This window comes from Beta vulgaris, chromosome 7 (assembly GCF_026745355.1).
Source record: "Beta vulgaris subsp. vulgaris cultivar EL10 chromosome 7, EL10.2, whole genome shotgun sequence".
NCBI classification, from domain to species: Eukaryota; Viridiplantae; Streptophyta; class Magnoliopsida; order Caryophyllales; family Amaranthaceae; genus Beta; species Beta vulgaris.
This window is the reverse complement of record NC_079208.1, coordinates 44428169-44500257: the sequence shown is the minus strand read 5'-3', so window position 1 is coordinate 44500257 and position 72089 is coordinate 44428169. Positions and strand designations below refer to the sequence as shown.

Genomic DNA, 72089 nt, shown 5'->3' with positions numbered 1-72089 from the left:
CACTGGTCTTCATAGGATTCTGCATGCTATACAAGAGTCTTTGTCCCTTCTCCACACTAGGATCTAGGGTGTAGAAGCCAGGGTAGCTAGAGTTAACCTTCAGCAGGAGAAGATCCTAGCAGTTGTCAAGAGAGGACAAGTTGTTGTGAGAGAGAAGGTTGACACTATTGTCTCTTCTTTCTCTGTTCAACCCAAGCCCTAATCCCCTTTCCTTCTGTTTAATCTATTAAAGCAATATCACTTTGGTTTTTGGGTTGTACTTTAAACAATGGTGGTTTGTTGCTGCTAATTTTAATTTTCTTATTATTTGGATGTGTTTATCACATCATTTTCTGCTTATCTTTTATCACTTTCTTTCATTGCTTATCTTTTTGCCTTCTTTACTTCTTTCCTCATTTTCCTTTGAAGTCATCTTGTACATACCTCATTACTCGGTGCTTTATCCTGCTATTGCATGTTCATTATATATGTCTGGATGGATAGTATTATTAGATCACATGTTTGAGCAACTTTTCATTTGACATTGTTGTCCTTGATACATTAGAGTACTGCTAGTTGCTTAGATATTTTTGATGATGACAAAAGGGGGAAGTAAAGTGGCACATAAAAACATATTATAGTCTCCTTAGTTTATGTGGTGGTGGCTTTTAACTTTTCTTGCCTTGTTTAATTTTAAAACTGATTAGTCTTAGTAAGTTCTATCTAGATTTTTTTTATCGTAGAAGTCTTAGCTCTTGATTCTTTTACTTTCCTTTATTTCCTTTTGTTGATTTTTGTTGCTTTCATATTTTTATATGCCTTATATTTGCCATCATAAAAAAGGGGGAATATTGTTGTATTTCATGTTTTGATGATGCCAAATAATTAGCTCTTTTATCGTTTTTATTTTGAAAAATATAAAATTTCAAAAATATTGTCAAGTGAATTTTTATATATCTTGTGGAGAAAGATTAATTATTTAATCTAGTCAAGATATTTTATTTTCGCACTTTGATTTATATTATATGGTATGGTTGATCAATCTAGTAATTGAGAAACTGTTGCGAAATGTTTTTTTCGTTATTAGATGCAAAGTTGTTGCTTGTTGCGTGAAATAGGTGATAAAGCGTGGCTAGAAATGTGGAACAAACCGCTTGAAGATCTCTAACTACTAAAGTCCACATGTTGTATTTGTGTCCACTAACGGATAGTGGAATCCGTTTTCTACCGTTGCAAAGATCATGGACGACGTGCAACGAAAAATTAGCCATGATTCCCACAACTTAGCAAGTGTACAATATGGCCGGAGAACGTTGGATGAAGAGAAAAGGGTCCAGTAATAGGTTGTAAAGGGAGTCTTTTGGTCCATTACATTGAGAGAAGTATTGAGTTAAAATCCCTTAGGGTCAACTGGTCAAGGTTTTTCTTTCTATTGGACCTACGAAGTTTTCCTTGTAAAATCTTGTGTGCATTTTCTCTTTCATTCTAGGTAAATTATATTCCGCAATTTAAAGTAAAAAATTTAGCCTTAATTATAATTCCCCCCCCCCCCTCTTGTAGTTAGTCTAGTGTTCATAATAGAATAACAACCCTAATAACCCATCCACTACCTTACATTTTTCTCTTTCTCCCTCTAACGCTCCTCATTCTCTCTTTCACTTTTCTCTCTCCTGTTCTTCCTCAAATCCTCAGATCTAGGTTTTCTTACTATAAATCTCTCAAAAAACTTGAGATTAATAATGTTTGCGTTCTTGCGATTATTTAAAAAACTAAATTTGTGGTTTTTTTGAGTTTGTTTCATTTTTGAGTCCCCTATTTTTTTTGGGTGTTTTCGTAGATGGATTGACGCTAAACTCCAAAAAACATCTCTTTGAGATGCTTAACGAGTTTGATTCTGAAGCAAAAATGGTGAGGGTTGCAAAAAAGAAGCACGACGTTGAATTTCCATTGGTCTTGCGGTGCTCCATCAAAAAACCACGAGATTATTCTGAACATGACTTTGACTGTGAACCTCTTACTTTTGCACCTTTTATGTGGCTCTATTTCACATTGGACAAGGTAGTACTTTTGGCTGATTTTGCTCATAAAAATCATTTCTCATCAACATGCATTACATTGTACATATTGCTGAATTTTTGTATTGTTTGAACCGTGCTTGGTGTGATGGAATTCAAGTACCAAAAGACCCTAGCAACCTTGTGTGCTGGGATAAGGTGGGATTTTATGGTAGTTGTGTGTTCCCTTACTAAACCCCTTTTAACCAACCTATGCAAAGTTGATCTGTGCATGCGTGTTGTTGCTCTTACACTTGCCCTCTTTCTTAATGAAATTGATATTAATTGTGTTGGATCCAATTGAATAATTCTCTTTCTTCTAACTCTATTTGTTCTCTTGTTATTTCATATTAATGTTAGTGTTATTGTGGATTTGTTGTTCAACACTTTTCCATATCCTTGTAACTGTCCACCTTGAAGTGTTGAAATATGATGCAATCTTGTTGAGTGTTTCATGGGGTAATTTATACTTGACATATTCATTTTTTTGTGCAAGTTGTTGTAGCTTGTCTGCCACAACATATTACCACTGTTGGAATTATCCATGACATGGCTTTTCTGTTCTGTGCAACTTTTTGTGGTTGTTGTTGTTGTTGTTGTTCATCTTCTGAATTTGTCCATTCATACCCTATGATGCCCACATTTGAATCATCACTTAACCATTCACCAACTAATTCGTAATTTGCATTGAGTTGCATTTCACTGAATATGTCATTATTTTTAACATGTGGAGATTCATATGCTGCTAGGAAATTCATATCAAAGACTTATGTTATCTTTGGAATTGGATCATTAAGATCAAATGTGGGCTGAACAAGTAAGATTGGTTGAGCAGTTGATGTTGAAGGTGTGGAATTATTATTATTACAACTGTCTAGGGGAGCCTCAGAGTGATACTAACCCCCCCCCCCTCCCCATCCCCCCAGTGGCTGATTTTTATTTGTCTACCTACTGAAGTTGGCTGATGAGATCTTGAAGAAAGGTGAAATGAGACCTCTTGTGGATGTTGTTGTCCTTATATACACACTGTTATTTTGGGTGCTGTAAAATTTGGGGGAAAAGTTTAAATGCCCTATTTAAACGTGAAATTCAGTTCACTTAAACTTTTTGGAGGAAATTTTTAACCCCTGTTGTAATAATTTTGTTTATTTTATTTGGACGAAAATTTGTAATCCCTATTGTAACCAATGTACATTAGTTTACTGAATTTTTTGGAAGGAAAAGTGAAATTTCCTGTTCAATGGAAAGGCAACTGAATTTTAGTTTGGCTCTAAAGTTTTAATGTGGTCCCTACTCTTTTCACAAAAAAAGCGCCAGTTTTAAATATATGGGCCAAGTCCCCTTTAGGAATGCAAAATTACTCCATTAATTAACCTCATTCCCTTTCCCTTAATTCCCTCTCTGCATAGTGGTCCCTACACATTCTTTCGTCTGTGTTTTAAAGTAAATGTAGCAACAAAAAAAATAGAAGAAGTACTTTCTAAATACCTAACTGTAGGCGTGTTTTTATTTCGCCTACGTGATGTGAGCGCGTATTATATTTAACTACCCCACTGTAAAGGTTTTTGTATTGAAAACGTTTTGAAGTCGCAAACAATTCTTGAAAGGAAGAATCATAAACCTGATTGAGTATGAGAAAACCACAAGGACAAATTATCCAATGTAGATTTCCCCGTCCTAACTCCATATATAGATGGTCAAAATGAACTAACGATTGAGTTCTGGGGTGAGGGTACAATATAGTCAGGAACCATATTGCCCATTGATGGCCTCTATAAAAGATCGATTCATTACAGATTTTATGCCAAAGAATAATCAAATAACGTTTTAATACACCCTAAAAATATTTCGTCTAGATTGGTTGAGAAAACACATAAAAAAACTATTTTTTAGTGACATGTTATTATGCAATCAATATTACAAGGAACCTAGCAGATTGTTCAAATTAATCTGATTAATGTTAGAACTCTTTAGGTCATTGATTCGCAAAAATAACACGTGGGTGATAAAAGCAATAAAGCAGGATAATTATATAATATGCATATAATGATCAAGCAGGCATATAATATACAAAAATAAATAAAAAGAAAGAGAAAAGGTTTAGAATATACAGTAGAACGATTTTATATTAAAGATCTACATCATGAAAGAAAACAGCTAGTAACTTCAATATAAAAATGAAGAATTTATATAAGGACCCTCGGGTTTATACCGTGGCTTGGGTCGATGAGGTTGACAACCTTCAGGACGAGCAATCATGAAGCCTGGAAATTTGAATGTTTGAAAGTGTAGATTTGAATGTGTTTGAAAGTAAGAGTTTTTTGTAGGGAGATTGTATAATTCGTAGAAACATTCGTAATATGTTCGTCGAGTTCGAAGGGTGTTAGTATGAAAAAATTCGTCATTAATATGTATGGAAATCAGGCCTCTGTAAAGGAAAAACGACATTGCACCTCACGCGCCAGCTGTATCTGGCGCAAGATGACGTGTCAAGCGCATGAAGAGGCATGCCTAGCTAGTAGAAAGCGTACACATGTACGCGCTTTGAAAAAGATAAAAAAGAAACTTTGCGTCTCACGTAGAGACCTACGCTGAACGCATGACTCTGAATGAGTCAGAAATCCACTTGTCATGTGCAGATTAGTGCACCTGGCATAGGTGGACAGAGTTGCGCCTGGCGCACACTGTGCGCCTGGCGCAGGTTGGTGTGCTAGACGCACTAGCCTGGCTCCTGACGCGCCTTTGTCAGTTTTTTAGAAAACGTGTTGTAAAAGATTTCTTTTATCCTTTAATTCCTAAAATCTGAGTTTACGGTATAAAATCTGATTTTAACTATAGAAAGTATATTTTGTTTATATTTAGTTATTAACATAAATCAATTAATTATTGTTAAAGAATTAATTGGGCTTTTCAAAGAATTGGGCTCAAAATACAATTAATTATCATGAATAATGAATTGCGCTTTAAAATAGAGCTTTAACACTTTTCGAAATGGTTTTGAATGGCTTTTCAGATTGCTCTATCCTAGGGTAGGACCAATTAAGACCATGGTATGTTTCAATATCGGATCCTTAAATGGAGAGACACGATTATGTGTCTACACTAACACTATATAATACTTCCTACAACTAAGTCCTAGTACTCCAACCCATTCGCAACTAGGGGTGTGGAACGGACTAGGAAATGTGGGACCAGTAGTTCGGAGTCTGGAGATTCTGTGGACTAGAATATTGCGGTTATTCCAGTTCCGTCCAATTTTTTAAAAAAAAAAAACTTTTCTGTTTAGATTTAAACATGTTTATAAATTTGATAAACTAAACCTAATAATTCTAAATTCAATAGTGTTAAAGACAATAAAGATTAGATTTTTAGATTTATATCTTTCTGATTAACAAAAAAGTAAATAATTATAAAGCTAAAAGAAACGATGAGAGAGAAAGAGAAAAAAGATGAGAGAGAAGGCGAAAACCAACTTTCCCAAATTCTTCCCCCCAAATCAACAAACCCTAGATTTCCATCTCTGCAATTCATCCTAATTCACCTACTTCTTGTGGCAGGCATAGATATCATTATGCACAGATATTAATTATGATTCTCCTAAGTGTAATCTGCTCATTTAGTTACTTCTCTCACGAGTTTTCGGCTCGGGGTGTGCAGTTTGGGAGATGAAAGGTTTGGTAAGGAAATCGTCCTTTCCTCTTCCCCAAATCAATTAACTCAACTGCCTTTTGTTAAGTCTAATCATTTCTGGGTGAGCTGTTCCTCACTTCTCTTCCAAAGATCTGAGGGTCGAAAATTTTATGAGTTAGGTTTTCTCTCTTTCAAGTACAAAAGGAAATCTAAAATTAGGGATTTTGAGTTGGGAGCATTAAATGTTAGGTTTTTAATCGCCTTTGGAGTGGAGTGTATTGCTCTGTCGTCTGGTAATTCAATGCGTGTTCAGGTGAAGGAAGTGTTCATTAAGGGTATTGCATTTAATGCAATGGTGGGCTCGAGATTTTTTCTGCAGAACTCCTTTCCCTCTTTTAGAGGGGCTGGTAAGTATCAAACCTCCTATATAAATACGACTTGGTTCTATCAGTCTGGTATCCTTGAATTGTGTTTACACATTCTTTCGTATTCCTTTGATTATCAAAAGTGTTCTCTTTATTTTGTTGTTTACATTATGGAACCTCCCTCCTCTTTTAAAGATGTTCTTCTTTCATCTTGTAATGTTTCTAATAATGCAACTTTGGCTGAGAATGTCTTGAGTGTGGCTGGTGCCTCTGCCTCTCTTGCGGGGCCTGTTGTTGGAGATGCTTTGGTGGCGGACCCTGTTGTGCCTCAGTTTGCTTCGGCTTCTGTGGTGCTGGATGAGCTTCCTCAGGTAAAGCATGATATTGTGGAACTCACAAAATCTTGCTTGATAGGTAAAATGCTTAGTTCTTCTATTGATACACGTACCATTATTTCTCGTACTAAAGCTGACTGGAAATTTGTAAAAGGTGAGGTTGAGTATCTTGAAATGGGTAATGGGTGGCTCATGCTAAAGTTTTCTAATCCTGGTGACCTCTCACTGGTATGGAGTGAGAGGCCCTGGCATGTTCAGGGGGATATTTTTGTGATTTACCCTTGGCGTCCCTCTTTTGATCCTTATCTCGAGGAGATAAAGTGGGTAGACTTGTGGATTCGTATTCCTAGGCTTCCTGCTGAGCTGCTTAATTTTGATTCAGTTGCTAGTTTGTTATCTGCTAATGGTATAGGTTCTTTGATCAAACTTGATCCTAGGTCTTTGTTAAGGCATAAGATCAGGTTTGCTCGTGCTTGTGTGCGTGTGGACATAAAATCCCCTCTTTTAGAATTTGCTGAGGTATGTAGACATGGTGATCTGGTTCAAGGTTATGTCATTTGGTATGAAGATTTTTCTTCAGGATGTTCTTTTTGTGGGTCTGAAGATCATATTATTGACTGTTGTCCTTTGTTAGTCTCCCCTAAAAAGGAGATGAAAGTCCGGCTGATGAAAAATCCAAAGCAAAAGTGTCTGTTTGATAATCTAGCTAAAGCTGGCCAAGCTAACCTTGTTTCTACTGCTGAGCAAGCAAATGTAGTACAAGCACAGGCTAAGCATATAGCTAATCCTTCCCTGAGCAAAGCTGGTAAGAAATTTGTCCCTCCCAAAAAAACATTTAATCCTATCCGAGCTGGGTCCAAGAAAAATGTTGTTTTATCTGAAGGAGTTGATGATTCCCACCCTCTTGTGGGTATCCCTGAGTCTGGTCCTGTAAATGTAAGCAAAGGTGTTGTTATTAAGGAACCTGCTGAGGTTCCTAAGGCTGCTGGTAAGACTGCTGCTAGTTCTTTTCTTCCTGCTATTCCTGGTAAGACTTTACCTAGAACTGATACTGCTCTTGATAAAGGCAAAGGTAAGCTCTGTGTTGCTTCCCCCACTGTTGAGATTTCCTCTGATGATGAGGATTCTGAGAGGCTTTCCTCTGTGCTCCCTATCTCTATGGTGAGCCCCTCTATGATTGAGACTGGTGTTGGTGACTTAGGGGAGCTGGATTTACCCCTGGTCCTCGCTCTTCCTCCTATCAAAGTATTTCATACTTCTCATCTTTTCTCTAAGTCCTACTATGATGATATGTTATGTGAGGATGAGTTTGCTGCTGCTTTATCTCCTACTGGGAGCGCTGAAAAATCTGGAAGTGGGGCTTTCTTTCTGGATTTGCCTCACAATGATGATGATGAGGTGAGGACCATTACTGATAACTCTTTCCAGTCTCTGCATTCAGATAATTCAATTGTGCAGCAAATTGAGCAGCTGGGGGTTGAGCAAGTTTCCCCTATGGAGCACACCTCTCAATCTGAGTCTTCCAAGAGAAAGGTTGAGGAACCAGAGGAAGAGAGTGCCTCCTCTTCCCTGAAGAGGCCCAGAACTTAATCTCTCCAGTTAGTTTACTATCAAAATGGTTTTAGTGTTGGTTTTTTGTTAATATTAAATGAAGATTGCTAGTTGGAACATTCGTGGGTGCCGTAGAAAAAATGCTTTTGATGAGGTTAGGGATTTTTGTAAAGCTAACTCTATTAGTCTTTGTATGTTATGCGAGACAAAATGTAAGTCCCCTCCCTTGAATCTCTTTGCCCAAAAATGTGGGTTTAGTTTTTTGGACTATGTTCCCACCATTGGTATGGCGGGTGGTCTATGGATAATGTGGAAATCTTGCAATTTGGATCCTTTTGCATTGGATGTTATATATAAAAGTGATCGTTTTATTTCATGTCAAATATCTCTTTTAAAGTCTTCTCATAAATTTATGGTTATTTTTGTTTATGCTCCTGCCAATCCGCTCTTTAAAAACGAATTTTGGCAGGATTTAATCATGTATTGTAATTCGCTTGTGCTACCATTTGTTGTTGTGGGGGACTATAATGAAATTGGTAAGCCAAGTGATAAACAAGGAGGTACGATCCCTTCTCATAATCGATTTGAACGTCTTCTAAACTTCACCTCCTTAGTCCCTTGTAAGGAAATTCCCTCTTGTGGGTCTGTTTTTACATGGAGGAAGAAAATCCATGGTTTGGACAACATCTATGAAAAATTGGATCATGGTTATGCCAGTAGTGATTGGCTGTCATTATTCCCTAATGCACAGGTTACAAATCATATATTCTCATCCTCGGATCACTGTCCAATCTCTCTTTCTTTGGGATCATCTATTGTTTATAAAACGGCTCCATTCCGATTTGAAAAAATGTGGTGCCAAAGACAGGATTTTGACACTCTCATAAAGAAAACTTGGTGTTCTAGATTTCAAGGTTCATATATGTTTTGCTTAGTCCAAAAATGTAAACAGCTCAAAACTAACATTAAAATTTGGAATAAAACTCGATTTGGCAACATATTTACGCAACAAAGGAAAGTGGATAAAGAGTTAGGCCTACTGCAGGTACGATTATGTGCTGATGCGAGTAATGTTTCCCTTCAAAAAAAGCAGCAACGGTTATTAGATAAAAAACAAAGGTTATACTCTTACCAACATTCTTTCTGGAAGCAAAAGTATAGGGGGCAACATTTATCCTTAGGGGATCAAAATACTAAGTATTATCATGCTTTTGCGGCTATTAGACGAAATCGTAATCAAATAAAGTCTATTAGAGATGCTTCCGGCTTGTTGGTAACAAACCCTGATGCGATTTCTTGCCTTCTTACGCAAGCTTTTAAGGATAGATTTACTTCTAATACACAATGCCAGTTTGATAATCCCGCGGATTTTACTCTTATTACCCCCATAATTACAGAGGAAGATAATAATCTTCTTACAGGACTGGTATCAGATGAGGAAATTAAAAGTGCAATGTTTGACCTAGCCCCTGATAAAGCTCCGGGCCCTGATGGTTTCCCTCCTTTTTTCTTTCAAAAATATTGGACTCTTGTGGGTCCGTCTGTTATTAGGGCTATTAAAGCCTTTTTTCATTCTGGTCATTTGCTATCGGAGATTAACCATACATTTTTGGCCCTTATTCCTAAAGTTGAGAATCCGGAGGAAACTTCGCATTTCCGCCCTATAAGCTTATGTTCCACTCTTTATAAGGTAATAGCCAAAATCCTTGCTAATCGTTTAAAAGTTGTTCTTGGTAGGATAATCCACCCTCTCCAAGGAGCTTTTGTCCCCGAGCGGCTTATTCAGGATAATATATTAATAGCTCATGAAGTTTTTCATTCTTTTCGGAAAAAATCTGGTAAGGAAGGATGGATTGCAATCAAATTGGATATGGAGAAAGCGTATGATCGATTGGAGTGGGGGTTTATTTTTGCTATGTTAGAACATTTGGGATTTAGTCAACTCTGGATTAACTGGATCAGAGTTTGTCTGTCTTCTGTCTCTTTCTCGGTTTTAGCTAATGGTGTTCCTGGTGATAGATTCTTTCCCTCCCGTGGGATCCGTCAAGGCGATCCGCTGTCCCCTTATTTATTTATCTTAAGTGCAGAATTACTTGCTAGACAACTGCATTTTAATAGTGCTAATAATGGGAAACTGGTGGGTGTCTCTGTGGGTAAATCAGGGGTTAAAGTCCCTTTTTTAACCTTCGCTGATGACACAATGATTTTTGCTAAGGCCAATGTGGCCAGTTGCAGGGCTATTAGGGCCATCCTAGACAAGTATTGTGGTATGTCTGGCCAGCTGGTTAATTATAATAAATCGGCTTTTAAATGCACGAGCAATGTTTCTCTGGATGAGCGGGAGGAGTTCCAAGGGATCCTTGGAATGACCTACTCGCATTCCTTGGAGAACTATCTGGGCTGTCCTATTATTGACAGTCGTGTGACGAAGGAAACTTTTATGCCAATTGTCCATAAAGTTCAGGCTCAACTCCCGAAATGGAAAGCCAACTCTCTCTCCCAGGCAGGCCGTGCTGTTCTCCTCTAAGCAAACTTGGCCTCAAAAGCTAATTATCAAATGCAAAGCTTTCTACTCCCCCAGTCTATTCTATCTAAGTTAGATAGGAATTATCGTAATTTTTTTTGGAATAAAGATTCCACCTCCAAGGCCCCAAATTTGATCGGGTGGGATCGTATCTGTTTACCGAAAAAATTTGGCGGTTTGGGGTTTAGAAAAGCGGACGTTAACAACTTGGCTAATCAAATGAAACTTCTTTGGAAGCTTCTTAAAGATGATACTAATCTTTGGGTTGTGTTGGCTAAGAAAAAATATTGTAAGAATAAGAATTTTTTGTCTTGCAAAGTGTCTCCTATTGCTTCGTGGCAATGGAAAAGACTCATGTCCTTGCGCTCGGTTTTTAAATCGGGTCTCCGGTGGCAAGTGGGTAATGGGTATAAAATTAATTTTTGGCATGATAACTGGGTCTTCCCCCATCCCTTGAGTCATATTATTCAGCTCCCAAGCATGAACAATCTGGCGAGGGTAGTTGAGTTTATTACGGAGGATAAAGAGTGGAATATCCCACTGTGAAGCTCTTTTCTTCCTTGGGATATCTGTCTTAAAATTTCCAAGATTTTTCTTCCTAAAAATGATGTTGATGATGAGGTTTTCTGGGCTCTCTCCCCTGATGGGAATTATTCGGTTAAATCTGGGGCTCAGTTGCTTATTAATCAGAAAATTGGGTTGAATCCGTCAGTCGAGTACCTTTGGTTGTGGAAGGCTAATTTATCCCCCAAGATAAAAAAATTTTTGTGGAAGGCTTGCAATGATGGCCTTCGTACTAGGGCTAGACTAGAGCAAGTTCATGTCTTCACCCCTCAACAGTGTGAATTCTGTGGTTGTTCGCTGGAAACTGCTTCGCATCTCTTTTTCCAATGCCGGTTCACTATTGATATTCTGCACCAACTTGAGGCTGATTATGGTTGGCCTCAAATTCCGTCTTCTGCTATTTTAGGCTCTTTTAGAGCAAATTTGCAATGTTGTGTTGATGCGTTGGGAATTCCGAAAACTTGTCAATTAGCTGTTGTCTGGTGGTTTGTCTGGTTTACCCGGAATAAAGTCATTTTCTCTCAAGAAGCTTTTAACGTTCGTCAGATTTGTATTCTTATTCATAAGTTCCTGGCTGAGTGGCATGGTTGTGGTGACAATTCTGCTAGGATTCAGACTCGTTCTGATCCCAAACTCTTGGGGCTTAACTCTTTGTCCAGGAGGTGTGCGCCTTGGGTTCCCCCTCCTGAGGGTGTTTTTAAAGTTAATTTTGATGTTCCAAGTATAGTGATGGGAGAACCTCCTTTGGTTTTGTAATTCGGAATCATGCGGGGGAGGCTCTTCTTGCGGGGTGTAATTCCCTACCTTCTGATTGGTCTATTATTCAAGCAGAAGCTTTTGGGCTTTGGGAAGCTATCAAGGCTGCTTGTTTTTGTAACCTCCCGAGAATCATTATTGAAGGAGATAATCTCTCGGTCATCAAAGCGGCGCAGAAGATTTGGAAACCCCCCTGGTTTATTAATAATTTATTGCAGGATGTTTGGAAGGAGCTGAGTAAGTTTAATAGTGTTGCTTTTTGTCACTGTTTCAGGGAAGCTAATAGGGCTGCTGATTTCATGGCTCATCAAGGACAGGCGGCTCAGAATCTCAGATACAATTTTCCGCCTTTCTATTCTGATTTCTCTATTGTCATCCGTAAGGATGTTTTAGGCTGGCCTCCCGATTAGGGGCCTGTTCCTAGTTTTTCTTTCCGGTACCAAAAAAAAAAAAAATATCTTTCTGATTAACTTATAAACTTTTTTCTAAACCGTTTTTAAACTTTCTTTTACAAAAAAGGTAGAAATTTTGGCACATCCGATCGGAAAATTTCAGATATAAACCGAACCGAACCGAAAATTACAAACTTTTATAGATCGAAGACTAAATATAAATTTTCAGATCCGATTACATTCCAAGTTTCGATCCGGTCCAATTCTACCCACCCCTATTCACACCACCAACTCGCCACTTTCCATATCTCCTATGTCTACCACTTGATTCCACCGCCACATAATTCAACTCCTCATCTAAACTCTCACGCGTGACAATAATAAACCATAGGCTACAACCTGATTTCTTCATCATCTCATAAATTCCCCACTGCCTCACGTACAATACTCTAATACTCCCTATAATATAAGCTACGTCATCTCACAATTATCATTTATCATTTATCATCATCACGGATATCACCTTTATATTGATTAGCTACCGCCTATTACGAGACACATATATATTCTTGACACAATACTCAATTCCTCATCACATATACTTTACTAGCCTTACATGCACGCGATACGTGCGTCGATTATTATTTAAGTCTGTTCTTAATTAAATTTCATCTAAATATATTTTAGAAGTGTTATTTATAATTATTGTTGTACAAACTAATGTAAAGTGGTTAGAAATTATAATAAACATTTTTTATATAAGGTCTTATAGTCAATTAATGCTTATCTAGTTTAATTAATCATTAAAATTTCCACCCCATCTTTAAATTAGAGAAGGATATATTGTAGAAGATTTGAATATCAAATTATATATTTAGTTAAGGACAAAAAAAACTTTTTAAAGGGGACATCATAGCTCTCCCCTTGACTTATATAATAGAGATATTATTTTTCTAAGGCTCGTTCAAATTTGAGTAAGAGAACCCATCAAAAATAAATCAATACGAGATGCATACAAATAAATGACATAAATGAGGTATAATTTTTTAGCGCCCATTAATAAATATAATAATTATTTTTTGAAAAGTTATTAACTTTTTTTTCATAACGTAGATATTTAACGCATTCCTACAATTATAAATCAATATATATAAAAGGGAGGAACTTTTTGGGAGCATAGAGCACGCCACATAGAATTGTCATATCATCAATTTTATTTTTCTTTTTTTACAAAAATAGAGTTTCTCATATATTTAAATACATATAACGAGTTTTGGATAAGTGAAAGTTAGAGTTTCGTGTTGAATGAACAACTTAAATTATTATATTATGTAATTTGTGTATAAGTTTTGCTACGCAATTTGGAATATTATAATTTTTGTACCATTAGATAGTGCTCGAAATATGCTTCGAAATATGCTTCGAAATAAGATCCATATGCAATATAATTCTACAACTTAGGAATAGAGCGTGCCACGTAGGATTGCCATGTCATCAATTTTAATATTATTTTTTTATACAAAATAGAGTTCTAAGTAGATTTAAATACATATAAGGAGCTTTGGATAAGCGAAATAGAATTGCGTGTTGAATGAACAACTTAAATTATTATATTATATAATTTGTGTATAACTTTTGCTACGTAATTCGGAACATTATAATTTTTGTACCATTGAATAGTGCTCGAAAGATGCTTCGGAATAAGATCTATATAAAATATAGTTCTACAACTTATAAATGGAGAGTACCACGTACGATTGTCATTTCATTAATTTTAATTTTAAATATAATAAAAAAATATAGTTCTACACATATTTAAATATATAAAAGGAGTTTTGAATAGGGAGAAATTTACGTTTAGTTTTGAATGAACAACTTAAATTATTATATTATGTAAATTGAATATAACTTTTTCTACCTAATAAAAATATTATAATTTTTTACAATTGGAGAATGTTTGAAATATGCTTCAAAATGAGAACCATCTACAATATAGGTTTACAACTCGTGGAAATATATTTAATGAGATGAATGGTAAGACATTTTTAGTCTTTGTTTTTGATAAATATAATAATAATTAAGCTATAAGTATAGTGTACAACATGTGATTATAGCATTTTATAATAGGTCCCATTTATAAAACTAGACATATTATCTTTCGAAACCTCAACCTTAATTGCTCCACTGAACCTAAACAGTTTACTATTGCAAAAAAAATTATTCTTACAACAAAAACTAAAATCTATAGCAATAAAGTTACATATATATTAGAATTTTAGATGATAAAAAATTAGAGTTTGATTTTAAAAACAACAACCTTAGAATATTATATATAGAGCTCCATCTAAGCATGTCATGTTATTATTTTTAGTTATTAATTTTTTAAAATAAATAATAGTGTTCACTATAGATATAAATACATATAAGGTATTTTGGATAAGTAAACATTACATTCTGATTTTAGATAAAGAACCTAAATTGAATATAACTTTTTTTTTACAAATTCGCAATATTATAATTTTTTTTACCATTGGAGAGTGCTCGAAATAATAGTTTCGAAATAAGTTTCATATACAATATAGTTTTACAACTCATGAAAATTATTTATTTGGATGAAAAATAACATATTATTTATTCTTTATTTTAATTACATGTAAAAATAACTATAAAAATAGCGTATTATATGTGGATAATATCAATTATATCTTTGAAAATCATACTTTTAAAAATTGAGTTATATAAAGATAAAAAATACATATTTATAATTTTGAACCTATAGCATACAATGGTTGCATTACATGAATCAAATGAAATTTTGTCAACGACATTGCAAAGTATTATGAAATTCACTAATTATTTTATTCATAGAATATTTAATGTATAGATAATTATTCATGGGTTTTTCTTTTCACATATATCTATATGTCATATTTTATTCTTTTCTCCGTGAACTTGATTCTACTAAACTAATTAGAAAATCAAGGTTTGTGTTTCTAGACTATTTGAGGTCACGGATCATAAAAAAAGGAGAAAGTTTGATAAGACTTGACATGGTCATGATGGATGAAGAGGTATAATTTACTCTTAAACAATATTTTCGATTATTAGTAGAGGTTAGTTTTATATTTAATTAATTGTATTTATGATAACGACATTATCATCTTTTTTTTACTTTTCCATCTTCCATTCTATATGTGTTAGTCTTTATATGCCATTTAAAGTTGAAGTTGTGGCTGACATTCATTGGGTTAATATTCTATTTATCAATTATGTTAGTTACAATTATCAATTATGTTAGTTACACTCATTGGGGTAATATTCTTTTATACCTCCAGTCAGTTACAATTATCAATTATGTTAGTATTATTCACAAATTTCATAATTGATTTTATTAGTTTTTTTCGTAATATTCTATTAGTGTGAACTTGAAAAATAAACGTTATGGTACAATAAGTTGTTTTAAAAACATCCAACGAATTGAGGATAAAAGTAACAATTTCAATAAAATTTGGGTAAAAGAATATTATTAACTTAATAAAAGTGTTAGAGACCAAAAGACTTGTCTATGTTTTTCAGGCGCAAGGTGGTGGTGGAGCAGTGGTGGGCAGCAGTGGTGCGTAAACCCACTCGAATTAAGGTGGTGGGCAGCAGTGGTGGTGCAGCAGTGGTGGTAATGCAGCAGTGGTGGTTCAATGTGGTGCGCAAGGTGGTGGTGGTGCGTTAAATTAGGGCTTTTCTCGAGCTTTTTGGTGCGTTAAATTTTTCTAAGAGAGGGAAAGGAAGAATTGTGCGTACTACTGTGTATGTGCGCAATTTTAGAATAAAAAAAAATACCAGGAAGGGTTGTGCTTGTCTAAAAAATACAGCTCTTCTTACAGGGAGAAGGGCTGCGTTTTTTAGACAAGCGCAACCCTTCTCCCTGAAGGGCTGCGCTTTTCCAACAAACGCATCCCTTCTAACTGTAAGAAGGGATGCATTTTTTTGTCAAACGCATCCCTTCTCTCTGAAGGGTTGCGTTATGAAGAATACGCAACCCTTCCTTTTTTTTCCCCTAGTGATAAGATTTTATTATGTTTACTTTGGAACATTAAATATTGAAATTGTAGTGGATTGATTGTTAAACTCTCACATTTTATTTTAAAGGTCATGTTTTCAATTTCCAACAGTCACACATTGTTAGTATTTTTAAATGAGATTATAAACAGAGGAAGTATTACGGAACCGATATTGTTTTTAAGTTGGTAAGATGAAGAACACGATTAAACTGACACCTCGCACAAGTATAACCAGCCAGGTTTGCAGGTGAGACTCCTTGGAGGGAGAGGGTGGTAAGGGAAACCTCACCTCAAATAGCCCTTCTTAGAACATAATCCCATGACATTAAAGTCATAAGACCAAACATTTACTACTAGGCCAAGCCTTGCTTGATTACGGATGCAATATAGCAATTGGCAAGATAGAAGACACAAACCTAACCTACCAAGTACCAATACACTTCTAAGTTATACCTAACATTTCCACAATCTCAGCATCAACCATAACTCACGAGAAGACTATGAGATGTTAATCTTGATGGATTATAAAATTTTTCTTCCCCCCAATTACATGCAAATTATAGTAATCATCGGTGTTATTTTGGTACCTAACAATTCGGAACATAACATTGTTAAATATACATTGTAAAAAATAATTAAAGTTAGCATAATTAGTTGGAAGCCCTTTTTAAATCCTTGTGACCAATGTTATTAGGATCGGGATCCTACTTTGGATCGTAGGGGTTGGTAGAATCGAATCGGTGGGATCGAATCGTAGGATCGTAAGATCCTACGATTCGGTGAAGTAGAGATAATTACACTTAAATATGGTGAGAACATCATGTTAAAAATTTACACATATTAATAATGAACTTTTTAATTAGCAAATGATGATAGTTTTTCAATAGTATAAGATTGAAGTAACATGCGACTAAAATCTAATAGGAGAAATATAATATGTGAAATTACTTTATGATTTTTATACGGTAGGATCGGATCGTAGAGTCGTAGGATCGTAGAATCGTGTTAAGATCCTACCATGTGATTTTTTTTTTGTTGGGAAGGATCGAAAGATCCTACAAAATTAAGATTCTACGTAGGATCGGGATCGGTGAGGTCCTCCAGGATCGTAAAATCGTAGAATCGTAAGATCTGGATCGGGATTTTAACAACAATGCTTGTGACACAAGTTTGATTATTGCCTCTTATAAAATGGAATGAATGCCGAGTCTCCCACCCACTTACAAGAGATATTCATTGTATTTAAAAAAAAATAGACATGTAAAACTCTACTACCAAAATTGTTCCTAGCCATTAAAGAAAAATAGACATGTAAAACTCTACTACCAAAATTGTTCCTAGCCATTAGAAACTAGCAATTTCTCCTCATATATATATACGACGGTGATACAAAACATAAAACCATAACCACTCCCAATTCCCAAAACACAAAAAACACAAAGTTAAAGATATGGAAGAAGATTCAAGCAAAGAGTCAACCAAGCTTCATATTGCTATGTTTCCATGGTTTGCATATGGTCATATAAACCCATTTATCCAACTTTCTAATAAGCTCTCCTCCCATAACATCCAAATCTCTTTCTTCTCAATACCTGGAAACATCCGGCGAATCGAATCTTCCCTTAATCTATCTGCTTCCAATCAACTCATCTCCCTTACTATCCCTCCAATTGTAGGACTCTCCCCTAACTTTGACAGCAGCTCAGACTTAACATCTCAAACTGCTGAGCTCCTCAAAGTTGCACTTGATCAAATGCAACCTCAAGTTAAAACTCTGTTATCTCAACTCAAACCACATATCATTCTCTTTGATTTTGCACACTACTGGCTGCCTTCATTAGCTTCTGAACTCAGCGTAAAAGCAGTTAATTTCAGTGTATTTTCTGCTGTTGCTAATTCATATCTTACTATCCCTTCAAGAATGATCGATCCTAACATACCACCCGCGCTCGAGGATTTAATGAAGCCTCCTCAAGAGTACCCTGAAACCTCAATTACCGCCATGAAAACTTTCCAAGCTCGAGATTTCCTGTACCTTTACAAGAGTTTCAATGGAGGACCACCCGCTTTCGAAAGAATAATGGGTTTTATAAATACCTGTGATGCTACAATCTATAAGTCTTGCACTGAAGTAGAAGGTCCATACTTAAATTACTTAAAAACTCGGTTAGAAAAACCCCTGTTTTCAGCTGGCCCAGCTGTTCCTTTACCACCTACTGGTGCACTAGATAAAAAATGGGAAAGTTGGTTAGGTAAATTCCCTGAAAAATCAGTCATATTTTGCAATTTTGGAAGTGAAACATACTTGAATGATGATCAGATTAAGGAGCTTACACTTGGGTTAGAGCTCACTGGTTTGCCCTTTTTTTTGGTTTTGAATTTCGGAACACGGAGCATTGATGCAACAAATAAGTTAGAAGACTCATTGCCAGAAAATTTTAGGGAGAGAATCAAAGATAGAGGAGTTGTGCATACAGGATGGGTGCAACAACAGCACATTTTAGCACACAAAAGTGTAGGGTGCTATCTTAATCATTCAGGGTTTAGCTCTGTGATAGAGGGTATTGTGAACGATTGTCAATTAGCATTTGTGCCACAAAAGGGTGATCAGTTTCTGAATTCCAAGCTGTTTAGTGGAGATCTGAAGGTTGGGGTGGAGGTTAATAGAAGAGATGAAGATGGGTTTTTTGGGAAACAAGATATTTTGGAAGCAATAAAGATAGTTATGTTGGATACTGAAAATGAACTATGTAAATCTATTAGAGAGAATCATATCAAATGGAGAAATTTTTTCCTGAATGAAGAGATTGAATCTAGATATGTTGCAAATTTAGTTAAGGAACTCCAAGGTTTGGCTCAACAGGTTTAATAACTTCTTCTGAGTAATTTTTTTTTTTTTTTTGAAATTTAATAACTTCTTCTAGTATGATCTGGTCGGATCTGATCTAATCCAGTGTGAATGTGTGACTAGAGTAGAATAGGTGGAAAATCTGGGGATTTATTTTTCTATTTTTGTAGAATTCTGCATTTAGCATCTGTTTATTTTCACAATGATGAAATAGTCTTGGTCTTTTCTTCTTTTGTAATAATGTCAAATGTTTAATTAGGAGTGTTCGATTAAGCTTCTAGTGTTTCCAAGATTCCAACTCCTATATTATGCGGGAATAATTTCAAGATCTTCAAGCTCATGTCAGAACTTTCCATAATTCTTACATGCATTTAAGGGTACCTAGAAATAAGCATTTATTTGTTCTTTGAAATGAGCATAAATTCTGCAAGATGAGTAAACACGGAAAAAGTTTACCTTGAATTTGGATGTATAGTAGACAAGATATGCTGGGGCTCTGGTGTTCAATGTCCAGCAAACTTTCTCAAATACCTCAAACAAGCTTACCTAATTTCACACACTAAGGAAACTTCACACGTTTAATTAGCAGGTAATAGTTTAGTGGTAATATTGACATCACTTTTGATCTTATAGGTCCTTCAGTTTTTGCATCTAGCAAGAGGTATTCCCAATTTTTCCCATCCTTGCAAGTATTTCAACTTACGAATCTGAAAATAAAACTATGTATAAAAGTTTCAGAGTTCGTCATGATGACTAAAAAGGTTGAATTATAAAATTCGTCATGTGGAATACATAAAGATCATCTCAAATACTAATATTTTTTTTAGGTGAGATGAAGTCACCTTGCAAGTTGGCAGAGAGGGAAATTACATAGTGAGAACATTTTTAATAAGGTAAAATTAGTCTTAACACCATAAACAATGGCGCTGGTGCACCTAACGTTACCAACTTTGACTAGTAGCCAGAACACCACAAACTATTGACATGGGTGCAGCGAGTGTCATAAATGATGTCAAACCTAACTTTTTTCGATACATGTTCACGTGATTTAGACTTCTAATCAATGAAAAATAGCATAAATGAAAGAAAAGGGTAAAATGGGAAAAAATTAACATGGATACTTTGCCATCATTAAGAAAAAGTTAGCTGCGACTTCATTTATAACACTCGTTGCAACCATGCCAATAGTATGAGGTGTTTTGGCTACTAGTCAAAGTTGGTGGTATTGGATACACCCTCTCCATAATTGGTGGTATTAAGGCAAATTTTGTCTTTTAATAATGAACCAAACATTAACTTTATTTCATTTTGAATAATTATGGATAAATTACATGTTCATGGATGAACAAATTTATGAATGTTCGAGAAAACAAACGGTTCATCAAACTGAATCATCTGCTGGTGAAGAGAGATCTATATATATGTCTCAAACTTAAAGCAAACAAATGATATACTGCCACATATACCTCTCACTCTCAAGCAAATGATACAAAGTAATCAATAAAAAATATAGGTAAAACTAGTCTCAACACCCTTAACTATAGTGCGTGCGGGTGCACCAAACAACTCCAACTACGATTCATAGCCAGAGCACCCCAAAGTATGGACATGGGTGCAGTCCATACCATAAATGAGGTCGGTGATCGAAATTCTCACCCGCTATAAGTCGGGCGCTAGATATTGGGCAGTCATAAAAGCATTTTTCTTGATTGTGGTTGAACTTCCAATTAGTTTGGACTAATGCAGGCAATCGACGTCGACAATATACCGTACCATTACCTAAACTGGTATCTGAATTCTTCTTGAAATTTGATGATGAAGATGAGCTCATTATTGTTATGCGGATTTCACTCTTTAAGAATTTAGGATACATTTGGGAAGAAAGAGGAAATTTGGGAAGTAAGAGGGAATTTGGGAAGAAAGTCTTATTCATCAATTAAGGTAGGAGAAAATGAATGTCGGCATGCGTCTTTTTTATGTTTAAGTAAAAAAAAATAGTGTTAAAAAGAAGAAAATAAGAAAGGGGAGATGATGTGGTGAGCATTATGGGCATCGACCTCATTTATGGTACGAACTACACCTAGATCTGTACTTTGGGGTGTTTTGGCTGTTTGGAGCACCCGCCCTATAGTTCAGGGTGTTGAGCTCAATTTTTCCAAAAATATATGTGTGAAGACTGAACACGCAAACTCTTATTTCAAATACAAACATACTAACCACTGATTTACAATATTTTTTTAGTTTTTATGGGGAGAAAAAAAATTACGACATATATTTAAGAATTTCATCTAAAGATATGATAACTTACATCCCACAATATATCCCACGATTATTGAGGAGACCCAACATTACATTCAAATAGTCGTGTATGCACGCGATGCATGCGTCAACAACCTTGTGTACGAATGGACATATTTTTTTTAATCTAAATTTATTTTGGTAGTGATGTAAATTAAAGAGGTACTTTTGTAGATGTTATTATCTTTTAAAATTGAAGGTGACCGATTTTTATCTTTTCCATGCCGTCACCGAAAAATTTAGTCGACGATTTAATAATTCCTTGTCAATGGCTTTACTATAGTTCTTTAACGATTGTAAATGTTAATGAACCATAATGTTTGAATTTTGTAAATACGAAATATTATGTTTTCAGGATATATCGCTAACTTTTTTGATAAAAGTATCTAATTAATTTCGTAAATCGATTGCGTTATTCTATTTTGTCAAGTTATTAATATTAATTGCATATTCCATTTTTAACTTATTTCATATGGCAAGTTGCATTAATTCTCAATTTTTAAAATTTTTTTGAAAAAAAAGTTGCTTGAATTTATTAGAGGGTATTATAGTCAGGGGGACACCACACCTCATTTCTTGACTTATATAATAGAGATTATTTTAAAAGTTATGTCCCATAATACTCGATATGTTTGTCCCATCAATCTGAAAAAGGTATTAAATATGATATTTCATTCTATGGGTTGGGTATCTTAACTCGAAAAAAAGATGCAAGAATCAGACCGATTAATGTACTTGCTTTAAGGGATAGGGTTTTGTGGATGAGAAAGGGAAAGAATGATTAGGGTTTTGTGTGCTAAAAAAATCAATCAAGTGGATTGTGAGCATTACTTTCATTTGGGCCACGCTTATTTCGGCTATCAAAACTCGAACTAACTGATCCAATTTAGTAAAATACCGAATCAATTAATTTTAACTAATGTGGTAAGATAAATGATTGGGTCAGTTAACTTGTTTCATATATATCAGGTTTTTCCCACTAGTGTGAATAACATCACCTTCATGGATAACAAGGACATCTTATTTTACGTTATTTTTTTGCTCTTGAATTACCTATATATACAGCTAATTTTCGCTTATATGGACGGCCTAGTGAAGTGATTAAATTATTAGCTCTTATATGTAAAATGATGTTCTATGTATGCAGGAAACAAGCATTGAGAGCACCATTATATATTACTATCTCCTTTTTTTACCTCACTTGTAGTTACATATATTATATCATCATTTTACCAACATGCATAATAGTTGACCAACTTAGTACATATATATTGCTCTAATATATGTTTGCCAATATTGTATATTTTTTAACTATAGGCGAACTGCACAGTTAACCCTCTATAAAAGTGAATTACCCATATCCATTTTTACCATCCATTCCTTATCTTCTTCCAACTTCTATCTGAACTCGCAATTTTTTTTTCTTTCCCAATCTTTCGGCGATCATGTTCCACGTCGATGACAATCGTCCTCCACCCTCATCTTCTTCTTTTGAGGAGGATTTTGATAAAATAAGGCTCTACTTATTCCTTGTAGTCCATTTTTTTTCTTTATCATGGCATTAAAGATATATCTCCTAATACACAAGTAGGAGACAAAAAAAAATTTATCTCTTCCGAAAAATGCACATGAAAATCATTTTTTTATCTTTAAGTGCATTTAGTAATTTATTTATTTTTTCACTCATTTTTTTTGGCATTTTCTCATATTTATTTGGCTTCATAAATGTTGCACGCTATTTTCGTATTTTTTCTTTTTTTTATATATTATTATAATGATATAAATCAAGGGGAGATAATATGTATGATTTATTATCATTTACTAATTTCAAATATTTACATGTTTGTAGTAAAAAATGGGAGATTTGGTGAAAAGACAATTTAACATACTAGATTTATCTAGACACACTAGTGAAAAAACATCAAATGCTCCGGTTAAAAATCATACAAATGCTCCGTATTTGACCCGTAGACCGTAGCAGACGTCATACGAACATTTGAGCATATATCAAATGCTACGGTTGTGTCTAAAACCGGTGCATTTGAGCTTTTTAACTGGCAAAAGAAGGTCAAATGCTTCGGTTGAGAAAAACCTCAGCATTTGTGAGTACATATGCCTCGGTTTTTCTGAACAACCGCATCATTTGCAGCTTTGAAATAAGTAAAAAAAAAAACGCACCAGCTAGCTACAGCCAGCAAGCACGCATAGCTGGAAGCGCCACACGGTGAGTACCAAACATCAATAAATCAAAACATAAATAGGAGATTGATGAGTGAAAATAGTACTCTTAACTATCATATAATTTGACAAATTCAAATCTTTATTCACACAGGTTGACGCACACGTGAACTAGAGAATGGGATGAAATCATGAAATCAATAGATTTCAACAACTATCAAAAATCAGTATCTCTATTACATAAGGGAAGGGGGACCTATGGTATCCTTTTTTGAACTGACTATTTTGCCTCCCTTCCCCTTTCCAAATTACAAATCTCTATTACTTCAAACAAAGTCACGGAAATTAGACATTGAGAAAATCATTCAGTCACAAATATTATCAGGAAACTTTACAAATATTACGCAAATCACTTATATCACTCACAAGTCACTTATATCAGCAAACAAATTGAGAAAATCACGTTGAAGAAATCACACAAATCACTTAACTTTACAAAAAAAACTAAAAATTAACTTACAAACCATTGTTCTAAAAACTCACAAAATTAATTCACAAATCTCTATTATACTAGGTTTTGGACCCGTGCATAATGCACGGGAACTTTTTAGTATAATAAGAATGTTTATATATTACGTCTACTTGCTAAAAGAAACTTTGTGTTTAAGAGAAATACACCTTTATATACATTTTAAAGTTGTTTAGCAGATACATGATACTCATATATTTTGGAAGACTTTTTTTAGGGCAAAACAGATTTTATTAAGAAGCTACTTCCTCCTTTCTTTTTCTATTGCAACAATGAGATTTTTACACTATTCATTCACCACCCTTTTATTATTTATTGTGGTTTTTATGTAAGAAAAAAAATAGTCATGTGAGATCTTGTTAGATTCGTCTCGATATATATGCTTTCAAGTGTTTCAAAATTTGTGTAATTTTTACTAAAAAGTAATTAAAGACGTTAATAGTCAAAGTGTGCATTGGCAAGTGTGAAACTCAATTTTTACAGTAGAAAAACAACGGAGGAAGTATAACATAGTCAAAAGCAACTACATCATCATAAGCAAAAGCCAATAACACCTTTGGAGGAACATTGGAATTCCAAATTTTCTTCCACACTCCGGATAAATTAAAACCGCCAACAACATCTGCATGGGAATTCTTAAAATAAATTAATAGAGTGATGGTCTAATTTAATAAAATACTTACCAATTTTGGTGTAGCTCCACACAAAGCCATCATTTAAGGTTGAGATGGCATAGGTAAATTAAGGATCTCAACCGCCACAAAAGAAAGAGATTTACACGAACTTTGTCTTCATCCCAATTCTAGTGAGGAGGTCAATTGTCTCAGAAACCCTCTCCACATTACTGTCTTCATTTTTTTTCCTTGAAATGGCCTTAAAGTATTAGAATTCCCATGTTCTTTCTCATAAATTAGTAGTATTAAACAATTTTTACTCGTGACTGTGAAATGGCAACATTAAATTGGCCATGACTAATAATTGGTCTCGGGAGATACAAATCTATTATGCGATAAAGATTGTCCTTGAATTTTAACACACAGCCAACAAAAAAAAGCCTTTTTCAAAACCTCATATGAAATTTTATTCCATCTAACGGAATGAGTACCATACGGTGTATAAATACCTTATTCCCCATTGCTACCTGAAATGACCACAATTTCGATGATATATTATATCATACCTTATTCCCCATTCCATCTGACAGAATAAGTATCATACGATTACGGGGTTTCCCCGCTTTACTTTTCGCCTAAATACCTTCCCGTTGCTACCTGAATTACCACAATTTCGATAATGTATTATGTCATACCTTATTCCCCATTCCATCAGACGGATCGGAATGAGTATTATACAGGTTTCCCACTCTACTTTTCGCCTCCCAAAGACTACCCCAAGTGACTCCAATGGCCCATCATTAACCTTAATTCATTAATTTCTTCCTACAAACGATTTTAGAATACATTAAGCCAACAATAGTTTTTTAATTCTTATTTATCTCATTCTTATTTATCCTTTTAAAAATTATCATGGAGATTTCAAGAAATAAATCAAGATATTTATTGCAATAATGGTAAAAAAAATTAGAAGACATCAGGTACTGCAGACGTGATGCTTTTGGGTTGAAGATTATGATTGCAAATTCATCATTATAATGAAAGATCTTTTTTTTTAATTTCTCAATTATATACTCCAAGGATTGATTAAGGCTAATTTATTGTCAATTTTGCTCCTGATTTCAAAATATTGTTATACATTATTTATGAAAATATGATAAATATGTTAAAATAATTATAGAATGTACACATTTAATTACACTCGCTTGATTATACGTTATTCTATCATGACTTCAAAATTATTATTATGAGTTCACTCATGTTACCCAAATTATCTCCTTATTTCTCTCCTAATTTATCTACAATTTCTGCCAATCTCTATAATTATACGAAATATATAGAATATTGAAAAGTATTTATATTCTAAGGAACGTATTATAAAATTTTAAATTTATATGAAATGTATCAAAAAGTATTTAAATAAATATTTTATATTTTCAAATTTTAAATTTATCGAAAAGTATTTATATTAAATAATTATATAGTAGATAAAATGTTGTTGATATTAAGTCGTGGGGGTCAAATATTAAGTCGTAATTTAAAAAAAAAATGTTACAATAAGAAAATTATGACTTAATAGTATTAATCCATACGACATCTTCAACATCTTTTTATCTATAGAATAAGAAAACCTCCTCACTTTCCTCTTCAACATCTATAGAACTCTTTAACCTAACTAACCCAAACTCCCAATAATCCAAAATCTTTCTATCTCATTCTTATTTATCCTTTTAAAAAATATCATGGAGATTTCAAGAAATAAATCAAGATATTTTTTGCAATAATGGTGAAAAAATTTCGAAGACATCAACTACTACAAACGTGATGGTTTTGGGTTGAAGATGATGATTGCAAATTCATCATTATAATGAAAGATTTTTTTTTTTGATTTCTCAACTATATACTCCAAGGATTGATTGATCTGCTGATTACAACAAATAAAAAGAAGTTGTTGCTTCTGCCGGTGGCGTTTCTCGGCTCTCCGATTGTCGGACCACCATCATCTCACTGCACTGATGAATTGTCGTTGATGTTCTACTGCTTTGGTCTTTTTTATTTTTACTTTTTTGAAGAAAGGTGAAGAATTAATCTTTGATAGCCGAAAAGGGATAAATCTTCGAAGTTAGGGAAAGTTTTAAATGGATTTGATACAATTCCTCTAATTAAGGGATGGAAAAAGGAAGAATTTTATTACAGTATTTATGCATTAATTAATTAGCAAGGACGAATATACAGAATTTTTTTAGGCATCAATTAAGGCAATAAATCAAAGCAAAGAGGAGGCAGAAAATTTGGCCACATGGCGTATTGAAAGAGACATTGGGAAATTGAGGGTGAAGGAGAGTAGAGGAAGGGTAATAGCTTGCCACATAGGACAGAAGTTTTCTTGCTTTAATATTATAATATATGATGATAAGGGAAGGGGGAGCTATGGTGTCCTCTTTTGAAATGACTATTTTGCCCCCCTTCCCTTTCTAAATTACAAAAGGAATCTCAAAATTAAAATCGAGACTCAAAAAAAATACCGAAAATTAATTTACAACACTCACTCACAAATCACTCACAAATCACTTAAAAGAATAAACTTTACAAATCACTCATACAATTAAGAAAATCATGTTGCAAATCATTCAAATAATCAAAAAACTTTATTAAAGCTTAAAATTAACATACAAAGTAAAACTAATAATCTAGAACATCAATACATAAAAAAAACATTTACTACAAAAATTTACTTACAAATACTCACAAAAGTTACCTATAAACACAAGTTTGAGAAAAACATAAGATTTTGACGGTGATATCACACATTCATCCATCGGCATAATTTGTGAACTTCCAAATTATTTCACATTAGTTGAAATAAACAATAGGAAATTAGTTGACTGTTATGTAATTAAAAAAACGGAGATGACAACAATGAGTTCAAAAGGGCTTTTATACAATCAGACTTAAATTTAATTCATTTTCATATAAAACAAATTTACTTTTTTCTAGAAAAAAATGCCAATATTTAAATTTTGCCCAAAACTTTTGCAAAAAATCCATGTTCAGAAATAAATTTTGAAAAACAAAATATATCAAACTTTTTGCAAACAATTTCAAAAATCCATTTTCAGAAAAAAAAAAAAAACTAAATTAATTTGCAAAAGGTAACGATTTTTGTTTTTCTAAAAAAAAATTCCAATATCAAATTGTGTATGAAAAAATTAAAATTTTATTTCAAATATAATTGAAGCTAAAAGTGTTTAAATTTAGAAAAGGACCAAATTTGAAATGATGGAAATTTTTAAATATCAATGTGTGCAAACAAAATTTAGAAGTTAGACAAGGAAAAAAAACTGAGGTGTATTTGTAGTGAAATTATAATTTAGAAGTTAGACGAGGAAAAAAAATTATTTACTTTTTCACGTGTTTCCTATATATAATAAAACTCCTACATAAATTTGGACCTATGTCTTTCTATTATATTATAGTGATTAATTATCATGGTAAAAAGGTTTATGTAAAATATCATTCAAGAATTAAAGTACAACATATCTCTATTATATAAGGGAAAGGGGAGCTATGGTGTCCCCGAATGAAGAGACTATTTTATCCCTTTTCCTTTCTAAATTACAAATCCACTTACAAACCAAAGGGAGATTCAAATAAAAATACTGAAAATAAAATTATAACAATCACTCACAAGTCAACTAAAATCATAGAATTGTATAATTTACATTACACAAATCACTCAAATGATGAAACTTTACAAAAACCAAAAGGTTAACTTACAAACTACAACCAATACACTACAATGTCGATACATACTCACAAAAATTTGACTTGAAATCCAAGTGTCCACTTTCTTCACAATATATGAAGTAGTCTACTTAATTCAAAATCAACTAAAAAATTATAATATTAGACATCAGAGATAAATTCAATAAAATTTCTATTTTGTTCATAGAATTTTGACCTTGAAAAGTAAAAAAAAAAAAAGACTAGTGAGAGATTTAAGTGACAGAGACTAAACCAATTAAATTTTGTAAATAAAAACAATTATACTTTGTATGTCTAATGTTCAAATTTTGACTTTTACATATGTCGAAAAAAATTGAATTTTTGTTTTCAAAAAAAATCCAAGCACGCATCGCGTGCAAAAAATGCTAGTCACTTATAGTACGGTCTCAATAGATAAAAAACATTCACAAAATTTACTTACAATTGTTCACAAAAACTCCCAAAATTCTTTACTTATACACGATATGCATAACAATCTGTAAAAAAAAACATAAAATTACAACGGGGATATCACACATTTGTCCATCGACGATTTGCAAACTTCCAAAAAGGTACACAATTCTTTGAATCTTGCAATTTATTTTAAATTAGTTGAAAAAACAATAGCAATTGTTATGTAGTCGACTAACAGAAACAAGGGTGATAATAAAACTTTTCGCCAACGACTTTTGCAAAAATCAATTTTCGGATAAAAAATTACATTAATTTGCTAAAACCATTTTCAAAAAAAAAATAGATTATTTTGCGCAAAAAAAAAAAAAACAGTGAAATTAAGCACCAAGATAAAAGTAACGTTTGTTTGTTATTTCAAAAAAAATTCATGTTAAATCAATGAAATTAACGATTTTCGTTAATTAAAAAAAAAACAACGACTTTTGTTATTTCATGTTAAGATATAATTTTCATGATAAAAGTAACGATTTTTTTTATTTCAAAAAAAACAAACAGTGAAATTAAGCACCATTTTCAGAAAAAAAAAAAGGGCTTTTATACAATTTAACTTTAATTTATTTTCATGTTAAATCAGAAAACAAGATAAAAGTAACGATTTTTGTTATTTCAAAAAAAATCCAATATCAAACTCTGACAGAAAATTTCAAATTTAAGTTTGTGAAATCATAATTTAGATGTTAGGCAAGGGGAAAAAAATTGAAAAAGATTTATACTTTATTTCGTATTAAATTTTGGAAGGATTGATTTATACTTTTCGGATTAAAACAAAAATTAAATTAATTTGCGAATTACCTTTCTTTGAGATAAAATCGACCCAAGAAAAAACTGAAGTTGGTTTGCTTCCTTCAAAAGTGGGATCAAACGACTAATGGATTTCTCATGAATTGTGTTCCTTCAAAAGTTTCTTTTTGATGAATTAGATCTACTGCTGCGCATGCTTAATACTTGAAATGGTTGATTTTGTTATTGTATAATGCGTAGTTTGATGAACAGGATAGTGAGTTCCTTCAAAAGTAGTGAAATTACACAGTGAGAGGAGAGAAAGAATGAACTGGGTAGGGGGTTTCCTTCAAAAAAGATGAAATCAGATGATTAGATCTTGATGAAGATGATAACAAAGAAAGGTTGATGATGATGATTAGTTTTTTGAGGGGATTAAAAACCAAGCTTGATGATGATGATAACGATGCTTGGAGATGGTGAGCGAGAAGAAATTAAATAAGATGGAAGTGAGGGAGGAGGAGAGAGAAGGCCTGAAGGGTGTGTGGTTGGTTTAGAAACGTGGGGTTACAAAAAGGTAGTAGAAGACACTAGAATTTTATTTGTAGAAGTATAATAAATTGAAGAAGCTTTGTTTCTTAGTTAGTAGTACTTGGGCATGTTCTCCTCAGCTTATTTTCAGTTCAGTTCAATTCAGATCAGTTCAGTTCGAACCAGTTCAGTTCAGCTCTTGACAATACTTTTACTCTCACATATCACTATTCATTTCAGTTCAGTTCAGTTCAGATCAGTTCATTTCAGCTGTTTTATGCCGAAGAGAACAGGCCCTTAATATATGTTAGTTGTTTTGCACGTACAAGATAAAAATTAGTAATATATAATACTCCCTCCGTTTTTTTAGATGTAACATATTGACTTTGGGCACTATTCATCAAATACACTTTGATCACTAATTGTTATTTATACATAAGAAAAAATATAGTCATGTGGGATCTTGTTTGATTCGTCACGGTATACACTTTCCAAATATATATTTTATAATTTTTACTTTTATACAATTGGAGATATTATCGGTCAAAGTTGTGCCTCGGCAAATGTGAAAAGTTCAATGTTACATCTAAAAAAAACGGAGGGAGTAGTTAGTAGTACTTAATATATGTTTGTTGTTTTGCACGTACAAGATAAAATTAGTAGTATATAATAGTTAGTAGTACTTAATATATGTTAGTTGTTTTACACGTACTCCCTCCGTTTTCTAAAGATCTTCTCACTTACTGTTCCTACAGATACCAAGGAAAATCAAGTTATGTGGGGCATGGTGTGAGTAAAGTAGGAGAGAGAAAGGGGTTAAGATAAATAAACAAATAAAAAGGGGTTAAAGTAGGAGAGAGAAAGGGAGTAAAATTGAATTAATAATATAATGGTGGACCATATGATAGTGACATGAGAGGGTAAATAGGAAAATTTGTTTTGCCAAATAAGGAATAAAGCAAAAGAGGGTAGATCTTTTGGAAACACCCTTAAACGGAAAGAGGGAAGATCTTTAGGAAACGGAGGGAGTACAAGATAAAATTAGTAGTATATAATAGTTAGTAGTACTTAATTCAAAAATTCTACTGTACTTAATTCAATAATAATAATAATAATAATAATAATAATAGTTATGCCTAAAAATGAACTTAGATACAAACTTAATAATATTTAACAAAATGGTTATAAAAGAATGGAGCTGAACTGAACTGAACTTAACTTAACTGATTGGAGCTGAACTGAACTGAACTGAAAATAAGCTGGGGAGAATAAGCCCTAAAGATAACGTCGGTTATGGACTTTGTCAGTTAAGATTTAAAGCCTTGAATTTTATTGGAGGTTGATTATAAGTTAGGATTTAATTTTGGGTTGTCTCTTTATGGAGATTTTAAGTTAGGAGAAAGGACAAAGTGAAAGGAAAAGGACAATAGAGATATTTTAATTTTTTATATAGGGTGGTTTTTTTTATAATTTCTAATATGGATGATAAACTGATAATAGTTGAAGAGAATTCAAACTCGATTTATGGGTTAATGTATAATAATAGCTTACTTTTTGTTTGTTTCTAGGATGTGATCTTCTTCTAGCCATGAAAGATGGCTAATTAGTTCGAGTTAATCTCTTTTTTTAAAAGTAGTGCTTCATGTAGACTCTTATGTTTAGAATATACTAAAAATATTACATCTGATACGATATAGATTTTAGAATGGACGACTTCGAATTGCAAATTACTCAAGAACGTAGGATTAGATGGATGGAAAATAAAAGGATACGAAGAAATTTAATGACCCCTGAACAAAGAGATTCTGAAATTGCAAGAAGGCGAGCTAGACGAGAAGATGATAGTGTAACACCTTTGCACATTCAATTTGACTCGCCCACCACTGAAAGACAACGTCAGACTGTGAATCAACGTGATGTACCTACCTCTTCAAATATAAGGATGCCTATGGTAGACATCACTAATCACCAAAGTCATGTCACACATGATCATGGAAGACATAATCATATGTATCTAAACTAGACATAAACATTTGCCTAAAATTTCGTTACTCAATTAATTTATACGATCTCTTACGCAGTGCAACTATTGTTTGACATTAATGCCAACAATAATTATGGGATTGCAACTGAAAGTAACATGCCGACTCGACACTTCTATGTTGGTGAAAGTAGCACTTCCAATAGGAGCGGCAACTTCTGGAATAAGGATTTGGAAGGTCGGGCGACGTGGATATCACAATTGTGCAAGGGATTACCAAGAGAGTAATGGGGTTCACATATTCAGTCTACCTCCAGTGACAACATGTCCACACTGTCAAGCACAACTTTTTAGTTGTCAATCATCAGAATTATGTTGCTTGAGTGGGAAGGTCAGATTACCTGAATTCCCTTTGTCATCTGCTCTACTGGGCCTCTATTCTGATCAAGGAGAGGATGGAGAACATTTCAGACTGAACATTCGAAAGTATAATCATGTTTTCGCATTTACTTCAATGGGAGTCGTAATAGATGATGAATTAGCCGACGCAAGGTGTGTACACATATCGTGCTCACGGTTCAATTTATCATCGTATTGGTGGATTATTACCTTTGAACTCAAATGATCGTCCTCGATTCCTTCAAATGTACATATATGATACCGAGCATGAAAATGAGCATCGAATGCAGAAAATGCAACGTTAAGAGTGGAAATCATTGATAGGATAAAAAATATTTTGAACGAGCACAATCCTTTTGTCCATACTCTCCGACATCTTGCTCAACGAGATGACATACAAGAATGCAAGTTTGTCATAAAAGAGTAACCTCCTAACCAACATAATTATTCAATGCCTTCAGCCTCTCAAGTTGCAGCAGTTGTTGTCGGAGGTGATGATATTGCCAACCTGAAAGAAAGGGATGTCATGGTAGAGTCCGTCACTGGACGACTCATGTCTATCAAAGAGACTGCAAGCTATTACGATCCACTACAATATCCTCTATTATTTCCTTACGGCTCTTACAGTTGAGATTTAAACACCAGATTTTAACTGGCAAGAATAACATGCTGAGAATTTTATTCGTATATGTTTCAGGTACATACAATATCACAACCATTCTCCATCCTCAATGTTAATCATTATGATTATTCTAACTGCTTCACCAATTTATATTCAATAATGAGAATATTGATTCTATAGTCTTAAGAGTTGGCCGCTTAACTCAACAATTTGTTGTGGACAACTGTGTAAGATGCAAGCATCCAATTTGAGATGGGTTGCACTCAACCAAGACACAATTCGTGCAGATTTGTACAAGGGACTAGAGGATTCATACAATGCCGGAGAACACAATACACGTATGATTTCACATAATACCGGTAATTATTTACTTTAATATAGACACCTATATTATTTGAACCTTATTTTATGCACTTTCTTCCCTACATGTAGAAAATGTTGGACGAAGAACTATACTTCTATCATCATTTGTTGGGAGTCCGCGAGATATGCATCAACGATACCAAGATGCAATGGCTTTGGTGCACAAATTTGGCAAGCCAGACATATTCCTTACTATGACGTGCAATCCGTCGTGGTCAAAATAGTAGCAGAATTACTACCTGGCCAACAACCTCATGATCGTCCAGACTTGCTAACAAGGGTATTTCATGCCAGACTCAAGGAGTTAAAAAAGGATGTGTTAGAAAGGAATGTTCTCGGGAAGGTAGTTGCTTATGTATATGTGATTGAATTCCAAAAACGAGGGCTTCCACATGTTCATATGTTACTAATTCTTGTCCAAAGTGACAAGCTTGCCACTTCAAATGATTATGATAAAACAGTGAGAGCAGAAATTCCTGACCAACAACAAGAACCAAAGCTCCATAAAAGGATTCTTAAACACATGATTCACAACCCATGTGGTGTCCAGAATTTCCTAAGTCATTCTCTAATTGTACAAAGCAAGGAAATGACTCATATCCTAGCTACCGTCGACATCAAGATGCTCCACCTGTACCGTTACGTGAGAATTCACGAGTAACTGTAGATAATCGGTGGGTAGTTCCATATAACCCGTGGTTGTTGAATAAGTATGATTGTCACATTAATGTAGAGATATGCAGCAGCATTAAGTGTGTCAAATATTTATACAAATACATCCATAAGGGTTCTGATAGAGTTTCCATGGAAGTTCATAAAGGGGATGAGATTGCACAGTTCGTTGATGCAAGATGGATTTGTGCACCTGAAGCTATGTGGAAATTTTACAAATTTCCAATGACTCGGATGAACCCGTCGGTAGACCGTCTGCAAGTTCACTTGCCAAACATGCACCAAGTTAGATTCGAAGGAAACCAGCCTATCGAAAGCATTTTGGCTGACCCAAGGAACTCCAAAACAATGTTGACTGAGTTTTTCAAGATGAATTCAGTAGATCCTGAAGCCAGAAATTACTTATATAGAGAATTTCCAGAAAAATATAGATGGATTAATTCCACGCGAGAGTGGCGCCGAAGGAAAACCATGCAGAGAGTAATTGGTCGATTGTATGTAGCTTCGCCTCTGGATGTTGAAAGGTTTTACCTAAGAATGTTACTAAACCATGTCAAAGGGCCCCAATCATATGATCATTTAAGGACTGTCAATGGGATACCCCACCCTACCTTTAGAGCTGCAGCTGAGTCCTTAGGTCTTATTGAGAATGATGAAAGCATACGTCAATGTCTTAGAGAAGCATGTCAGGTAAGAATGCCATCGGCACTGAGACGATTATTTGCAACTATCTTAATATATTGTCAACCATCTGGGTTACGTGCACTGTGGGATGAGTTCTTCCCACACTTGGTTGAGGATTATCCGTCTTCGACAACGACAAACATAAATGAAATTCTAACTTATAAGCTTCTTAAAGACTTGGATCGCTTATCAGGAAAAAAATATCAGACTACAATGAATTGCCAAATTTACCAGAATCTGTTGAAAATATTGACGAGTTATCTGAAGTGATGGAGGAGTATTTCTCAGTGCCAGTTCCTACTGAGGATACCGAGTGCATAGGTAAGTTGAATGCTATCAACGACATGCATATGACACAGTGATGAATGCTATCACTTTAAAAAATGGTGGTGCTTTCTTTGTATGGTCCCGGTGGTACTGGAAAAACATATCTGTATCGAGCTATATTAGTACTATAAAAGGTAGAGGTGAGATAGCTATCCCAACAGCAATTCTGGAATTGCTGCCACATTGTTGCACCAAGGGAGAACTTCACACTCAACTTTTCAACTACCATTAAAACCAGATAGCTCATCGTCATGCACCTTTACAAAGGGTTCAAAAACCGGCATTCTTTTAAAACATTCTTCAGTTATTATATGGGATGAGGCACCAATGACACATAGGTATCAGTTTGAAGCAGTTGATCGTTCACTTAAGGATTTAATGGGAAATGACTTGCCATTTGGGGGAAATATAATTGTGTTTGGTGGGGATTTCAGCAAGTTCTACCTCTTGTGAGAAATGGAACAAGAGCTCAAATCATTGATGCATCCTTCATAAGGTCTCCACTATGGAACCAGGCCCGGCCCAATACCGGTACAACCGGTTCTGTGGAACAGGGCCTCACAAATTTTGGGGCCCAATTTCAGTTGACAGATGGAAGGGAAAAAAAAAAAAAAAAAAGTATAACTGCTGCATCACACTATTACCCGCAAGTTTCAAGAATCTCCCCATCTTCTCCACATTTCTCTCTCCTCTTCAATCTTCATAAATCAAAATCCCCAAAATCTCGTGAAATCATTCAACTTCCCTCAAAAAATTATCTCATTTCCATAATTTTAGCCAAAAAAATCTGAATTTCATTACTCTTTCCCTCAAGAACACCACCAAAAATGGAATTTTTAACGGGAAGAATTCTTTTGTCTATTTATTCGAATTGCGATTCATATTCAAATCCACTCAACTCATATCCAAGAATTCAATTTCTTTTATCCTCCAATTCTCCAAAAAAAAATAAAATCGAACTTTGATTTACAAAATTTGTGGGCTAATTTATTGTGGAAGTCGAAGAACAAAGTTGGGAACTTTGGGAACTTGATTGTGGGAGTCCGAAGGTGAAACATCAGGAATCTGTATCAAAGTCTTCGGTTTTAAGGTAAATTCACTTTTTTATGCCATTTTTTGATTTTTTTAGTAGAGATTTATAGCAATTCAGACACTTTATAATTTACTTCTTATAATTTTAATTTTTTGCAATTCTGCCTATTTGATGGAATGACAGTACCTATTTGCGATTTTCGATTTCATGTTTGCTTTGTTTGCAATTCTGGGTATTCGAGTTTTCTGTAATTTTTTTGTAATTTTTGCAACTGTTCTTATCTTTAATATCTTATATAGATTAGAGAATGAACAAAGGCAACTAATTGTGTAGACTAAATATCTAAGCATTTCGCCAATTATTCAATTAAAGCACCACATATATACGATATACGATCAAATTATAGAGGGAGAACTAATTTCAACCACAATAATTATATTTACTTAGTAATTAGTTTTATCAATTTGACAATTTACAGTAATGCTGTCACATTATACCACTGTCTCTACTAATTAATTGATTATTGTTGTTTTTATCATCAAAAGTAGAAGTTCTCAAGTTCATCATTGTTGTTTAAAGCAATATAATCACAAAAAAGATTAATGAACTAATAGAATGACCTTTAAAGTCAACGTAGACTAATCATATATAAAAAAAAGAAGAGCTTAGTTAGAGACTTAGAGTCAAAAGTGCTTAAAATATCTATTGAAACAGAGCCAACTATAACTTGCGATGTCATCCTCATATTGTGAGTTTGTGACTAATTGTTTATTGTATTGACTAACAGGTGGCCGAGAAACACAACAATGTTCAGTTACAAGAATTTGTGGAAAGCTAATTTTTGAATGAGCAGGTAAATTAGACTTCTATTAGATTTAAAGAGTGAGCAGATTTTATTTTATTCTCTAGAACAGAAGGCTATTTCATTTGTAAGACTTTAATAATTGCAATATAATCTGAAATTAGTTTGCTTGGTTTTTTCTTGCGAAGATGCAGTACAAGTGTACAACCTCCTACAAATGTTTTTCTTTTTCCAAAGAATGAGATTGCAAAAAAGAAATTGAAAAGATTGGAATACAGGTTGTTTCTGTCTTTCTTGTTGTTTTTATATCAGTATATTTTCGTTGCTTCTATTATACATTGCATATCTTTTTATTTAATTATTTCTATCATGCCTCCCAAAATTAGGAAGTATGATTGTGGCTATGAAAAACGTAAAAAGAAAAAGAGAATTGAAGAGCTCACTCAATCACAAAGAGGAGCTCTTGATAAGTTTGTTGTTAAAGAATCACATGTTGGTACTCAAAGTAATAAGAATGTGCTTGTGAATGATGAAGTAGCCTTGGATGATAATTGTGTTAATCCTAATGATAATGTGCCTTTAGATAGAGATAATATATCTTTTGATGCTAATGTGCCGAGTGAGAATGATATTGGTGGTAATGAAAATGATGTTCATGCTAAAAATGATAATGGTGTGAATGAAGATAATAATCCCGTTGAAAATAATAATGTTGCGAATGAAAATAATCATGGCTTGGATGAAAGTAATGACAATCAATTTGGCCTTGATATATTCGATCCACGAAATTGGGATACTCTTAATTCTAAAATGATTGAAATGTTAGTAGAAAAGGGACCAAAAGAGACTTGTCTATTATAAAAGGTCCTAAAGACAAGTTATCTAAACGATTTTCTATGACTTTATATACTAGAATCTTGTCAAATGGGGAAAGATGTGATAGAGAATGGCTTGTTTATTCAAAAGAGCTTGACAAAGTTTTTTGTTTTTGTTGTAAAATTTTTAAAAAAACCCATGGAAGAGGTCAATTAATTAATGAAGGTTTTGGTGATTGGTCTCATATTAGTACAAGACTTAAAGAGCATGAGACAAGTATGGAACATTTTAAGAATATGGCAACTTGGTATGATTTGCGTGTAAGGCTTCAAAAGAATGAGACTATTGACAAAATAACTCAAAAACAGATTAAAAAAGAGAAAGAACATTGGAAAAAGGTTTTAACAAGAATAATTTCGGTGGTAAAATTTCTTGCAAAACATAACTTAGCCTTTCGTGGTTCAAATGAGAAAATATACCAAAAGAGTAATGGTAATTTCTTGGGCTTAATTGAAATGTTGGCAGAGTTTGATCTAGTTGTTCATGAACATGTTAGGCGCATTAGCAATGATGAAATACATATTCATTATCTTGGTCATAACATTCAAAATGAGATTATACATTTGCTTGGTTCTGCCATTAAATCTGAAATCATTAAGAAAATAAAACAAGCAAAGTATTTCTCCGTAATCCTTGATTGCACTCCTGATGTTAGTCACCAAGAACAAATGTCCTTAATATTAAGATATGTTGATGTTGCTTCGAGTTCTATTATAATTGAGGAGTCTTTTTTAGGATTTTTGAATGTGAATGATACAACTGGTCAAGGACTTTTTGATGTTTTACGAAATGAGTTGAAAGATCTTAATCTTGATATAGATAATGTCCGAGGACAAGGCTATGACAATGGATCTAATATGAAAGGAAAACATCAAGGAGTTCAAAAAAAACTTTTAGATATAAATCCCCGAGCTCTTTATACTCCATGTGGTTGTCATAGTCTTAACTTAGCATTGTGTGATATGGCTAATACTTGTGTTAAAGCCAGAGATTTTTTTGGTACAATACAACGTATCTACACAATATTTGCATGCTCTACAAAAAGATGGCAAATTTTAAAAGATAATGTAAAAGGATTGACTCCTAAATCATTGTCATCCACTCGTTGGGAGAGTCGCATTGATAGTGTTAGAGCTATAAGGTTTCAAATGCCCGAAATAAGAGAAGCTTTAATTCAAGTAGGAGAAAATGATAATGATTCTAAAATAAGAAGTGAAGCTAAATCTCTAGCGACAAATGAGTTGAGTGATTTTGAATTTTTGATGGCAATTATTATCTGGTTTGACATATTATATGCTGTTAATTTGGTTAGTAAGAATTTACAATCAAAGGATGTTCTTATAGATGTTGCTATTGAAAAAACAAATGGGTTGGTTTCGTTTTTTGAGCGATATAGAGAAAGTGGTTTTCATGATGCCTTGGACATAGCAAAAAAGATTGCAATTGAAATGGACATTGATCCTATTTTTCGTGAAAAGCGTGTCATTAGAAGAAAATGTTTTTTTGATGGGAATTCAACTAATACTTCATCTGTTGCTTCCCAATCTCCAGAAGAATCATTCAGAGTTAATTATTTCTTATATATTGTTGATCAAGCTATTGTTTCTCTTAACAAGAGATTTGAACAATATCAAGAATATGAAAATATTTTTGGATTTTTGTTTAGTTCTAAAAAGCTATATTCTTTTGACGATGAGAGTTTAAGGTCTTATTGTAGAGGTTTGGAAAAGGCAATGGAAAAAGATGGACAATCTGATATTGATAGGCTCGAATTGTATTTCGAGTTGCAAATGATTAAAGAATGTTTGCCCAATGAAGATTTGGGCCCTTTAGATATGTTAAAGTTTGTAAAACATCTTGATTTTTTCCCTAATTTAGTTATTGCATATAGAATTATGTTGACTATTCCTGTTACCGTTGCATCTGCAGAAAGAAGTTTTTCAAAGTTGAAATTGTTGAAGTCCTATATGCGCTCTACAATGTCACAAGAAAGACTTAATGGACTAGCCTTGATAGCAATAGAGAACGATATTTTGGAAAAAGTTGATTATGAAGATTTGGTGGACGATTTCGCTTCAAAGAATGCTAGAAGGATGGCTTTGTTTAAATAAAAGATTCTAATATATTTTTTTTTAGTTTTGGTTTATTTATCAAACTGTAAGGAACGATTTATGATAAATAATAAAAAAAAAAAATTTATGATTTCTTCTTTATAATTTTTTTTGAAGGGCCCCATTTTAATGAATAACACAGGGCCTCCATATTCCATGAGACGGCCCTGTATGGAACCATATTTCGGTTCTGCAATTGAGAGAAAACATGAGATCTAGACATGACAATGGATTCGCTAATTTCTTACTCTCTATTGGAAATGGCGATGAACCTACCATTTCAGATGATATGATAAAATTGCCGAGTAACATGGTTATCCCTACTGTTGCTGATACCTCGATTGATGGGTTGATTGATCAAATTTTCTTAAATCTAAATGAACACATCGGTGATGGAAATTTTATGGTTGAAAGAGCAATCATCACTCCATTGAACGAAAATGCTGATAGAATCAATGACAGGGTTATCGAACGATTTCTCGGAGAAGGACGAACATACACTCATTTGATTCAGTGCCTGATGATACAAGAAACTGTATCAGCAAGAGTTCCTAAATTCATTGTCGCTCAGGACTGCCTCCACATGTGCTCAAACTGAAACCTGGCGTTCCTCTAATGCTTCTCAGGAATATCGATCCTAAAAATGGTCTTTGTAATGGAACACGACTACTTTGCCATTCGCTAAAGGATCATTTCATCGATGCTGAGATTTTAACTGGACATGCAAGGGGAAACAGGGTCTTTTTGCCAAGAATTCCGTTGAAAACTGCTGAAGATATTAGGTTACCTTTTAGATGGTTAGAAAGCAATCCCTATAAAGTTGAGTTTTGGTTTAACTATAAACAAGTCTCAAGGGCAAACCATCCCACATGTTGGGATATATCTTCCTGATCATGTATTTAGCCATGGGCAGTTGTATGTTGCACTTTTGCGTGGAATTTCCGAGAACATGACAAAGATTACTGTCGACAATGGAAAGATTAGAAGAAAGGAAGGAGTGTTCCCAAAAATATTGTGTACAAGGAAGTTTTGTTACTTTCTACATAGTGTATCTTACATTTAAATATTTCTTATTACCATATTCCTATGAAATTTAAAAAATGTTATGAATTATACTTTGTGATAGTATGTAGTTTACACATGCTTTTAATGCACGCGGTGTTTTATATTTAACAGTGACAAATTATTCGGTAAAGTCTATTTATTTCCAACCATATACATGTTTTCACTACGAAAACACATATTTAATGCATGGTGCACGTTTCTCAGATGTCATTGGAATACTCCTTGATGTATCACCGATTCAACCGGTTGGAAACAACTCTTTTAAAAGAGATGTTGCAATAATGGATAATACGTACGTACACATTCTTTATTTAATATCACAATTTATTATTATAGTGCATTGCATTTTTTAACTTTATTCTCTCCAGGTGGATCATTATCAAATTAACTGTTTGGAATGATTGTATTCATGTCTTCGGAGATGGACCATTTGATTATGGGAAACAACATTCAATTGTTGTCGCATGTGGGCTTCATCTGAAAAATTACCACGGTATGAATGACATCCCTTTTCATACAACAAAGATATTGCTTTTAATTTTGTATATGTATATGGCTGACCAAGATTAATTTTTGGAATCATTTATGTGAACAGGGGTATATCTTACGACCAGCTATTACAGCAGAATATACTTAAATACAGAGAACAAATTTACCAGTTTATTATGTGCATGGTATGCAACATTCAGTTTCACACCAATCAACTAATCAAAAAAATGTATACGCACGATTATTATGTATAGAAAATTGATTCTCACATACTGCCGATTCAGGTATGACACCGAGAAACTGGCACAGAAATGGGTTGCGGCTTTTCGCTCATGTCCATTTGCAATGCATTCATCAATTGCAGTTTATAATGCCATTCGTACTTGGATATCTAAATTACCTACTATAAAGAGTGTAAATAACTATAAACCTTTTCAATTTGTTTATTAGTGGAATTATCAATACAAAACAAAATAACGAATATTTGTTGTTTTCGAGGCGTATTGAGTCACAACCTGATGAGTTTATTTACGAAGCATGTAATCGTTGTCTAAGAAAAATTGTCATCACCCAAACGGACTATAAATGTGTACGGTGCAATCTAACAAATGCTGCAACTATTCCAAGGCATAAACTTTATAACATTAATCTACATATATTACAAATATTCACAAATCACTATTAATTGTGGTTTCCTGTTGACAGATTAATGTTTCGACTCATTATTTCTAACAAGAGTTTTAAAATGGGAGTCACATTGATGAATGACCTAACTCAACACATGTTGCGGTGTACTCCGACTGAAACCAAATCACTACTTCAACAGGTTTGTCAAGTATTCCAAACTTTTTTTTACGTATCGTTTACAACTAAAAACTAATATCTCTATTAATTGCAGCCTAATGGAAGAGCATCAGTTTTCAACAAAGTTATGAAAGTTTTCGGTTTCAAAGAATACTCATGGTTTTTACATCCACCAAGTAACACCATGGAGATTAATCAGTTCCACACCGTTGATTACATATTTGAAGTTGACTGGGCTGATGAGTGTGCGTGGATTTTAAAGAAAATTAGTTAATGTCAACAAAAAAAAGTAGTTACAAATGCAATTTCAATACTTATACTTATTTATTAAAGTGTTTTTAAATACTATTTGATTGTATTTCAAAGAATCTTATTCACAAAATGGAGGTGAACTTAAATACTAACTTGCATTTGCTTTTTGTTTACTACTTAGTAATAATTAGGCCTAAAAATGTCATCGCACGCATCGCGTGCATAAAAAGCTAGTAGTTCTAAGATAGAAGCATGATCTAGAACAAAATTATAAGCAATAGTGTCCTACACTTTGGCCATGTTTAACAAACCAAATATAAGAAAAGGATCGAAGAGATGCACGAGGAAAAGTGTAATAGCCCTGTTTTTAAGGTGTTTATTTAAAAGCTAATTATAATTAATAAGTTCATTATGTTCCGAAAATCTTATTTTATTTGAGTTTTAGAGTATGAATTTTAGTTGTCGTATTGTAAAATAATTATTTACTTAATTTTGTGAAATTATTATTAGTAATTCATATATTGAGTTCTATGTGAACTAATTGAGTTGTATTTTGCCCAAAATAGAAACCCGAAACCCCATTACTTTATATTACTCTCTCGAACCTTCTGACCCCAAATATCTCAAAACCCCATATCTTTCTCTCACCTTCCCCGTAAAATCTCAAACCCCAAAACCTATTCTTCCTCTCTAATCTCGTCGGATGCTATCGGAGCTCCACCCTTCTGCCTCGCCGACGTTTTTCGAGGCCGCCAGAGATACCACGCCATTCCATACTCTTACGTTGCTGCTATTGCCGTTCGTGCGTGTCGCCCTGCCTTGCTACTCTTTGTACGCTGCGTCGCACCACGACCCGCTGGCCTTGCCGGAGCCCGCTGGCCTTGCCGGAGCTTCCTCCTCGGCCAGCGTTGTTGTTGGCGTCGTCATTGTTGTTTGGTTGTTGTTGTTTTTCCCCGCTGCGTGTGCTGTTGTGGTTGTTCAGCTGTCGCGATCGGCGATCGCCTTGCCCTACCGTCTCGCTGTCGTCGAAGTCGACGTTGTGGCCACTCTCTCTCTCCTCACCGTACTTTTGCCATTTTTGGTGGTTGTTCAAGGTACTAACCATTCCAATTTTTCTTGTGAATTGAATTTATATTCCATTGAAGTTATAAAATTGGGATTTGATTATGAAAGTGTTCGATGGAATATGGGTAGATAATAAGCTTTTTATTGAATCATGATTTTTAGTATACAAAAATAAGCAATCATGTAATGTTAATAGGAATAGTTGGAAAGGTGATAATTTCTACTACGAAGTTTCGGATGAACCAAGAAGAGTGTGTGATGCTTGCAATTGTAATTGAGAACTTAGTTCTTCCTAAAAGTTATGTGTTAAGTTTACTTTGATGTTCATATTTTTATATAGTTCGTTAATAAAGGATTTATTCTCTGTCTTAGAATATTCTATTACTCGATTTTTTTTTTAAAAAGAGAGACGTTCTATTACTTATAAATTAACTATTTGTGTATATTACTACTATAATAAATCTCGATTTTTATGCTATTTGTAAGAGTAATCAAATTTTATATATGTAAAAAAACACACGACATGTCTATATTATAATTATTATATATATCGTTGATTTTAAACTGATGTTATTTCCATTTTACAATAACAACTGTAATAGGTAAGTTACACAAGGTATTATGGAATATATAATGTAATATATGTATTTCCATATTATGATTCAATTTATGATTTGATACACTTTTTTGAAAGAAGTTTTATAAAATCTATTTTGTAAAGACATAAATCACAATTTACCCTAATTGTTGCTATATAATATGTGACAACTTAAATTAAGCCTATAATCAGGTTGTCGATATTTTCTATTCAAAAATAGATATATTGTCGAATCACATAAATAATATCTATTGCTATCAACACCAAATGGTTGCTAATATTCTGTTAAAAACATATGAATATACTTAATATTATTTTTTTTGATTAAATTATTCGAATTACATGGATAAAGAGATGGCTAAGGAAAATGAGAATCCAAACATAGCAAAAATGAGATATATGAAAAAGGCAAGAGATTATTCAAATCAAAGCGGAGAGCATATAGGTATGTTGTCCTCAAATCGTTTTATAAACTTTCTACATATTCAAATTTCATATTCAACCTAATTTCGAATAAATACAATGAATAAAATTATTACATTCCAACTAATATAAAACAAATTACAATAACTACTTATTACAATAAAAATATAAGCTTTAGGTGGAATATCAAATTTGAACATTTAAGGTTTATTTCAAACGATTTAGATGGACATTTTCTAATCAATAAAGCATTCTAATAAATGAGTATAATATATAAGAATGTAGATGCTCACCTCAAATATCGGCAAAATATTTTAATGTCTGAATAACTTGAGAGTTTGTTGATTTGATATCCTTAGTGCAGTTTGACATGTAAAATGTATAATATATATGGAATTATATATATGCTAATATTAGTTTTAAAAATTCAATTTCTTAAGAGGTTCAAGTAAACCACAATGCACCACTTTGTTGACAAGGAGTCGAGATCAATTAAAAAGTCAAAGGCATCCTATGAGTGATATTTCAAATGGTAATATAATTTAATTACTTTTCTAATAATACTTTGACATTATATAACTAATTAATTTTACAGTTGTTTCAAGATTTGGAAAACAAGTGGAAGAAAATCAAAATGTAGATATATCAATCATAAAGAACGGAGGAACTACTGAAAAGGGCAATTACAAATTAGCTAGAGCAAACATGAAGTACATATTACATCAAAAGCGTACAAAAAATGAAAGAATTGTACATGGTAAGTCTATTTTGTTTTTTCTTATTATACTTCGGAGTTGCATATTTTAGGAATATGATTAGCCATTTACAGTTAATTTTAAATATAGATGAGTTTCAAGTTATCCTAAGCATCAGTTATATTGACAAAAAAAAAGAACACAACTTATCATGTTTTATTAGTTGCTTCATTTTACACACTACATATTATATATGTCTATTTAAATATCATTAACCAAAACATAAAGTTCATATCATTTACAACAATTCACATACATTCTATTAAGTTCATATCAGATGTCATATAAAGATCAACAAAGTAGAATAAATTTATCATAATTTTATGTAAGTTTTACAAATTCAATAGAAAATATTTAACAATAAAAAAAGAATAAACAACGTACCTTAACTCGAATGGCATTGAAGGAAGGAAAGGTTTTATTTGTTAGCTTAACTTTTTTTAACGCAATCGAAAATTGTGTAAATCTGTTCAATTATCAATATAATAACACAAACAAAACAAAAGAATTAGACATGTATTATAGTAGAATTTGATTGTTTTTTTGTTATAACAAGTGTAATACAATGAAAAACAGCTAATTATAAATCCTATGATACCGAAATCGATTATATTTTTTAACCACAAATTAAAATAGTTTGATTTTATAATTTATAAGGAAAAATATAGTTTGATTATTTATATATACATGATTTTATTTGTTATTTATTACATGCAATTGAAGAAATGGATATGTTTATTATATATATAAATTTCGAATATATTTTTTTATTGTAAATATAACATTTATATAAATTATTATAATTTAATAAATATGCAGGAATTTACGAAAGGGAATTATAAAATAAAAATTTGTACAGATTATTTATTTTTTATTTATTATATGCAAATGAAGAAATGGACATGTTTATTATATATATAAATTTCGAAAAAATTTATTTATTGTAAATATAACATTTATATAAATTATTATAATTTAATAAATATGCAGGAATTTACGAAAGGGAATTGTAAAAAAAATTGTACAGATTTTTATTTAATTTATTACATGTAAATGAAGAAATATACATGTTTATTACATATATAAATTTCGAACAAATTTATTTATTGTAAAACACTAAAAAAACTTACCTTACATAAGAAACAAAAGTAGATAAAACACTAAAAACTTACCTTATATCTATAAATATCAAACCAACTCATACATATTTATTACCAATTCCATGCAGCTGAAACAATGAAAATTTGTATTAGATATTAACATGCAAAGCAACTGTTATTCCTAAAATATAATATTTACTTCGGATAATAAAAAATATGATATTTTTCAAAAGAATATGCAAAAAAAAAACAGTCGTATAAATAATCTCTTTTTATTCTTTCATACATACTGTGCAATTTATAAATTTTATATATTATTATTATAGATTATTAATAAGAAACTTTTAAAAACAAAATAATGTATGAGAAATTACCTATTTTTTATAAATAGTGAAGCAAACCATCTCAAAATCTTGAATCTATGACATGCAAGCCATATTTGAGGTATTTCTTGGCGAAAATTTGCAATCTTTGACAAAAAATCAACATGCAAATTATAATCTTCACTCAAATCATGTCGAAAATAGAAATTGGAAGATTATCCATTCCAAAAAATCCAAAATTGTTGTATATTTTTGAGATATAGTTAAACTTTGTGAAATTTATAGTTGGAAGAATATATAGATGTAGAGAGTATATATTTCGAAAAATGAAAGAGGAGAAACGGTATATTAGGAGAAGTTTGAGAAATTTGAGAAGTGAAGTTGGAAATGAAGAAAGAAATCATGGAGAAATGAAGGAAGTTTGAGAGATTTGAGATAAATGAAAGAAGTTGGAAAATTCCAACATATTTATTTGTTGTTGGATTAAGAAAATGAAAGCCCAAAGTAAGTCAACTCAAATTAATATTTTATTGTACTTGATAATTTTGGGCCTTAATAAAAAAGTGGTAGGAAATAATTAGGCCACTTTTAATAAAATTATATATATTGGGCCATATATGTTTATCCATTGAGAAGTCATATTGGTCCTAACAAATTGGTTATTGTTATATGTGTATATTAAAATAATCCGACATAGATTTTGATATATATTATTAATTATTCGTGTATGTTATATTATACATATCTTTTACAAGAATAAATTCATTCCATATTTATTGTATTTCCACCCATGTATAGCTTGCATGTTTTACTACATAAATTGTGATATATTTTATTAGTTATTCGTGTACGTTATATTATACATAGATTTTATTTGTACGACATATATACAAAATTTATTGCATATTTAGTATATATTTGCATCCATGTTCGTCAAGAAAATAATATAAACAAAGGGAAAAAAGATTATAATGTAAATTATGAAATTTGTAATAAATAACCACTACCAATATAACACTGATATATATTTTTTATTTCATTTATCAAAGTTAATTTCAATTAGGTATATCATGGATTTATAATTGTTATTTATATGTTTTACTTTATTACAATGATATGTACATTTAATAACTCATGTTTATGTTCAATTTTGCAGAGTCTTTGCTATCTCCACATGACTGCGTGTCTAAAGGAATTGAACAACGCGTTGCAATGAACAAAAGGAAAATAATATTATCACAGAAACGTGAAACGTGGACTAGTAGAATAAATGCTATTTGCTGCGGTGGTATTGCTGCGGTTTTACCCATACGCAGCAATATATCACGTAAAAATAAACATAAAATATAAAATAAAGATATTGCTGCGGTTTCTTCAAAAACCGCAGCAATATGGTATCGACCGAAATTTTTTGAAAAAAATTTGACTATTTGACCAGATATATTGCTGCGGTTTTTTATCAAGAACCGCAGCAATATATTAAAATAATATTAAAAAATAATATTTTAATATATTGCTGCGGTTTTTGATAAAAAACCGCATCAATATTATAAAAAAAATATATAAAAACGCGTTTAGGGTTTTTTCCCTCTCATTCTATCAATGCTCACAACCAGCCGTTCCCTTCCATTCTCTCAACCTCCTCTCTCTCTCAACCTCTCTTTTTCTGTTCTCTCATCTCTCTCTCAACCTCTCTTTTCTCTCATTACCGGACTCCACTGCTCACAACCAGCGCCACGTTCTCCCTTAACCTTCGCCGGGACCGCTCCTGTCAGCCATCTCCGACTTCTCCATCCTCCTCTTCATCCGCCATTTCCGACCGTCGCTCGTGGTCTACAAATCTCGCCGTCGCTCGTGGTCTACAAATCTCACCGTCGCTCGTGGTTTTTAAATCTCGCCGTCGCTCGTGGTCTACAAATCTCGCCGTCGCTCGTGGTCTACAAATCTCGCCGTCGCTCCACCAGTAAACGCGAAGCCCACCAACACACACATGAAACTGTTATAATTTCGATTTAAGTTTTTTTTAGATTTGATTTTCTTATTTTCTTCATGTATTGTTATAATTTTTTAGATTTAGTTTTTCCATTTTAGATACTGTTATAATTTTCATCATCTTTGTTTTCTTTGTAAATGAGATACAGTTTCAATTTTTTTTGATTTATTGTTAGTTTCATTTGTTGTGAATGAATGTGGTGTTATCTTTCTCTTAAAAGATTTGATGTTCATTTGTTATGTGAATTTGGTGGAGAGTGCAGGGGTAGCTCTAATTTTTCAAATTTAATTAAAAAAAAAAAATTTACCTGTACCCTGATATATTGCTGCGGTTTTGCTAAGGAACCGCAGCAATATACTTAAGTAAATAATTAAAAAAAGGAATATTGCTGCGTTTTTGGGCCAAAACCGCAGCAATATTGTCTTATAAATTGATAACGCATAATAATATTGCTGCGGTTTGGCCTTGAAACCGCAGCAATATTTCTCTATATTGCTGCGGTTTAAAACCGCAGCAATATTATTGCTGCGCCCTTAATTGCTGCGCGCTCTAATCCGCAGCAATAGGGCACTTTTTAACCGCAGCAAGTAGCCTTTATTCTACTAGTGGTGTCGGCGTAATATAGGAATTAAACAACCTATATTTAGCCAAATCATTATTTGTCACTCAAATGGTATATGGTTTTGTTTTTTACTTATATTACCTCTAATATTATTGTTAACCTCATATAGACTTTGTTTTAATTATTTATACTATCTTCAGGCAATCTATTTTTAATTCACCTTCAATAAGCACTATAAGTAATGATTCAAGTACTGTGTGTACTACTCCAATGATGAATAGAGGTAAAGAAATAAATAATACATATATTTGGTAAAATGAATAATCTTTTCACACTAACATTAAGTACTTTCTAAATTGTTTTTATAGCTTTACATTCACCACCGTCTTCATCGTCTGTTGAAGCACCACGCAATACAAATAGCTCAAATGATACACCTACAAGTTTTGTCATTAACGGTATAAATTTTCAATATATATTTTACCTTCGATTGTGCTTTGTTTCAAATAATGTTTAGAATTGAATATTATAAGCTACGTTATTTTATCTTTTTTGTCATATAAAGCTGTATTATTTGATGCTGACATTTTGTACAAAATTTGCCTTAGAAAAACAAAAGGCATCACAAATTGCTAGAAATAAAAGAAAGCTCATATTGCTTGACAAAAGAACTCGAGGTATATATATTAATGTAATTAAAATATAGGTCTCTATGTTATATTAAAGTTGAAGATTATGGCTAAAAAAAAACTCAATTATTGGTAGTGATATGTCTTCAGGAGATATTTTGGATTTGGCGCAATCACAAAGCCAAGTTAGATCTAAGAGACATGTGGTTAGAAGTTCAACAATTCTCAGATCATTACACGGAGAATTATAAATGGTATTATGTTAATATAAAGTATTCTATTTTGATGTAAGGATTTTTATATTCATTTTCTATTATATCTAACACGTATTATTGAATACAACGTTCATAAAGATGAAAATATTGCTTCATTTAATTGTGCTCAATCAGATGCTACTATTCAAGATGAGTGTGTTACACATGACAATAATGACAACATCATAGCTGCTATGGAGATCGTTACAGGTGCATATATGCACGTGTTATCAAATTTGAGATTAAAATGTGCAGCTTGAAGCTATATCATGTGATGAAAATTTACTAATTCAATTTGTTTTTTGTTAAATAGATAGCTATTTGGATATAGGAGACCCTACATATGTATGTGAGTTTTGTGGGGCTGAAATGTGGTTTGATGAGAGGGTAAATAAAAAACAAGACAAAGAAGCTAACCTTCTCATTATGTTGCATGCAAGGGAAGGTTCAACTACCTCTACTAAAAGATCCACCAAAACTTATTGACGACCTATTAAAGAAGAAACATATCAGAAGCAATCACTTTCTTGAAAACATACGAGGATATAATATGATATATTCATTTACATCCATGGGTGGAAAAAATTTTGCCCCTACAACTCGAGGACAAGGTCCGTTAATTACAAAATTGGAGGACAAAATCATTAATTGATAGGTAGTTTGTTGCCTCCTAATGGTGCACGTCCTAAGCTTTCTCAACTTTACATATACGATACGGAGGATGAAATTAGGAATAGAAAAACTGTTGCAAGGTACAACTATTTGTTGGTTTTACATAGCAAATTGTGCTTATTTGTTATAGTTGAATATTTTTGTTTTTCATATTACAAATTTCGCTTATAAATGTCTTCACAGTACCAATAAATCTGACAAGTTCGAGGATCGCTTAGTCGCACAATTACAAGATATGATAGATCAAAATAACCCTTTAGCTAAAACTTTCAGAATGGCTAGGGATAGGTTTGCATCGGACACATGTAATACTTTGAAATTAAGGCTTATTGGAAAACGAGAGACCGATGGAAGAACTTACAATTTGCCAACGGCATCAGAAGTTGTTGCGCTTATTGTTGGAGATATTGACAGTGCTGATAAAAGAGATATAATTATAGAAACAAAGAGTGGAAAGTTACAACAAATTTCTGAGCTTCATCCTTCTTATCTGGCAATGCAAATCCACTGTTATTTCCATATGGAGAAGATGGATTTAGAACAGATATTATGCATAGAGAAACACTCCAACCGACGGTTCGACGAGAAAAAGATTTAAACTCCTATGCGTGAGTTCTTTGCATATAGGATACAGATCGAGCTTTAGAAGCGGCCACCATACTCTTATCTCGCAGGTTGTTACAACAATTTTTAGTAGATGCCTACACAATGATTGAAGTGAAAGGTTGTCTTTTCTTATAACAACCAACAGAGCCTTAGAGCCGCGAATGTGAAGAATTTAAGAGGGGTGTGAAAGAGGAGAAAGGAAGGAGCTTCAACTGGAAGTCGTATAGTATTGCTGGCTTCATTCACCGGAGGCATAGCATATAGAGAAAACTATCAGGATGCGATGGCTATTTGTAGATGGTACGGTTATCCGGATTTATTCATAACATTTACGTGTAATCCTAAGTGGCCAGAGATCACTAGATTTGTAAAGAAAAGGGGACTCAGGCCAGAAGATAGGCCGGACATCGTATGCCGAGTTTTTAAGATGAAACTAGACCAACTGGTAAGAGATTTGAAAGATCGCAAAATATTTGGCAGTGTTAGGGCTGGTATGTAACACATATTTCTTACTAATATTATTATTATTATTATAGATTCCGAACTACTTATGTGTTGGTATAGTTATGTTTTGTCTGTAATATGACTATTAAACCCTACTTTGTTGTATTTCCAATTTTCAGTGGTATATATAGTAGAATTCCAAAAGCGTGGTTTGCCGCATGCCATATTTTGTTGTTCATGCATCAACAAGACAAGTACGCCGTAGCTTCAGATATTGATAAGATTATTTCTGCCGAGTTGCCCGATGAAGGTGAAGATCCAAAACTATATCAAGCTGTCACCGAGTTCATGATGCACGGTCCATGTGCGCAGCAAACACAAATCACCGTGTATGGTTGACAAGCAATGCAGTAAGCATTTTCCAAAGAGGTTTATTGATTCGACTAAAGTGGATGATGAAGGATATCCGTTTACAGGCGAAGAGATAAGATCTACAGTTGATAAGGGTGGAGTTCATCTTGACAATAGTATGTTCCATATAATGCTGAATTGCTACGTAAATATCGAGCACATATTAATGTTGAGTGGTGTAACCAGTCAAGATCAATTAAGTACCTGTTCAAATATATAAACAAGGGGTATGATAGGGTTACTGCTACGGCATACCAAGATAAACAGAAAGAAGGTGAAGGGAAAGAAATCGACGAGATAAAGATGTACATGATTGTCGATACATTTCGGCTTGCGAGGCAATTTGGAGGATTTTTAGACTTAACATCCATTATCGAACTCCTGCTGTGGAGAGGCTAAGTTTCCATCTACCAAGAGCAAACTGTTTTGTTTAATGACCATGCTGATGTAGAATCCGTACTAGACATGCCCCATATCGACAATACGAAATTCCTATCTTGGATGAAATGTAATGAGAAATATGAAGAAGCCAGGGCGATTAGTTATGTGGAGTTTCCTACAAGATTTGTTTGGAAGCAGGCGTTGAGGGAGTGGACACCAAGAAATAAAGGCTTTGCAATAGGTCGAATCTACCACGTATCGCCGGGATCTGGTGAGAAATTCTATCTTAGGACGTTGCTAAACTTTGTTAAAGGAGCGACGTGCAATGAAGACATTAGAACAGTTGATGGTGTAGTGTATCCTACCTTCAAGGAAGCTTGCTATGCAAGGGGATTACTTGATGATGATAAGGAATATGTTGACGCAATCACGGAAGCGAGTTTTAGAGAATCAGGGCACTACGTAAGACATTTGTTCTCCATGTTACTGTTATCTAGGAGTATGTCGAAGCCGGAGGATGTTTGGCATAAGACTTGGAGGTTACTATCTGATGATATTTTGTACAAGCAGCGCGGTATTCAGAAAAATAAAGGTACACAACTACCAACATATCCTGATAATAGTTACTATATATATTCTTAAGAAATGTGCATATTTAGTATACGTTACTGCGGTTTAATTTTAATTTATGTTTTCGCAGAACTACAGTTAACAGACGATCAAATTGAAGTGTTTGCGTCGGCGGAGATTGAAACCATGCTCCAAAGTAATGGCAACAGCTTGCGTAGATTTAGTGAGAAGCCATTTCCGGATGAACTAATCATGTTTGAAGGACAAAACAAGCTTATTGCAGATGAGCTTTCTTATGACATAGAGGAAATGACGTTGGAACACGATAAATTGTTTAAGGGTCTAACTGATGAGCAATCCATCATTTATCACAGAGTAATGGATGCTGTGTCAAGTCAAGAAGGAGGTGTGTTTTTCGTCTACGGCTACGGAGGTACCGGAAAAACATATGTCTGGAAGACATTATGTGCTGCCGCAAGGAAGATGGGCGAAATTGTATTGCCTGTAGCTTCGAGTGGAATTGTTTCTCTCCTCCTTCCACGGGAAGAACGGCGCATTCGAGATTTGGTATCCCTTTGAATGTAACTGAGAATTCTACATGTGCCGGGATTCGTTCTGGGTCGGATTTAGCTGGTCTTCTCATCAAGACAAAACTTATTATATGGGATGAAGCGCCCATGATGCATAAGTACTGCTTTGAAGCACTTGATAGAAGTTTGAGGGACATAATGAGGTTAGTTGATAGGAGAAACATGCATTGACCGTTTGGGGGTAAAGTTATGGTGTTTGGTGGTGATCTACGTCAGATGTTACCAGTTGTATGGTACCAAAGGGAACGAGGCAAGATATCGTGTTTTCTACCGTTAATTCGTCTTACTTGTGGGATTTGTGTAAGGTCCTAACACTTACTCGCAATATGAGACTTCAATCAGGTTCTTCTAAATCTTCTGCTGATGAACTGCGAGAATTTTCGGAGTGGATACGAAACATAGGAGACGGTAAGGCCGGAGGTCCTAATGATGGAGAAGCCGTAATTGAGGTTGCAAAAGATATTCTTATAGATCTAGGCCTCGATCCAATTTCAGCAATTGTTGATAGCACTTATCCAAACCTACATGAGCATATTTGGGAAGCTAAATATTTCCAAGAAAGAGCAATTTTGGCGCCTACGAATGAGATAGTGGAGATAGTCAATGATCATGTTCTATCTACCATTCACGGAGAAGAGAAAGTGTATTTGAGTTTGGACGCATAAGCAAAGAAGAGACTGAATTCCTTAATACGATAAGATGCTCCGGTCTCCCGAATCATAGCAGACGATTAAAGGTTGGTGCGCCAGTTATGATGCTAAGGAATATTGATCAAACATCTGGGTTATGTAATGGCACGAGGTTAGTCGTTAAATATTTAGGCAATCGTGTTATTGAAGCAACTATTATTTCTGGAAGTAATGTCGGAGAAAAGGTTTTTATCCCAAGAATGACACTCACCCCGTTTGACTCGACTAAATTTCCTATCAGATTTCAGAGACGTTAGTTTCCTTTAATGGTTTGTTTTGCTATGACTATAAATAAAAGTCAAGGACAATCATTGTCCCATGTAGGTCTGTATCTCCCGAGACCTGTTTTCATCCATGTTCAATTTTATGTTGTCGTGCCCAGAGTTACGAGCAAAAAAGGTCTCAAGATCCTCCCCTTTGATAAAGAACACGGTGTGCGTACAACTACAACAAATGTAGTTTACAAGGAAGTGTTTGCAAACATATAGTTTGAGTTAAACGTTTTTTTTATTTGTACTTTCTGCTTATTACCACAATTACATGTAGAATTCGTGAAATTTTATAATTCGTTTCGTCTTTATTATGTGACTTAATTTGATTATGTTATAAAGCGATAAATACACCCGTGCATTATGCATGGGTCCTAAAACTAGTTTTATATACTAAAATTTAACCACTAAACCAAGTTGTATTTAATGTTATCATATTAAAGTGCGATGCTAATAAATGAATTTTTTTATTAGTAACTAAGTACTCCCTCCGTCCCAATTTATTTGCTACATTTGCTTTATCACAAAGACCAAGGAGGGAGTGAGGACCATTGCCATAACAAGGATTAACAAAAAAACAAATAGGTAAATTGTGGGACCTATGAACTATATATGGAAATATTTACAAAAACAAGGAGGGAGTGATGACAAATTTGTAAATAAAGTGTGGGACCTATGTACTATATATGAAAATATTTGCAAATGTAGCAAATAAATTGGGACACACCTAAATGGCAAAATGTAGCAAATAAATTGGGACGGAGGGAGTATTTATTAGTAAGTTGAACGGAACAAATCCGTAGCCCAGTCATGCGAATATCGATAAATGACTTGCTTTGGACTTAACTCTTGAGCGAGGGATTCCTCTTCTTCTTTCATTAACGGTTGCATACTTGCATATATTATAGTGAGAGAGCCAGTAGTTTCCTTTGGCTTCTCGACGGCAAAAACAACAGTAGCACAACTTCATAGTCCCGAAGTTTCTCATTTTTCTGGGTTGTTTCTTGACACAACAATCCCAACAATTAGCAAACAAGTTAAATTTGGTTGCTGAAAATTCCAATTTTCATGGAGATAGGAGCAGTCTCTTCTTCTACTTGTAGGGTTTCAACCCACCAATACCGTAATCAATTTTCTCTCACCTCCAACGACAAAACTCCATTGAAAACCAATAACCTTGTTGTTGCAAAGGGTTTTCCATTTTCTTCTCGTTGTGCAACGTTTTCTATGAGAAAACCCTCTTTCTGCCCAGCTGCTATTGCTACCAACAACACCACCCTTTCCACCTCCAAGGTATAATATTTTTCTGATATAATTAATCATTTCATCTCTATTGCTAAGTTTTCTCAAATGGGTAATTTTTGTTTTTGGGTTTTATGCAAGTTTTCTGGAATTCAATTTTTAATTTATTGAAGTGTTTCTCTTTGTTGTTTTAATGTTAAGAATGCTTTGTGTTTGGATGGTAGGTGAAGGGGTCTCATGAGGGAGATTCTAGTGTGTTTGAACTTTCGAGTTTAACAGCTTTATCTCCCTTGGATGGACGATATTGGAATAAGGTCAAGGAGTTGGCTCCTTTTATGAGTGAATATGGTTTAATTCGATACCGAGTTCTCGTTGAGGTTCGTTTGCTTAACTTGTTATTGTTCCTATTAGGAGTTTGCAATGCATTTAGGCTATTTGGTTTATCGGCAGTGTAATTGTGACCTTTTGTTGTGCCCTGAGATGAGGATTTGTTTTCCTGTTAATTCGATATCGTGTTCTTGTTGAGGTTCGTTTGTGAACCTGTTATGGTTCCTTTTAGTATTTTTGCAATGCATTTTGGCAACTTGGTTTTATCGGCAGTGTAATTGTGAGTTTCAATTGTACCCTGAAATGAGGATTTGTTTTATACTAATCGATACTGTGTTCTTGTTGAGATTCATTTGTGAACCTGTTATTGTTCTTATTATTTTGTAACGCCTTGCTATTTGGTTTATTGGCATTGTAATTGTGACTTTTTATTGTACCCTGAAATTAGAAGTTTCTTCTTCTAAGAAGGTAATGGACATTATAAATTGTGAATGTATTGCCAATGTAATTACTTGTTTATTTAAAGCAAGTCATGTTATGGGATTGCCTGTCTCTAATCTTGTTGTGGTTTTTTCCTTGTGATACTGTTGATTTTTATGTTCATGAGCATATTGCAGATTCAATGGTTATTGAAGCTGTCAGAAATTCCGGGACTGACCGAAGTCCCGAGTTTTAGTGATGAAGCGCAACACTATATGCAAGGTCTGATTGATGAGTTTGGTATGGCTGATGCTTTGAAAGTGAAAAACATTGAGAAGGTGACCAACCATGATGTGAAAGCAGTTGAGTACTTCCTGAAAGATAAATGCCAGTCCCATCCAGAGATTAATAAGGTTTTGTCTTCAATATCCCTTGGTACTTTGTAATATTAAAACTCTAATTTTTATTATTATAATGCCTACACAACAGATATGTGTGCCTTTTTTTCTTTAATTACTTATTTTGCCCTTCTGTTATCCTTGGTTTTGCTCTGCAGGTTTTGGAGTTTTTTCATTTTTCTTGCACATCCGAGGATATCAACAATCTTGCTCACGGATTGATGCTCAAAGAAGCATTAAATAATGTTTTATTTCCTGTCATGGATGAAGTTATAGGAGCATTATGTGACATGGCTAAGGAATACGCACATATTCCCATGCTTTCCCGCACTCATGGACAGGTAACTTTGAGATGATATACCTTAGAATTATGTTCAGTCACCTCTTTTTCTTTCAGAGCAAGTGACAACCATGCTCAATGATATTTGCCAAAGGTGATGGAAACTGGAAAACAGTTGCCAAGCGTCCTCTAAGCTCAGGTCCTATTGATCTTCTTAGTTTTGGTTTTTCTTACCTCGTGACTCAAAAATAGATTGAATAGCAGAACTTAAGACAAAAAGTGAATCAACATTATATATGCGCACCAAAAAGGAGTAGTAATTGGTGAGAATGGAAACTAAATACAAAGTCATTAAGGTTTGTATTCTGAACCAACGCAACAACGAAGAAAATGAATAATCTAATAGCCTAGAAAAGAGTATTTCACACACAAACACACACACACACACACACACACACACACACATCTATATATATATATATATATATATATATATATATATATATATATATATATATATATATATATATATATATATTATTATATATATATTATATATTAAAAGAGCTACTAATGCACTGAGGAGGAGTAATAATTGGAAAGAATGGAAATTATGTACAAAATTATTAAGGTTTGCATAACTTGGATGTGCTATTCCAAGACCAACACAATAAAAAGAGATTAAAAAAACAACTCACCAATCACAGAAATTATCAGTAAGATGCAACTTGATAATGGTGAAGCAAAGGAACTATAGAAGAAGAAGAGCTGGAGGCTTGTATCTTTAATCATAATTCTGGATGATGGGACCTACCAATAGTCTCTACCTAGAGTCTAGACAGCCTCAATTTGCACCAGCTAATACACGTTTTAGAGAGCAGTCATTAATCTCTTTCTAATTGGCCTCTGTTTTGCTAACTAAAATATCTCTTGCCTCTGGCTATTGACTTCATATTCAACTTGTATAATTGCTTGAGCCACTGTTCTCCTTGGTCATATAACAAAAGTATTTTATAACATTTCACTCTATGGTTACTGTGGAGTCACTCTTTTTACTTTACGTGTTTATATCTTGTAGCCAGCTTCACCCACTACCTTGGGAAAGGAAATGGCAATATTTGCAGTCCGACTAAGCAGGGAAAGGCAGAGACTTTCTCAAATAGAGTTGTTGGGGAAATTTGGTGGTGCTGTTGGAAACTACAATGCTCACTTTGTTGCATATCCTGAGATAAACTGGCCGAAGATTGCTGAAGAATTTGTGCAATCTTTAGGATTAACTTTCAATCCTTATGTGACTCAAGTATGTTGGTAATATTTTAGTTTGATTTTATAATTGACAACTTTGCCATCTTCTTGCTTCATGTTTTCGTACTGTGGGTTAAACATTTAGTCTTTGCCATTTTGCTGCGGTTTGTTATCTTCATTTTCACATTATTAGTTGCTCTTCCATGATTGTAAAGCTATTTTTGATTGGTAATAAAGGAAGATGTTCTATTCGCATTAATATTAGGTAGGTAAGCAGGGGATCATATATCTTTCAGGTTTTGACATAAATCAAATGATTCCCCCTCTCCCTGAAGAAAAGATAAAAAGGAAGAAAGCCAATATGTGAGACCTGACTGGTTACTACCTACTGTATCAAGGAGAATTAAGACTGATTGTGTATTCTCTATTGTTATGTAAAAATTCAATGTTAATTTGTGTCATTAATAAGCTAGGATTTAAACGTAGATGATCTTCAAAATGTTTCCCCCCATTTTCCTTAATAGTAGTATTATTATTTCGGATAAGAGGTCCTTATGGAGAAATGCAGGTGAAATTTGTCAAATAAGTTTCTAATAATCTGCAACTCCTTTTGAAACATAAACATAGTTATTGTTGGAATATCTATTGATTCACATTGCTGTCCCTAGAAACACATTGTGGGAGAGGTCAGGAAGAGTTGAAAAGAGGGGACATCATCAGTCCAAATTGTATGGGCCTTGATGGAAGGGATGTGGACGTAAAGTATTCGTTTTTACTTTTTTGTTCTTTCCCTTCCTACACATAACTCAATATTGAGCTGAAAAACAAAGGATTTTTTTTTCCTGTTATAATCTTGTTTGGTAAGGACTAAGGAAGGGGGATGGAGGGAGGACTAGTGAGTTCTGGATCCCCTCCCTGTTTCAGATAATTCTCCATGATAGGGGGGAGGAGTTACACGAGCTCCAAGTCCTCCTATCAGGGATGCAAAGATTTTAAATGTACATTGCTGTTTTGATATTTTTGTCATATTCATATCAGTTTCATCATTGCAGTGTATCCTCTGTGTTGCATATCACCTGCAATTCTTCTTGCTATATCTTTCATGGTCTCATGGTCCTCATGGAATGCTAATATGTTTATCCTTCTTTGACATGATGCCTTTGGGGATTGGATTTTTATCAGTTGGATGGAGGATGCTTTTGGTGGTTTGCTGTTTGACGGGTATATTGATTGGAATAAGTTGTGTCCAGTTGTCCACCTGTAATTGATAAAAAATATTTGTGCATTGTATTTGCAGATTGAACCGCATGACTATATGGCTAGCCTGTTTCATGCAGTTATCCAGTTCAACAATATCTTAACTGATTTTGATAGGGACATATGGGGCTATATCTCTTTGGGTTATTTTAAGCAGGTATATATTTTTGTACAAGTTTCAGTGAAGGACCTTGTATTAGCTCCTTTGTACAACAGACCTGAATATCTGCCATTTGCAGACGACTAAGGCTGGTGAAATTGGATCATCTACAATGCCTCACAAAGTCAACCCTATTGATTTTGAAAATAGTGAAGGGAACCTTGGCAAGGCTAATGCAGGTCTATCATATCTAAGCATGAAGTTGCCTATCTCTCGCTGGCAGGTAATGCGTACTAATTTCTTGATTAAGATTTGATTGTCCATCTGCTTTTGTTCATTATTGCAGACTAGATTTGTTGATGTTCTGCTGAATTTTCTGTTACTCAAAATAATCATTTGCAGCGCGACTTGACTGATTCAACAGTTTTGCGGAATATGGGCGAAGGATTAGGGCATTCTTTACTAGCCTACAGAAGTACCCTGCAGGGTATCAGAAAGCTTCAGGTCAGTAAAACCTGCACTTTTCCCTACAAGTAATCAGAGAAAGAGGGTATATCTCTAGATTGCACCTCTTTGTTTCTCTATGCACCTTACAGCATCACAGTCTTGGCTAATTATATCTTGTTGTGATAGTGTCTTTTACTATGTACAGTTTGATTAAGTTGTCTCCTTCACATAGTGACTACCCTTTTGTTGTAATTCTTTGCTTACTCTTATATATAAATGATTTTTTTTTTGGTTTTAGAGTAGAATTTGCTTTCCAGGAGAAGGAAAAATATATTTATTTTCTTTAATCAGTTTTTGGATCTGAGATTGATTTGTGTGAACAGGTCAACCAGACTAGGTTGGATGAAGACTTGAACAATTCGTGGGAAGTACTTGCGGAACCTATACAAACAGTATGTATCTGTATTCTGTATGTGTTCACTGCAAATTTTGAAATTTCCATTGGAGACTGAACATGAGATCAACAGATTCATTTGTTTTTACATGTTTTAAAAATGTCAAGGTCCTCCATTGATTTCCTTACCTTTTGAAGAAATGAGTTGCTAACTGGTAAATTATTCTAATTTGGCTGACTTTTCCAACATACCAGAACTAAAAATATGGTGAAACTGTACGCTGTTGAAGTAGAGTATATTGGTTGGTTGAGCATTTGAATTTGTTTGCTTTTCCTGAAATGATATTGAGAATGTTTTCATCTCAAGATTCTCTCCTCTTTCTTTCCGCCTAGCTCCCTTGGGGAGATTCCATTAAATTCTTTTTTCATATATGAACTTCTTTTGTTAGCAGGGAATCATATCTACTCCAAAGTTTGTACTTTGTAGGGTACAACTTACATGTACATAATGTTATGACTGTATGACTGTGATATTCTCAGATGGTAAAGTGGTTGGAATATCAATCTTTGCTAGATTAGTTACTTAGTTGCCTTTTTTTTAAAGAAGAAAATATCTTATGAATTTCAGCCTAGTTTCTCTTTTTACTAGTCCATTTAAGTTTCTTATTTTATCAGGAACTTTTTTGCACAAACACTACGTTCTGATTTTCGAATTAGCAATCTTCAAATTAGGTTGAGATTTTAGCACAAGGGATGGGTAAGTTGTGAATATTCAGTAAATTTCCACCTTATTGGTAAAATCTGCTTGTCTTTTTAACTTTGCTATGTTTTCCTTTAGGCTTGTTACACCATATCCCCTTTTTATATTTATTTTTATCCCAAGTAAAATGTCTTCCTATCAGGAATTGGTCTTATGCTTTTAAATATCTTGTGTATATAGCCTTCCTCACTGTCTAAACCATTGTTGTATGCCTAAATTGGCCTTTGATGGTTTCATTATACATAGGTCATGCGAAGATATGGTGTCCCAGAGCCTTATGAAAAACTAAAGGAGTTTACAAGAGGAAAGGCAGTCACTCAAGAAAGCATGCGAGAATTTGTTCAAGGATTGGATTTGCCTCAGGCAGCAAAGGCTAATCTCTTGAAGGTGACCCCACATACTTACATCGGAGCAGCGACTGAACTGGCAAAGTCTGTTGATGCTGCTGTTAATGGATTCAGGGATTTTTAGAATTTCTTCCAACCAAAATACATTCACGGTGTTGTTGTTCCCATGACGAGTTATCAGGTAAATTCAACTAACTACATCAAGTCCTGTTATCAGGACTAATTTTGCTTGTTTGACATGAATAATTGCTCTCATTCAAGAAGTTGACTTCCTATACAGCAGGAGCATTGTGGTTTGTCCATGCTGTAAAATTTTGTATTAACTTTTTATCCCACAACATTTACTCCCAATTAAAGTATTTTTCTAAAAAGGTTCTGCAGTTGTTTATTTTTTAATATATTTTTCAATTTACTTTTATTTTTTTTATAATGGGAGTGACTGTCAGATTAGTGAATGAAGGATGCCAGTGGAAAGCTTTCATTGTGCAAATGAGGAAAATCTAAACCATAGAGTTATAACTTACAAGCTATGCGTACAACTTTTATTTACTACTTATCTTACAAAGAATGTCATTTCACACAGTCAGGAAAAAGGCCTCCATAATTCCAAATGCACAAATACTTTCTTTTTTTGTCCATAGAGAAGAGGGTTGTGAATTATGATCCTCCCCTCCCCTCCCTTGCCTGCGAAGCTCAGTTGCTATCGGGCACATCGAACAACATGGAGGAAGACGTTTTCGTCACAAGGGATCCAAAGCCTTGGCGGTGTGGTGGAGTCATCATGTTGGTCCCTAGCCTGGTCTAACAGAGCTCTGAAAAGTGGGTGTTTAAGCAATGTGATTTTGATGACATACCTCTTTTGATGTTCACCAATGTACACGACCATATGACCCTTTGGGACATCTTTGGGTATGAAGATTTCGGTTTCTTGCTGTAAACTCATGGATGGCCAAAAGCACCATTGGCAGCAAGACTCACATTCTGATGAATGTATCACCCTGCTTCCCATTTTCATGCACTTGTTTAAGGATGCTTGAAAGAACTTACCCTTCATTATAAGCTTTTAGATAATAGAAGAATTTTTTTTTTCTTTCTTTTTGGCTGATTTGTTTTTCCTTTCTCACTTTCTTTTGGTATGTGGGTTGATATTGTGAGGAGTGTGCAAAAGAGGGGATATATATAATGTGTACCTTCAAAGATGCCAGCTTCAAGGCATTTAATGTCTCCCAAAGAGGACCCAAATAATGCTGTCCACTGTAGTAAGGAGAGAGAAAGAGATCCCTTTTGGACCAATAATAAGGTTGAAGGTCAGGAAAATAGATTTTCCTACTAATTAGTAATAACTATAAAATCTAATACAGTATTGTTTAGAATAGACTTCTTGTAAGATTGGCCATTTTGTGATGTGTGGCTTTTGGAAAAAAAAAAAAAGAACGAAATACCAAACCCTTAACATCCGAAACAAAACCAATGATTCCTCTTTTATTCATGTAATACCTACGGTTTGGTTAAGATGTTATGATTGAACTACCTATATCATTAAGGTACAACTTTCTTTTGAAGAGCTCATATGCTAAATCATTTTACAGATTAACTAAGTGGGCTTGGTTCAAAGTAGTTTTGGCATGAGTGATCTTAAGGGCAATAGTCTCATAGTTAGAGGTGGTTATTGGAGAGTGTAGTCCAATGGTTAAAGGGTTAGGGTCAATTTTACAGGGCTTTTATTGGACAGGGTTTTATTGGACAGGATCATTATTGGATAGAGTCCTTATAGGGTCAACAAAGAAACCCAATAATTTTAAAAAATAAAATAAGTTTTGTAAAAACAATTACATATTCGGATTCACATTTATTTATACTTACTTTTGGCTCTTTTTGTTCCTTGTTTTTCTTGCTCGTTTACCAACCCGCCCATTATCGGCCCGCTATAAGCCCTCTACCCATTTGGCCCGACCCGCTACCAACCCTTTATGAGGCGACCCTCTTATGATCCGACCCGCTTCCGACCCGCACTGACCCTGACCCGACCCGTCCAATAACCAGGTCTACTCATAGTACACGTGAATGTGAACAAAATTGTGTTATAACGACATTTGCTAGTCTTTCTATAAAGTGAGTTGCCGGTTTTTTATAAGGGCATTTGGTAGCAAGTTGCATGTAATGGGGTGATATAAATTAGAAAAAATTGACTAAATAATCCTAATTATTGGCGTTTTGTTAAAAATAATTTTAACTATTTATTTTAGAATATTCCCAAAGATGTGCGTCGTAATCGATTTAACAAATCAAAAATGTCATGTGTCCTACTCTTATTTGCCATCTATTAGAACTTTTTTATTTTGAATTTGTTTTATCTTCATCCAATCTTGCTCCCTTGACCGCCCCCACTGTCCCACCCCCACAACCATCGTGATATCATTCAGAACAATTGCTATCGCCACCGCTACCTCTACATCCTTAGCAACAATCCTCCCTTACGGTCCACTACAATCACATTCCTCAAATCAATCCCTAATTCCTTCGCCAATTTTTTCGCATACAACGATGCTACCACCCTCGTCCCTCACCATCATCATAGGAGTAGCAACACCCTCCATCGAAGCTACAACCGAGGCGACAGACTCGAAAGCTGAAGATGAAGGAAGAGGACCAATGATGCAGAGCCACTGTTTTCAAACCAACGATGCGCTACCTTTCGAAGGTCTTGTTTTCGGTCCCCAAACCAAATAAATGACCTTCAATTAATTTTGTGGCGCACATGAGGGTTATGATCGGTCCGACCATCTTAACCCAAAGAATGAGCGGAAGCTTTGAATTAGTTTGATCCTAAGTATTTCGGGGTCGATTGGAGGTAAAATTTGGAGACTCAAAGACGAAGGGAGAAGAAGCTTGATTTCGGGGTTGGGGGAAGAAGAAGAAGAGGAAGGAGAAAGAGGCTAGTCGGTAAAGAGGAGGCTTGGTGGTTTGTGGCGTAGGGGAGGAAGAGGAATGGAGGGGGGCAGGGGCTAGTGGCTGGGGCGGGGGATGGTGGTGGGTTGGGTGGTGGAAGGAGTGAGGGTGAAGGAGAGAGAAATAAGATAAAAATTTAAAAAAGTTACATGTTTTACGAGTTTCAAGTCACCTAGGTGCATTTTTTGAAAGATTTATCGTATAGTTGGGATTATTATGAAATAACTCATTGTTAGGATTATTTTTAGCGAAACGCTAATAGTTAGGATTTTTCTAGTCAAAATTTTCCTATATTTTAAGGGTTAAAAGGTGATGAATGGTTAAGATTATAAAATATGGCGTGCATATACACTTACGAGGTGAATTGAGAAAGGAAAAGAATGGGGATGAGGATATGAAAGATACCATAATAAAGAAAAGAAGGGGAAAAGTGAGGAAGGAGATAGGTAGATGGTAAGGGTAAGGGTAGGGGTAGAGGCAGGGGTAGGGAAGGGGAAGGAGAAGGTTGATAAAGAAGAATAAATAATATAGAACAATGAAAAATGAGAGTTTGCACGACAATATGTCATGTGTTACTTGTTAAATTTTCAATGAGCCTGTATATGCATGCATATATTGGAGGAGTTATTAACAACATATAAGCCTATTCTTGAAACCAATTAGTAATAGGTGGAATAGCTTATCAATGTATATGATAGTCATTATCTTCTATTTTAATGTAAATCAATTCATATGTAGGTTTCTTTTTAAGACATTGCTTGGATCCTTCAAAAGTTACGAATTCTGGTCACTTCTTGACTTAGTAAGATTTGAAATTTCAACACATTGGTATCTAGATCTTATAATACTCCTTTGGCACCCTACTGGTGTAGGAGGAATGCATCAAAATTTGCCTACTCTCGATACATAGACTATGTGTTGAACACGATACTAAGGGCTGACTTGCTTTTAATGGTATAACATATTAACATATGTACAACTATGACAACTAATATCTTTAAGTACATACTATTAGTAGACAAGCTAATAACTATGTAACTCTAACGACCCGTTTGGTTAGTGGTTATAAATAGTGGTAATGGTAATGAAATTTTTAGTGTAAATTTGTAAAGATTTTCACATGTCATAACCATGGGAATGAAACTTTATCACAAAATATGGGTTTTCCTTTATAAATTTTCATTACCACCTAATACCACCTTCCCAAGTGGTAATGGATAGTAATGAGATTTTAGGAAGAAAATGGATATCTTATGATTAAGTAGCATTACCATTGGTAATGACATTGGATTTCTAGTACAAATTTACACTATAATGCATTACCATTCCCACCATTTATAACCTCTTACCAAACAGGTCGTAAGGGTTACATATATGAAGCTAATATAAAAGTATCAAGCAATAATTAAATATTAATAGTATCAATCAATGCGTGAATTTGTCACTAATAGCATTTTAAAAAATGTATTTAATTTTATCTCATGAAGAGATGAAACTAAAATTCACTCAATTTTTTTTATAAGTTTAGTCACATGAAGACTAAATATATAGGAAGAAAAGAAGAAGGGGAGTATCTTCTGTTTTGATGTGATACAAGATAATGCCTATTATCATTTTGAACTGATAAAAATATGTGAATAATCCTGATAATCATGGTCATGAGAATATAGAGAGTTCGACCATAATAGAGCTTGCGCCTCCCAAGTCCCATCTAAAAAGTCAAAGTTTTGATTCTCAGCATCACCTAGGAGATTTAATTATAACCTTAAATACAAAAGAAGTAACAACATAAGCAAGTGATTTATGCATGGGCTAGAATTAGACAGGAACTATGCAAGGTACGAGATTTCTTAGTTTTAGCACTTTTGCTGCACTTGGGAAATATTTCAATACACTACAGTATTATAAATTTCATTCATCCATGCACAAAATTCAAGAGTACGCAATTTGATATGAACTGCGTACGAAACTGAACATGCATGGGTGTGATATTTTTGGGGGATCTCACAAATCATACCCCACTTAAACTCTTAAAGGCAAGATAGAGAAGGAAAAAAAAAAGATAAGATAGTGTGAATTATGAAGATAGGGGTGTAAGTTGATTTTTTTTTTTAATCTTCTAGGGGCAAGCGCAATGCCCATGTTGATTGTAAGTTGCAACATTCCATATTTATTGTACTCCATGCATTTCGTTATAGCTCCTTCAGCGAGTGTAATATGAGAATTATTAAGTACCCTTATACTCCATCCGTCTCATAATATAGTGCCTACTTCATTTTTGGTGGGTCAAACTTTAAAATTTTTGACCGAATATTCTCATTTATATGTATAAAAAAACGTATTCATGTAGGATCTTGTTAGATTCGTCTCAACGTGTAGTTTCATAATATCAACTTTTTACATTTTTTATTAATACAGAATTGAAATATTAAAGGTCAAAGTTACATTTTGGAGACCGTCTAAAAAAGAAACAAGCACTATATTATGGGACGGAGGGAGTATTATTTATCATTTGTTTAATTTATGAGAAAAATTATATTATTTATATATGTATAGTTTATGTAAAAGTTGTTACCTTTAAGAAATTGCATCATGCAAACCTCTAACCTTAACAATGAGATGATATTGCATCATACTTAGGGCTTGTTCTCCCCAGCTTATTTTCAGTTCAGTTCAGTTCAACTCCAATAAGTATAGTTCAGTTCAGTTTAGCTCAGCTCCATTCTTTTATAATCATTTTGTTAAATATTATTATTATGTTGGTATAATTTATTTTACTAATTACTCTTATTATTATTATTATTATTATTATTATTATTATTATTATTATTATTATCATCATTAGTATTATTATTATTATCATTATTATTATTATTATCATTATTATTATTATTATCATTACTATTAAGTACTATTATTATTATTATTGTTGTTTCTATTTATTATACCTTTACTCATTATTATTACTATTATTATTAGGAGGAACATGGTTTAAGTCAAAGCACAAATAAACCCACTTTTTTTATAATGTAATTTTCGCGTTTCAACCCAATCATTATTTTTATTACTAAATATTTTTATATTATTAAATCTAATTATTAAAATAGTAATATTAATTTACTTCTTAGATATTATTGTTATTATATATCATCATCAAGTATTAATATATTAATACAAATAATATAAAATAATTATTATAATTGTCATTATTATCAATAATAATTATTAATATTATTAATTTATGATTATTAATATTATTTATTTATAACTATCATTTAAAAATATCCAAAATACTATTATTATTATTCTTCATTATTATTACTTATCATTATAATTATCATTTAATATTCATATTATTATTGTTTAAAATATTATTCATATATTTATTACATTCAATTTAATTCAATTTAATTTAATTCAATTCAGTTCAGTTCAGTACAGTTCAGTTTAGCTCTAATAAGTTCAGTGCAGCTGTTTTATGCCGAAGAGAACAGACCCTTATATGGTTAAAGCAACTTACAATTACTTTGTCATATTCACTTATCCAAAAAAAAAGAATTAGGGCATGTTATCTTCGGCATAACTCAGTTGAATTGAATTGAGCTGAACTGAATTGAACTGAATTGGACTGAACTGAACTGAATGGAACTGAACTGAAATGAATAGTGACATGTGAGAGTGAAAGTATTGTCCAGAACTGAATTGAATTGAACTGAACTGAATTGAACTGAACTGAATTGAAAATAAATTGGGGATAACAGACCTTTAGCAATCCTTCAACACAAGATGCCCTAATCATTTATAGTGGTTTAGACACAAAAATTGATTACGTAATAACCTTTAATGTATAAGATTCGGGTCACGATCTCTTCACCTTATCATTTTTTCACATTACAGCTAATTGCAATGCTATGAATTCATTTTGATGATGTATGTAATGATCTTTAATGTATATAAATTATAACATCTCATTGTGATACTACCAATTTATTTTTTCACATTATAGCTAATTTCGATTTTAATTTGAAATTTTGAATCAACTAAACATATCGTTTTATAATAGGTTTTCTTCCCATGCTCTCTCCATTCCTAAATATCAATTGAGGCATGAATGACTGAAGTCCAAAAGTAACATGTGAAGCTGAAAAATGTCTAGACTATGAAAATGACCTAACTATTATAAAAGATGTTTGAAAAATTATACAGTATCTCCTATTTTAGAGAAAATACTTCCCTTATTTAGATATTATAGAATAATAGTAATTAAGGCAATATACTTCTATCTTTTTTGGTAGCTAGATGAGTTATTTGTTTCTAGTTTCTTTAAAGAAAAAGGTATAATTGAATACTTTACAGAGGATAAAATTATTTCCCACTAGTTTCTGATTACAAATCTTTTCTCATGCACAATCAATGATATGGGAGATGAGACTCTTCTTTATTCATTTAAAATACCGGTTCCATCCAGGTGACCTGAAGCATGATGTAATTTTATAGGGATATTCTCAAGTCTAAACTTAGGTAATGTTTAAGGGTTCTTTGCATACCCGGAACATTGGATAAGCTGTGCTCATGTTAGTTTCGATTTGGTTTGTTACATTTGTACTTGTTCGTATACTTCATCCGTTTTTCAAATATCTTCCTTGTTATTGTTTTTCTCATCATTCTCAAAAAAAAAGATAGGTATTTTTTCTAGGAATTAACCTAGTTTTCTTTCCGTATAAACATATTGTTAATTTTCAGATTGTATGAAATGGGCCTAGGTAACCCAATAAAGAGGAAGAGAGTTTCGCTCTATGGGATTCAACACATATAAATTTGAATCCGCCTTATAGCTTAAAGCCAATTCTATAACTGTTTTAATAACGGTGTGAATACAGATGGCTAACCAATTCCTTTCTTGGAACACACAAAAGATGGGCATCAAGTTTCAAAAGGTTTGAATCAAAAAAAATTATTGGGTAGTTTTGAAAAATAAAAGATGTGAAAGGTTAAGATTATTATCGACATTGTACGAATTTTGCCAACAGAAGGTGCAACGCAAATGTCAGACTATGTAGCTAGTACGTAAATGTACTCCATACAGCAAATTTGTGTTGAGCCAGAAGATCTTAAGAGATGAAGTACAGGGTATTTGTGGTTCATGCTTGTCTTCAAGTATTGTCAAGAAACTCGGCTGAATTATAGGGAGGGGGGGATTTACTGAACTTCAGACAGAGTAGAAGCAGTTGGCAGCATTTTTTAGCTGTAGCTTTCAATGCATCTTTATTTATGGATGACCTGTTATTTAGCCTCAATCGAACTTCTTCTGGATAACTGTCACACCTGCAATATTTATAATTTATGATTGGAAAATTCTATGTGATAGTGCCCAACTTTTCGGTTTTTCTACATGGTATCACTTTTTAAATTTTTTAGACTTGATAGCATCGAACTTTTAGGTTTTCTACATGATAGCACCTCTTAAGTGAATTTCGTTCAGTTGTCGTTAGTTTTGACATTTATTAGTCTGACACACGCAAATCAAGATTTTTTCGACACCTAGAACGAGTATTTCTGGTCATTTTTTGACAACTTTAACCTTTAATCGAGTATTTAGGGACGAAATGGGTCCTCTTTTATTGTCAAAAAATGATCAGAAATACTTATTTTGGATGTCGAAAAATTATCGATTTGCGCAAATTAATAAATGTTAAAAGTAACGACAATTTAACAGAATTTACTTAAGAAGTGCTACCAGGTTGAAAACCTAAAAATTCGAGGTTACCAAGTATAAAAAAATTTAAGAAGTGCTACCATGTAGAAAATTAAAATTAAGGGCTACCATACATGTAGAATTTCTCTTTATGATTTGCTTGAAATTAGAATGAGAAATGCGAAAAAGGAGAAAACCAATTATAAGCTGACATGGTGGTTGTTTATGTAGGATTCTAAGTACTATAACCGGATTTTCATGAATTAAATTCATAAGCACTTAAAACAGGATCACATGCATATACAATCAATGATCACATAATAGTTTAGAATTAACCTTTGAAGCGTGAATTTCACAAAACTTGTTATAATCCGGAGAAAGAACCACAACTGTGATTCTTCTACTTGGTCCACCAATCCGGATCAACACTCCACCAATGCTAGTTGGAAAGAAGAAATTCTTCTTCTTTAATGGAGTAAAAGTGACTTTTGGAAAGAATATGAGAGAGAAGAATATTAAGAGAGATCTAATATTTTTTCTTATAATTGCCTAACTAAATATACAAGTATATTTGGGTTAGGAATCCCCTTCCCCTCTCTCCTCTTGTCTGGCCACCTTATAGCCTTTTTGGGCTCTAATTTTTCTTTTGTTGATCCAAATAGTTATGTGTGACCTAATATGATCCATTTAATTGGGCATCGGGTTTATAATTTCCTAACACGAAGTTCTAAAGCATTCTCTAGCAAGACGTATAGACGACTCAATTTAATGAATTTATTATCTCCATAATACGATCTATATTATAATTAGTAATTGCAATAAAGTCGAGGACATAATTCCTTCAATCTCCCACTTGTCCGAGACGAGTGTGCAATGTTAGTTCCTCAAGTCTTTTAGTGTCTTAATTTGATAGTACGATCATATTTCTATGTCATCCATACTAGTTAACATATTAATCCTTGAAACCCGAGTTCGAACTGACGAACAAATGAGCATCAAATAATCCATTTGAGCATGGCCATGTATTTTTCAATTTTTACTCTTCAAGGGGGCAAGACACCCATCCCATCTCATATAGGAGGACCTTTTTAATCTTGTTGCAACCAAAATTCCCATTCAACTTTTAGCACAACCCAAATGCTGCCTTTATAGTCCCCTTTTATGGCGTGACGTTTGACAGTATCAAAGTTATACCAATCATTAGGCTAAGTAGTGTTCTACTAATGTCTTAGGAATCTACTAATGTAATTTC

The 72089-nt window shown here is 33.6% G+C and overlaps 6 protein-coding genes and 2 long non-coding RNA genes across 10 annotated transcripts; 7 read left to right on the top strand and 1 right to left on the bottom strand.

The window, feature by feature from the left end:
• The first annotated feature begins 17391 nt into the window (after positions 1–17391).
• Positions 17392–19393, top strand: LOC104908787 (anthocyanidin-3-O-glucoside rhamnosyltransferase). The gene has a single exon (XM_010697937.4). The coding sequence runs from the start codon at positions 17656–17658 to the stop codon at positions 19072–19074; it is 1419 nt and encodes a 472-aa protein (XP_010696239.2). The 5' UTR covers positions 17392–17655; the 3' UTR covers positions 19075–19393.
• A 17938-nt stretch (positions 19394–37331) lies between these two features.
• Positions 37332–37906, top strand: LOC130592131 (uncharacterized). The gene has a single exon (XM_057396310.1). The coding sequence runs from the start codon at positions 37415–37417 to the stop codon at positions 37904–37906; it is 492 nt and encodes a 163-aa protein (XP_057252293.1). The 5' UTR covers positions 37332–37414.
• On the top strand, positions 37890–40088 carry LOC125499433 (uncharacterized). Its single transcript, XM_048648241.2, has one exon. It carries the CDS (start codon positions 37942–37944, stop codon positions 40030–40032), a length of 2091 nt encoding a protein of 696 aa, XP_048504198.1. The 5' UTR covers positions 37890–37941; the 3' UTR covers positions 40033–40088.
• A 3431-nt stretch (positions 40089–43519) lies between these two features.
• On the top strand, positions 43520–48162 carry LOC104908789 (uncharacterized). The gene is made up of 4 exons (XR_007276655.1): positions 43520–43736; positions 45171–45260; positions 45324–45485; positions 48063–48162. It is a non-coding gene; the product is annotated as an uncharacterized LOC104908789 (long non-coding RNA).
• Positions 48163–49513: 1351 nt separating this feature from the next.
• On the top strand, positions 49514–52427 carry LOC104885063 (uncharacterized). 3 transcript variants are annotated; one of them, XR_008967092.1, is made up of 6 exons: positions 49514–49744; positions 49830–49919; positions 50070–50138; positions 50241–50344; positions 50480–50554; positions 52246–52427. It is a non-coding gene; the product is annotated as an uncharacterized LOC104885063 (long non-coding RNA). The 3 variants fall into 3 exon arrangements; XR_008967093.1 differs by having other exon boundaries at positions 50227–50344; XR_008967094.1 differs by lacking the exon at positions 52246–52427 and adding an exon at positions 51200–51714.
• A 30-nt stretch (positions 52428–52457) lies between these two features.
• Positions 52458–54683, top strand: LOC130589392 (uncharacterized). Its single transcript, XM_057390834.1, has 4 exons — positions 52458–52593; positions 52929–53450; positions 53559–53995; positions 54324–54683. Exons 1-4 carry the CDS (start codon positions 52458–52460, stop codon positions 54681–54683), a joined length of 1455 nt encoding a protein of 484 aa, XP_057246817.1.
• A 1142-nt stretch (positions 54684–55825) lies between these two features.
• LOC104908791 (uncharacterized) lies at positions 55826–62564 on the top strand. Its single transcript, XM_010697940.4, has 10 exons — positions 55826–56269; positions 56443–56595; positions 57163–57378; positions 57522–57704; positions 58722–58943; positions 60186–60302; positions 60385–60528; positions 60648–60749; positions 61076–61144; positions 62093–62564. The coding sequence occupies exons 1-10, from the start codon at positions 56045–56047 to the stop codon at positions 62315–62317; spliced, it is 1656 nt and encodes a 551-aa protein (XP_010696242.2). The 5' UTR covers positions 55826–56044; the 3' UTR covers positions 62318–62564.
• Positions 62211–63458, bottom strand: LOC104908792 (indole-3-acetic acid-induced protein ARG7). Its single transcript, XM_010697941.4, has one exon. It carries the CDS (start codon positions 63245–63247, stop codon positions 62894–62896), a length of 354 nt encoding a protein of 117 aa, XP_010696243.2. The 5' UTR covers positions 63248–63458; the 3' UTR covers positions 62211–62893.
• Between the last annotated feature and the right edge of the window lie 8631 nt (positions 63459–72089).

What these genes read in the sequence shown, in the direction of transcription:
- LOC104908787 (XM_010697937.4), top strand. Translation starts at nt 17,656, where the DNA reads ATGGAAGAAGATTCAAGCAAAGAGTCAACCAAGCTTCATATTGCTATG.
- LOC130592131 (XM_057396310.1), top strand. Translation starts at nt 37,415, where the DNA reads ATGCCTCCCAAAATTAGGAAGTATGATTGTGGCTATGAAAAACGTAAA.
- LOC125499433 (XM_048648241.2), top strand. Translation starts at nt 37,942, where the DNA reads ATGACTTTATATACTAGAATCTTGTCAAATGGGGAAAGATGTGATAGA.
- LOC130589392 (XM_057390834.1), top strand. Translation starts at nt 52,458, where the DNA reads ATGGTTGACAAGCAATGCAGTAAGCATTTTCCAAAGAGGTTTATTGAT. An exon ending in TGGAGTTCATCTTGACAATA is followed by an intron (nt 52,594 to 52,928) that starts GTATGTTCCATA and finishes ATGCTGATGTAG; the next exon opens with AATCCGTACTAGACATGCCC. An exon ending in AACGGCGCATTCGAGATTTG is followed by an intron (nt 53,996 to 54,323) that starts GTATCCCTTTGA and finishes GATTTGTGTAAG; the next exon opens with GTCCTAACACTTACTCGCAA.
- LOC104908791 (XM_010697940.4), top strand. Translation starts at nt 56,045, where the DNA reads ATGGAGATAGGAGCAGTCTCTTCTTCTACTTGTAGGGTTTCAACCCAC. An exon ending in GATACCGAGTTCTCGTTGAG is followed by an intron (nt 56,596 to 57,162) that starts GTTCGTTTGCTT and finishes AGCATATTGCAG; the next exon opens with ATTCAATGGTTATTGAAGCT. An exon ending in AGGGTATCAGAAAGCTTCAG is followed by an intron (nt 60,750 to 61,075) that starts GTCAGTAAAACC and finishes TTGTGTGAACAG; the next exon opens with GTCAACCAGACTAGGTTGGA.
- LOC104908792 (XM_010697941.4), bottom strand. Translation starts at nt 63,247, where the DNA reads ATGAAGGGTAAGTTCTTTCAAGCATCCTTAAACAAGTGCATGAAAATG.